General features: G+C 37.5%; 2 protein-coding genes across 3 annotated transcripts; both read right to left on the reverse strand.

The window, feature by feature from the left end:
* Window positions 1-5,176: 5,176 nt before the first annotated feature.
* Window positions 5,177-49,603, reverse strand: LOC140138764 (TNF receptor-associated factor 2-like). 2 transcript variants are annotated; one of them, XM_072160529.1, is made up of 8 exons: window positions 49,492-49,603; window positions 39,859-40,060; window positions 37,754-37,820; window positions 25,653-25,751; window positions 21,709-21,873; window positions 18,363-18,434; window positions 15,574-15,660; window positions 5,177-8,878 (listed from the first exon to the last, which is right to left on the reverse strand). In XM_072160529.1, the coding sequence occupies exons 2-8, from the start codon at window positions 40,011-40,013 to the stop codon at window positions 7,751-7,753; spliced, it is 1,773 nt and encodes a 590-aa protein (XP_072016630.1). In that variant the 5' UTR covers window positions 40,014-40,060; window positions 49,492-49,603; the 3' UTR covers window positions 5,177-7,750. The 2 variants fall into 2 exon arrangements, with proteins under 2 accessions (XP_072016630.1, XP_072016631.1); XM_072160530.1 differs by lacking the exons at window positions 37,754-37,820; window positions 39,859-40,060; window positions 49,492-49,603 and adding an exon at window positions 28,200-28,356.
* Window positions 49,604-64,967: 15,364 nt separating this feature from the next.
* LOC140139202 (craniofacial development protein 2-like) lies at window positions 64,968-65,492 on the reverse strand. Its single transcript, XM_072160983.1, has one exon. The coding sequence runs from the start codon at window positions 65,490-65,492 to the stop codon at window positions 64,968-64,970; it is 525 nt and encodes a 174-aa protein (XP_072017084.1).
* Window positions 65,493-68,261: the final 2,769 nt, after the last annotated feature.

Below are 68,261 nucleotides of genomic sequence, written 5' to 3' on the forward strand. Positions count from 1 at the left end.
TAATATATGGCTCTGAAACATGGGCTGTAGGAAGTGCAGACAAATCCAAGATTCGAGCCTTTGAAATTTGGTACTGGTGAAAGACCGGGGTGAAAGATGCTGAGAATTTCATGAAAAGATCTCAAAACAAATGAATTTGTTAGAAGTCAACAAATTGCAGTACTTTGGTCACATGTGAAGAAGAAATGGTGACAACTTGGAGAAGATAATAGTTCAGGGTCAAGTTGAAGGACTTCGCAGAAGAGGCAGACAGAAGTTCCGTTGGACAGATGGAATCAAAGAATCCACTGGACTATCCCTTGCGGATGCTTACCGTCTTGCAAGCTGCATTGGACATGAAGAGTTGGAACAACAACAACATCAAAAGGGTCACAACGGGTCAGCCATGACCCATAGGACAATGGCCTTTACAGAACCTTTTTCATTTCTAAAATGGTTCTTTCTGGGCTTTGCAGAACCCTTTTTATCTCTTTGTAGAACATTAAGTTTCTACATACATGACAACTAAGAACTGTTTTAGGCTCTTCTTTAGATCCTTTTCTCTAAAAGTTTGATGAGAGCTAAATGAATCTTATAGATATCTCCCCTTTTAGAAAATCATTAACTTTTAATGTTGTTCAATTTTCAAACTTCTCCGAGATACTCCTGGTTTTAAACTAAACATTTTGTAATAAATATTTACACACACCATCGCACCAAAACAATCATATCATAATGAACTTTTTTTTAAACATGTTTATTTTGGTGTTAAAATAATGTTTTAAGGGTGGTCTTAACCCTGGAATTACGGAAACTTTTGGGCCTCAAATATATACAAATATCTAGGATCCGGTTTTTTTTAAATTTTGACCAACCTTCAGAAATTTGCACCAAAAATGAACAAAAATGCTAAATTTTAGTTATATCAGTTTATAAATATGATCATCAAACTGTTTAGTGAAACATTTTGTACTCCAATGATACTACCAAAATGACTTTATAATCCTATATCCCAATAATCCCACTACTACACTATTTGTGCAAATTTGCCGATCACCCACTCTTCCAATTTTACTTCCAACTCCACCTAAGAACAGGCGGTGATGGAAGCGATATCGCCAATTTTGAGGTCGCCATTGGATTAACACATCATCATGAAATCTTCACAAACAATTCTAAATTTGTTATGTTGTGTCATAGCAAAATTATCTTACTCTAAAACCGTCGGGGTTCTACAAAGTACCCCACTGCAAGTATGTTAATTTTCCATTTGTAATTGCTAACCGTGTATTTTGAATGGGGCTGTCAGCCCTGTATCTTCGCCAGCCTCGTACGTCACGTGTTGCGCTTCCTATGCCGCCTGCCTAAGAAGAAATCCTTAATTGTGCCACCGCGCCACTGATTCCAGACATATAATTTCCACTGATATTCCTTCTTATCCACCACAGATCATACAGCAGTACTGCCAGGCTGTCAATATACCATACAGTGATAATCTTCTACGCTGGACACCCGGACCTGGTGAAGTCATAGCCAAAGACTGGAGGGTACCAATACAATTAGTCCAAGGCAGTAAAGTTGGTGGATGGTACGAGGCAGCATTTGCTAGCTCTGGGTGGCAGAAAGACAGACCTACACCATCAAGATCCGAGCTTTCTTCAGATATCCTTGCATGTGCTGATGCTATCATGCCATATTATGAAGAGATGTACAAGGAAAGAATGATTCCTCAGTGATCAAGACATACATAAGCACTTGCTATAAACTGACAAAAGACGATAGATACTTCTGTTATCCAGATCCGAGCTCTCTGACCATAGACATGACTTCAGAGTCTATGCTTTGATGAACAATTATCCTCATAGCCAGGGACGTAATCCGAGGGCTGTCCCATGGGGAAATGTACTTTCAGGCGAAATCAGGATGTCAATTTCACCACAGGCATAATAATGATCAATGAAAAAACCTTAAATGTTTGAAGAAAAAAAAACCTGATAAAGTGGGTGAAATTGGGCAAAAAGGCCAGAAACAGGCTGAAGTGCGAAAATTGCACCCCCCCCAAAAAAAATCAGGTTAAAACCTGGAAATTATCAGGCCTGCTTCGCCCTTTTTTGGAATTTAGACCTGTTTCCCCATCAACTCGGACACATTTTCTCCCTTGGAGCCACCATGCTAATTATGTGTATACTATCAGGACTATAAAGACTTGAGAAGCAATGAACTTGTCTTCAGTGATAACAAAATGTATATCAGTCAGGTTTGATAATCGGCTGATACCATTTCATGGTTCAGCAAATATTTAAATGCCATGATCTTTATGACATTCTAAACATGTTTAAAATATTCCAATATTTATTTAAGATCATTCAGGGGTCATAAAGGGGTCAAAGGTCAAGTTTTCAAAAATGCTCCAATTGAGCTGATATTTATATACAATGATCTTTATGACATTCTAAACACGTTTAAAATATTTTAATATTCATTTAAGGGCATTAAGGGGTTATAAAGATATATATATCACAATATACTGCCAAATCCCCATGGTTCAGCTATGGTGCGGTAACCGCTCTAGTTAATACAAGTAATCTTTATAATCCAGTGAAGTTGTTGGTTATGTAATGGCCTGGACTGAAGACCTAAATAACATCTTGAACATCATCATGAATTCACGATACCAATGAGTACCACTGCAACATCATCAAAGGCTATTAAGCGCTTCACAGACTCCGAGTATTGTACGTACAATATTGTATGCAACATATCTACGTTATTTAATCTATTGCCATTCTATTTTCAGTAATGTTTAAGTTCTAACGAATGTTTGATGACGAAAAATTGATAATATGTTACATGTAATATCTAGTAGAAATATATTATCGATTTTACGTCATCAAACATTCGTTAGAACTTAAACATTACTGGAAATAGAATGGCAATAGATTAAACAACGTAGATATGTTGCATACAATATTGTACGTACAATAAAAAGTCTGAATACTGCTTTAAATTCTCAGCAATGCAATAAGAGAGTGTCATAAACATGGTAATTTAATGTGAGATAACGGACTTGTAAAGAGAAACATAAGTATCTTCCAAATAACATTTCTTGTATGTTAAACACATTTCTTGTTTGAGCACATAATGAAAACTTCAGATAAAAAAAGAGTAAAATAAGCCACCAATTTCAATGGCCATTCAGACCCTTTAATAGGTCTGAAAATCTATGATTTCACATTTTATATATTAACTGTCCCATGTTTAACATTTCAATTGAAGAATTAAAAAATCTAAAGCCCTCATCACATTCTGCGGGCCCAATTTCAACGTTTAAAATTGCCTCATAATGCTTAACACTTCAATTAAAGATAAAGCATATCTTGTGGTTATTTATCAGCAATGTTGGATGGAAATAACCTTGGGCCATTTTGATCTACGGGCCCTGTAAAATTGTGCAGGCGCAGGCCCAACCTCAAATAAAGAATCAATTATTCAGCATATCTTTTTGTCGGCAGTGTTGGAAATTAGCCAAAATAAGCGCTACTGATCCTCGTCAATTTTCATAGGACTTTGGCCCTTAGCCAGTCTTATTTCTAACACTGCTTCTACATCAGAATGAGATCTGAGTAACTTTCTTGCAAAATAAGTACAGCATGCATTATTAACATTGTCTAATTGTTCACGGAGTGAACAATGTTTTCGTACTTTGAACCCATATCTCATATGCGCAGTTTATCCCTACCCTCTGTCTTGAATAGCTATTGTAGAACACCAACCATGTGGTTAAGAGGCTACGAAATAATTCATAAAATCTCATACCCTCGTTTGTATGCCTTCATCTAATCCTGCCCCACATGACAAGGACTAATTAACTCATCTAATCTTGCAATGAGACAGTGGCAGCCAGGACTTTTTTTTTGCCTTTTTTCTAAGCATGTTTACTATTGGATTTAGCTATTATCTGCATGGTATAATTGAATAGGCCTATTGATGGTGATACTGATTTAAAAGCTTGTATTTCAACGAGTTTTTTGCTATATTATAAGATCAGTGCGGAGTAGGTTAGATATGAAAACATTAAGTTTGAACAAATTACTATACACCTGATCCGTGAACTGTGTCTTTTTTAAAAAGACTCTTCTTGTTGGTTATATGATTTATCAACAGGGAATGACTACCCCTGGATTCCTATATTAAACCCCTAAAACTGTTCTATTTTATACCAATTGATGTATACCTCTCCCTCCTCTTATCTATCCAATGATACCAAAATAAGTACAAACATTCTCTGCCTAGTACATAATGTTGCTAGTATAACGTCATAATGGAAGTGCACACTGGCAAAACTGGGAAACTCAAGCTATGTACAAAGTACAGACCAAAATTTTTTTTTTGGCTACAAACATGCAAGTGTTGCCTCAATATGAAGGCAAATCACTGGTCAAATCTAAATACATGTAGCGGTTTGAAAGTTTGAACCAGGGGCATAGCAAGAGCTGGGGCCCATGGACAAGGAACAGTGCGGGCCCATTTAACATCTCCTTTATCAGCCCTTATTTAATTTTCACTTTTGCTTGGGGCCCCTGAAGCCTCGGGCCCCTGGACTTCATCCACCCTGTCCACCCGCTTGCTCCCGCCTGGTTTGATCTATAATCACATTATTATATACTCCCCTCACAAAAAGTTTGACATGCGCCCCTGACCGGCTAGGCGTTTCGACTAAATACAGCAGTGTTATCTATACTTATTATTTTTTTTTTTTAATAATTAATTTAATAATTAATAAGTACAATCCGAACACTGCTTACAGACTGTTGTGTTACTAATATATCTTAAGGGGGTACTACACCCTTTTTTTGCATTTTTCTCCAAAATTATAGCGCATTGATGACAAGTAAGATATGTATATTATAGGGGCAATGACTACAACTACTGCACTGGAAATTTTATTTGAGCATAGACAACAGTTGTGGAGTTACAGTCAAAAATGAGGGAAAACCAATATTTTATCAATAAATCAATAACTACTTGCCTTGAGTTGCTGAATTTTCAGTGCAGTAGTTGTAGTCCTTGCCCCTATAATATAATACAATTACTTGTCACCAATGCGCTAGAAAAATGCAAAAATAGGCACAAAATTGGCCAGGGGTGTAGTACCCCCTTAAGTCGGGATATAACATGTACGCTAAACACATAAATCTATGATTATTCTCAGATATCACAGTATTTATTTATCAATATAGATCGCCATGTTGCCAGCCAGATACGGGCGCACATCACTAAATGATTATGATGGTATCAATACACAGACCACCTTTTGCGAGTCAGCAGCCTGATTTGGCTACCATAACATGAAAGAACATATATTTCCCTTGATACAAACCCACATACAGTTATCTTGCATTTTCCAGTCATGAAAGCCTTCCAAATCCAGCAAAAACTTCTTGTGACCCACCCTACTCTTTACACACCGTATCTCAACTCACCCCTTACACCAAAAATATCCCACACCCGATTTATTTTTCGAAGAGAGAAGAAACAAAACATATTCCTTTGACTATTTCATTCTGATTCAGTTATTGTCACATTTTGTGTAATCTTGGCTATTTTCTTTATAGAACTGCCTGACTAAGAAATGCTGATCTAACAACCTTCCATTTTCTTGTGTAGTTGGACTACACATGTCTTACAGTTACATATAATAGTTATTGTTACAAGTGAGTTAATATGAGTAATTAAGACAGCACTGTGCTTAGGCCTAAAATATTGTTTGATTGGCATAACATAAGAAAATAAGGGTAGGTCGGTCGGCAATTTTTTTACACACATTTGAAGCTATAAAATGCGTATGATAAAGGCCTTGGAACTTTTTAAAAAAAATTTTCATTTTAATTTTTTTAAATTCTATTTTGGTTTTTTTGCAAGGGTTGATTGGGTTACGCCAATCAAACAATTTTTAGGCCTTATTAACAGCCATTAAATTTAAGTAACAGATATGTATATGCAAGGCTATATAATAACCAAGATTGTTTCCTGCAGACTGCACACATTTCGTTTTTGGTAGCAATTTTACCGCATTTCGCTTTTTTTTTTTTTTTTATAGGCAGGTTTCATGTACGCCACAGGTCACTAACCCTGGAGGCACAACAACGATATTGGAGCACGTGAAAATGAAATATCACCCACAGAGTGCTAGTATTCCTTGCAAAGCATGGGTTTGAATGACGCGCCAAAGATTCACAGAGGATGATAATAGTTTGTTTGTCCTCCAGCACACTTGACTGACTCTCAATGCAGGTCATTTTTATTAACCTTTCGTGCAAGCGCCCTATTGAAAAATCCTGACAAAAATTACATTTTAAAGCAAGTTTTTCCCTAAAACTATAAATTTTCACATAAATTATAACCTATAAGTGTGCACTGATTTGACAACAAATATAAGAAATTTGAGAAATACCTTACGATACATCCTGACTCTAAAAAAAAAAAAAAAATAAGGACAACTACAGGAAACAAACTTGTTTTTTTCTTAGCCTTAGGTACTACAGTATTATACTTATTTAGGTTAACATGGTTTAAGTTATCTTGCATTCTTCAGTCCTATAAAGCCTTTCAAATCCATTGTGGCAAAACTTTCTTGATGACTAACATTTAAAGTTTGGATTTGGGTATTTTGGGAACAAGTATGTGCAAATGATCAAAGTGGAGGTAATTTTATAAAGTCAAAATCAGAAATTTGACATCAAGTAACTGAGGATATTCCTCGGTTCCCAAAGCAAAATCTTGAGATATTTCACATTATTCCCTGCTAAACCATTCAAAAGTAAGCAGTAGACACTGTGATAACAATTTACATTTTATCATTTCAGTGCAAGAACAGACTTTGCATAACCATAAGAATGTAAACCAGTTATTTGTAATTTCTTATTTTACACATTCTGATCAAAATGACTTATTTGAAAATGATTTTATGAAGAAAATCACTGAAGTAACTTTATTTTATAAGGTGAGTGCAATGGCAGGAGCCATATTATTTTCCAGTTTTGCCATTTAATTAAAAAAAGCCAATAATCTCATTTATATTTCCATAGGTCTTGTGGTTCTTGAGTTAAGGCCAATAATGTATCAAAACGAAAGTTTTTGGCATTTTCTCCCTCACGAGAAAAATCATACATATTGAACGGAATGACACACCCTATCAAGCCTTGGGTTCTCCTTTATAAGACCCATACCATTCCTCTTGTGTGTCAGCTTTATTTGCCTCGGAGTGCAAACACCGCCAGGTCATCCTCCCTTCCGACCCACCTTAACAGATCATCTTTTGCAATACTCGTTTCATTTACTCGGGTATTTTATCTTCTTTAAGAATTGGCATCTATATGCAAGCACTATTCGCCGTAGAACTTAGTAATGATGTAACAGGATTAACTACCATAGCAATAGATGAATACAATTTGTGAATATATCGCCCTGCACTACAAGCAGGTTACACTCATCACCTGTATATGTCTACAATCATAGATTGAATACAATACCGCTCTTTTCAAAGATACTAATCTTACAGGTAGGTGCGAGTGATCAACATGATATGAATATTCTATAGAATTGCGATCCAGGTCTTTGTCCCTGTTCTTTGACATCTACGGTTCAATGCATAGGTACCGTGTGAATGTTGTAGTGCAGGGCGATATATTAAGAAATTGTATTCATCCATTGCTATGGTAGTTAATCCTGTTACATCATCACTTCTATGGCGAATAGTGTGAACTGATGCTTACATTCTCTCAAGATCTGAGACATCAACAATAACCTTAACAAAGAGGCAGTCGTCTTTAACGTAAGCGTAGTCATTGCTTTGAAGCTGGTTAAGATTAACAAACAAAGGACAACCACTTGCGATATTCATTTCATTTACCGGCTTCTTGAATGAGGATGATGTCGGATCTGGGCGGAACGAGTCCACCACATGCTCCCTATTTCCTTGATCCACCATCATGAAGGTCACTTTTTGTCTGAATGGCCAATGAAGGATGTTATCATATTGACCTTTCATGACGACAAAGAACAGTGACACATGTGTACCTTTGCCCATACCGTCACCATTAAGGTAGATGCGAGCTCGCATCTTGTATCCATGGTAACTGGTAAAGAAAGGATGCGAGTAAAATGAAGTAGTCTTTCCACTGAGCGCTTCATTTCTCCTTCGAGTATACTCGGTTATCTTCCATATTAGGATACCATTGAAAGCAGATGACTCTAGTGTTTGAATTCTCAACTCTTGTTCCGCTAGGGCGACATTCTTTACTGTCAGCATCTGATCATGAGCATGTATTTGCTTTTCTTGCAGTTCAATAATATCTTTAAGATGCTTGTTTTCTCTCTCCAATCCATTTGCTTTTTCTGAGACTACCTCTAGTTGATTGTTCAAAACTGCAACAACTTCTTGAAAGGTTTCATTTCGTTTATCCAGCACTGCATATAAGGTTGTCAAATTACTTGTGTCTTGTTCAAGTTTTTTCACTTTGCTTTCAAGGCCTCGTATCTTCTTATCAAGCGCTTCCGTCCCCCTTTGTCTTTCTGATGGTCTTTCAGATGATGATGTATGACTTACAGATGTTTTGAAGTTATTTGGCTCTGTCCCGTCATTCTCAGCTCGTGTGACAAACAATTGCTTCAAAATTGGTACCAGTGCCTCCACTTGCTTGTCTGTAGAGGATGCTGAAGCTTTCGCTGCACCGGTGCCTTCATCATTAGATGGTGCCCCTAGTGATTTGTATGAATTTAGGATTTCAAGCTGTCCGTTAAGTTGTGCTACCAGATCGTCAGTTTGGCCTTTTTGCAGTAAGGTGTGATATATGATTTCATCCTGTAAATGATTCTTCAAGCCATCCACTCCAGGTGTCTAATTTGGGAAGAAAACAGGTAAAAACATAATGTTATTTTATATTATTAACCCTTGTCCTACTGAACCATTTTTGTAACACAAACTACGAAGAGCTACGAAGGGAGTGGGTTGTTGTTGCACCCCCTAATTTTCTCTATTAATACCATGTACTTTGGTACCAATGTGTAGCTATAGGTGTCCTCTATCCAGTGATACCAAAATAAATACAAACTAGAGCTAATTGCGCATACACATATACGCGACCTTAGCAATAGCTAATTAACTAGGCCTATAGCTAATTAGCCCAGCTATCTAGCATGCATGCATGTATTAAGGCATATAAACAGCCAGCAGTAGTATAATATGCTGATTTTACTGAGGTCTTTTTGAAATGCACTGTAATTTGAAATTGACCATAGGGACAATGGGAGCAAGGTTAATTTGTTAGCTCACCTATAGCATATGTGAGTTCAAAAGGTCCAGCAGTTTGGTGTAATTCATTGGAATATACATGTATAACTAGAACAGAAGTTTATAGTATCATATAATTAGGCCAAGTAAAATAAAAAACATGTTTCAAGTCCGTGTTTTTGTAAAAAAGGAGGAAGAGGGGGCTTTTTATTTTATATTTTCATGGCAAAATCGGTGTGAATACCCATAATTTGAGCTGTTTTAGCATACACAATAATGCCTGGAAAAAGGAGGAGGCCTCTTTTTATTTTTGTTCTGAGGATATAGGCCGGCCCCTCTCATTTTCATAAAACCTTCCAAAAGTGTTTCTTGTATATTAGCAAGGCTAAAGAAATATTTCTGCTTCCTAGATATATTTTTGAAAAGTTATAATTGAATAAATATATAATTGAAGAAACCTCAAAAAAGGAAGCGAGAGGGTACGTGAAACATGTTTATTTTTTTATTTGGCCTTATGATTATTAATTATATTACATAATTATTTTCCATAGTTGTGAAATCATTTTGTTAACCAAAAATTATTCAATATTCATGTAAATATTTCTGTGCAACTTTGGTCATGCGCTATTAGAGTGCGACTTCCTAAGGTATTTTTCTACATACCGAAGTAATATCTGCATGACCTTTGACCCCAATGACCTTGGACCCCAATGGATGAATACAATGTGTAATGTTATCATGCTATATTATAATTTGTGGAATGACTTAGCATTTTTAGTAACAGAACAGAAAATCAGCATCAGCCATAATGACCTTCGTATGACCTTTGACCTCAAGGCTAATGCATGCGTCAAGTGACATCATCTTGCTGTGTAATTTGTGTAAGGAGTAACAGTTTTAGTAAAAAATAACAGGAAATAACATTTTCGGCCATCATGACCTTTCCATAACCTTTGACCTTGAGTTGGTCACGTGACATTTGTGCCACCAGCTATTGGTCCTGATGACCAAGTAACATTGTTGTACCATATATATTTGCGACAGCAGCAGCATTTTAGGGCATTTGGTCATATACCGGAAGTAGCCCCTTAATGACCTTTGACCCCAATTCTGAACATTAACTTTTAGACACTGGGTATAGCTGATGCATGTACCCAAGTGCCATCATCGTGCTGTATAATAAGAAGTAGCATTTTTAGTGAAATCACGTTTTTGGCCATTGACAGGAAGTGGATGACCTTTGACCTGAAGTTGATCATGTTTCATTTGTCCCCCCACCCAATGGTCCTAATGACCAACTATGGTCAACATGACTCAATGCATATGGCTACGGTGGCTCATTATAAGATTGACAGAAAGAAAGAAACAAACAAAGAACTTGACAGAAACAGACCTTAGCAATTTTGCAAATTGCTAAGGAACTATCCCCATGTCCATGTAATGCATGATATTCCATTTAAAATCGCACACTACCCCTGTGGAAGATTTTGAAAATATCTGCCAGTGGGAATATGAATTTCAGATGGAATTTCAGATGGAATAAGCACATTAGGCAGCTCCTTTTGAATTTCATCATACACCCTCTGAGAAAGATTCAACCCAAATCTTCCCCTGAGGGAGAGCAAGTTTCAAATGGAGCTGCTAATGTGTTAATTCAATTTGAAATCAATACTCCCCCTGTGGGAGATATTTCCAAAATCTCCACAGGGGTAGTGTGCATTTTAAATCGAATAGCCAAATGTAGCTGTGAGATCATGTGAGCTTGGGAAATTCTGGCTAAATGTACAAAATAGACAAAATTGATTTTCAGCAAAACATTCCACGGCATATGAATAGAAAATGAATATTTTACAGGGGTATGGTCGACTTTGATGGTCAATCCTACCCCCAGGTTAAGGTTTTATCATATATCTTTGGGCAGGCTCTAAAGAAAAATGATGATTTCACACAGAGAATGAACCACATTGGGTTCAAAAATTGAATTAATAAAAATTATTTGCAAGGTCCCTAAAACCATTAACCACCTACGTTTTAAAAATGGAATTTTATGATAAAGGTATATCTCACCTCCATACATGCAGTATTTAGTTTAGGAGTGCATGGTTTGTGATTTACTGTGACCCAGGGTGAGGTATACTGTCATGCATGTATTAGATAGGGTTATGACTCTTAATTCAGGTTTTGAGAAGTAGAAAGAATTGCATCCAAAAAGAGCACTGCAGTCCAGTGGTCAGATCAGGATTGGTAGTATAACATCCAATTATGAACTATAGACCAGTCAACATTAATAGGTAAATTTTCACGGGAAAATTTTCTGGACACGTGACCAATGCGTTTCTATGTGAGTGTAACCTCGAGCCTGATCTCTGACCCCTGGCGGTGACCTCGCTATTCAAGTCTTAGTAATTTTGAATTGAAATAGTATTTTTGACTGCAATTTTGACAGAAATTTGTGCATTGCAAATTTATTAAATATTATGTTATCTTAATTTCTTCACAATATCATCAAAACGTAATTTCAAAAATATCTATCTACGGAAAAAAATATTTATCTACGGAAACTCTTACCATAATATTATTAATTTGCGACAAGTAACTTATTTTCCATCAAAGGAGGAATTCTTCCTATTCAAATACATTGGAAGAACACCCGCTGTGCTCGGGGTCACATTCCATAATGCTAATATGTCTGCGCCCATGGGTGTCACGTGTCCAGAAAATTTTCCCGTGAAAATTTACCTATTAATTCTGACTGTAGACCCAGCCCTATTCCCCAAAAGTGTCAGACTATGTGGACCATTTTAACATCTTCCATTAAGCAGACCAATTTACTCTCCCTATACAGTCATATACCGTATTCACTCGATAGTTAGCACATGTGCTTACTATCGAGGGCTTTTGAAAAAAAAAAAAAAAAAAAAAAAAATGAACAGCGCCATCCACAAAAGTGACAAAAGTGTAAAGGGTTTTGAGCAAATCATCGATAAACATAGCTATATACGAACAATTAAACCTACAAATTTGTGTGTTAACTACATTAGCTCAGTTGGTAAAGCGACAGACTTTGAATCATCTTAAGAAGAGCGAACTGAGCAGGAGTTCGAGGCTCGTTATAAACTTTTCCGTTGCTTTATTTTTATTTTGGGGTTTGAGCTTTTCTTGATAAATTTAATCCTTGTTTTTCATTTTGTTTCTTTATTGTTTTTTATTTGCTTTATTTTGTTTTGTTTTTTCTTTTCTTTTCTTTTTCTCCTTTCTTTCTTTTTTGTTCTATTCATACAGGGGTCATGGGTTATTTATTCAAAACATACCTATATACGAACAATTCAACCTGCAAATATATGTCTGAACCCCATTAGCTCAGTTTGGAAAACGCCGGACTTCGAGACTCGATGAAATTCAAATCTGTTCAGTATTTCACTATTTAGATTTTTTTCTCTGCCATGTTTGTTTTACAGGTCTTTTTTAACTACGAATATAGGCCTACATTTGACAATTCTTGAAGGTTTTTTTGTGGGCTTTTTATTTATTTATTTATTTATTTATTTTTACCAAAGGAACAATTAGAGATCAGTTGGATTAAAAGTGGAGTGGTTACATAAACAAACTCATAATTATTGACCATAAAAAAACCGAATAAAAGTCGTCTCTCAACATGCGATATTCAGGTTTGAAAAAATTTACCAATTTCATTGAATCATTACATGTGCATAATGTATAAGATCATACATCATGGCTTCAATTTCAAACATCGCCAAAACAAAATAGTGCCTCAGAAACTTTTAAAAAACAAAGCTAGGTGCTGTACATTTTGATTTGTTTGTTTTCTGGAGGGACAGCTATGGGCTATGCGGGATTTATTTTTCATAGCATTTTGGTCCTGCTTTGACCAATTTAGCAAGGGTATAGCATCCACAACCATCTGGTGGTTAGAAGTTTAATTGCTATACTGCCCTCTACAGGAGTGTCTAGTGCTTTAAAGCAAAGCAAATCATGTGAACAAATTATCCTATTGCTAGCCCAGGGGGTGTATTCATTATTCAATACTATTATGATGTTGTACAACTTGCCTGAGTGCCTAGCATTGCAAGGAAAATGACATTTATTTACCAAACTTGCCTCATCATGCATCATAGAATAATAAACACATCTTCACAAAAAGACCAATGGGAAAACGTGGTAAATCGCACATTATTTTTGCTAAATTTATCGCCATTTTGTGGATATTAACCTTTCTTAGTATAATTTTTTGGCAATTTTTGGTGATTTTTCAAGATTTAAAAAAATTTTGTGAAATTTAGTTTGGCTTTGGTTGATCAAAATTTAGCACAATTTACCACCATTTTCAGCAATTTACTGTGATTGCCAGCCATTTTGCAGATTTTAACCTTTTTTAGACTTCATGGTGATTTTTGGCAGTTAGCCGTTTGACCAAAATTTGAAACAATTTTGTAAAATTTACCTCAATTTGCTGTGATTTATCCAAATTTAACAGGATTCATAGTGATCGGTCACAATTTAGCATAATTTCCTGCAATTTCCAGTAATTGTCGGTTTTGGGTGATTTACCGTGTTTTCCCATGTGACATAGGGCCTACAAAATGTATACCCCTTTATTACTATCAAAATCTATGCACCCCATTTTAAAACTGAAATAGCAAAAAGAAGCCCAGTTTAATTATGCAAAGTATACCTCATTTGTCTGGATAGCTTAAGAGATCACACAACTAAATCAGGTCCAACCCTATCTGACTGAAGAAATAAGAACTAGTGTTTAATTTGCTGACCATACCAGGTACATTAAAGTGGATTTAAAAAGTTTGAAATGAAGGCTGATATGCCATTTTTTTTGGTGATAGTTGTGCTCTGTGGATGTTTTTTCTCATCATTTGAGCATAAAAAGATGAAAGATACTACAATTCTGAAATTTATGAAAGTTTTTTGGTTCCATGGATCAACTGATGTCACAACAGAGGCGCTGAGCTGTAGAGCTTGGTATGGTTTACATCATGTTCGATGCACCACTGCGGAAAATCGAGCTGCTCAACTACCAAAAAAATGCTGGTTCTAGGGTACAATATATTATAAACTTTTGGAAAAATGGTGTTTTGAATGAATGATGACGTTATAACCATAAGAAAATAACGATTTCTTGGGTACCTTTTAACACATAAAAGAATAGGAACTTGATTTAGTGGTGTGATCCCTTACCCATGGTGATTCCTTGAATGGTAAAATATGTAGAATCAAAAGTTGCACTAAAAAGATATACTCAAGTCGGTGTACCATTACATTCTCTACATGACTGGTCAAGGATGACCCATGGTGGTCATGAACACATACTCAAGCTAACATTTTCAATGAGTTTAGGTGCAACTTTTAAATCTGCATCTTTTTCATTCAAAGGGTCATCACTCACCTTGGCCACAAATTTTGGGCTATTACGAGACAAACAAGGCATCATCAACATATGTGATGCGATCAAGCAAAATCAGTCTCGGAAATCTCAGAAATATTACATTTTCAGTTTCTTATAGGATAGTAAGAGGCATTTACAAAACTGCATTTTGCAGAAAACCCCAATGATATTGAACAGCCAGTTCCAAAGATATGAGCAATTAAAGAGTTTGCAAAACAAAAGAAAACAAAAGGAAATATATCCTTTGCTTGGCTGTATCTCAAAATCAATATTTCCAAGTGCCGACTGATTTTGCTTGATCGCATCACATATGCAGAACAAAACTGGGTTTCTCTTTGCTATTTCAGTTTTAAAATTGGATGTATAGATTTGAAATTATTACCTCATAATAAAGGGGGTAATTACTTTTTCGGATGTGTTTAAATGGTAACAGGTAAGTTGCAAACCGCAACAGTTGGTCTAATCCCCGGTCCCCGCACTCCGTGCATCCGCGGGTATTCATGCTCGTCGAAAATTTCGCGAAATAAGGGGCGTTTTCAGATGAAGAAACGCGATTCGCGAAACACACAAAAAAAGGGGTGTTTTTTCAAACCACGTGTTCGCGAAATTGAAAAAAAGGGTATTTTCGTCAAGCAGCTTACGCGTTTTTGCCAGAAAAGGGCATATTAGAAATATCGTTTGTGGTTTAGCGAAAATAGGGGTATATCGAAGGGCAAATAATTCGCAAAATCGCTAAAAAAAGGGGTGATTCTTCCCCTAAAAACTTCGCGAAATGAGATGCAAAAGGGGGTGTTTTTAAAGTTCACCGACAAGCATGAATACCCGCGGATGCACGGAGTGCGGATACCGGGGTCTAATCCAGCTTAAGTCATGATCCTCTTACCGTGAATGTACAGCCGTGTGGAGCATATGGACAATGGTGGGTTTTGTTTGGACAATCTCCTGTTTCTTGATCTTGATGTGATTTTATCTGAAATAAAGCAAAAAATATGCCATTATACGGTTCTTTCAGTAATTTGCTAAATCGGAAAATAAAAATAAATCAGATTTGAGCAAAGAGAAGGAGTGTGCTAACATACCCTGGTATGATACTACTGAACATGGCATATAAGGGGAAAATGTCAAATTTGTGCAGTTTGCCCATAATTATGGGCAATTGTAGCTACATGCAATTGGCCTTTTTGGTAGCCTTTGTGGGTAGCCCTGAGATGTCATCATTTGATGTCCTGTTGATGTGCACATCTTTTTAGCGAACATTGTTAATGCGCATATCAAAGCTCTGTGCGCAGTAACGATGTTTTTATCAGACAAAACAGGAATGGACATTACAATATTAGCTTTGTAATATATAGTGAATTTTTGTGATAAAATTGGCAATTACTCTGGGCCAAGAACTAGGAAGTTGGCAAAGAATATTAATTGGAAAGGTTCAGTTTCATAACCAAATTGATATTTTCGAAATTATTTAGTACGAATGTAGTTAGTTCCCATTAGGTAACAAACTAGGGTTGATCCTTCATGTAATTATTTCGTGTACGCTAATCCTAACTCTAACTCTAACCCTAATCCTAACCCTAATCTTAACCCTAACCTCAACCCTAACCCTAATTTTGTGTAAAATTACATGAAGGAATAACCCAAACTAGCATATCCATGCATGGTAAGTGTCACCTGCTTTTTAGTAGAGAATTCATCATCAAAATGAATGATATTTTTAGCCTTCATTAGTGTTCAGTCTGTTGACAATAGATTTGAATTTGGTACAATAGAAAACTAACTGTGCCTTTCAACATGTTAAATGAGCCTTCTTGATATAATAATGCTAACCCTTTTTGGAATATTCTTTTGTTCCTTTAATCGTGCTAAAAGTCCTCTAATGTATGCATTAAATCATTTACAATACTGTAGTGTTTAGGCTAATACAAACGATGTAAACTGCAAAAAAAAAGAAACTTACCAGGTAAGAAATTTGTCTGTCAAATTCAAACGACAAATTGTGTTACACTAAATGGGATATGAGTGGAAGCAGTGTTAATTTACGAATTTTGACACCTCATTTGTTGCAAGCGGATGAGTATTTTTGAAGTTATGCTTATTTAACCGAACCTATCCACTGGAATGAAAGTTGCACTCATACCACTTGAGATGGTTGGCAGTATACAGGTGTAATCAGTGCTCTCCTCTTCTTCTTTGCATGACTAACTTTCCTATTGCTTCTTGTGAGGATGAAGAATGATCAAAGTTCAATGACAATTGTCCTTATTCAATCATCTGAAGAAATTGGGGCGGACCTGCAACTTTCAAATTTGATAGTAGGCTTGTTCAAATGAGCATAACTTCAAAAGTTTTGATCTGTTTGCGACAAATGAGGTGTCAAACTCCGCGTAAATGTACACCGCTTCCACTCATATGCTATTCAGTATAATACGATTTGTCGTTTGAACTTGACAGACGAATTTCTTACCTGGTAAGTTACTTTTTGGGACCAGTTTATATGATTACAATACACAGCATTGTTTAAAGAAATCAGTGCTAAGTGCTGTTTGGAGTGCTGTGTTCATTTTGTCCACCTGTAGAACAGGGTTCTTTTTGTAGCTTAAAATGAGTAACCTCATAATGATCAAGAGTGCTGGATATGGTATTTCCAAAACCTAAGGGTATTAAATTAAGATTTCATTGACCATTATGTGCTTTAACTATTGAACTTTCAAGTTCAAATTTAAGTAACAAGTAATGACAAGTTCACATTGAAATGGTAGTGAGCTAGACAACAGCTCAGAGCTAAATAAGCTACCGTATTTCCCCAAATAATCGCTACCCTTTAAATAAACACCCCCCCAACAGTTTTTGCGATTAAAATAACCCTCAAACTAATGCCCCCGAACAAAGGGCCCAGACATGTTTTTGACTGCAATATAACAAATTTCACCTGAAAAGTTCATGAAAACATGTGTAAATTCTCACAACACTTACATTTTTCAATGGCCGCGACTGAGTAGCCATCAGAGTCTGCTCGCAAACCCTGAAGTGATTGATCCCAAGCAGGGCCGTAGCAAGCGGGGCGGCCGGGGATGCCATGGCCGCCCCACTTTTTGAGAAAGCCTTGGGATGTCCCATACCATTCCTCTTGTGTGTTAGCTTTATTTGTCTCAATATTTGAGTGCAAACGCTGCCAGGTCATGCTCCCCTCCGACTCACCTTAAGTCCACTGTTGGTAACCCACGCTTTAGAAAGGGTGGGTTTGAGAGGTCCACAAAATGCTTAAAAGGGTGGGTTTGAAAAATTTCTGGTTAAAATGTGTGTCCAAATATAAAGGGTGGTCACTGATAAAAAAGGGTGTGTTTAGAAGTCAACAATTGCAAACTCAAAGCTTACTGTAATTTCCGATTGAATGACACTTAAATGAAACACAAAAAACATTGAAATCCCATTCTGTAGTATTTGGTCATCTAAAATTTCAATATGTAATTCTCTTTGGATGCAAATCTGCACCTCCTGGACCACCATAACCACTTATCTATGATTAGTAACCACGCTTGTAAAGGGTGGGTTTCGGAGTTTTGGTATAAAGGGTATAAAATAAAAAGGGTGGGTTTGAAATAAAAAGGGTGGGTTTGTATCACCATTGCCAACTATGAAGTCTTATCCAATACAGAGCAAATTTATACTTACTGTGTCTCGAGTCAATTTCTTTCTACAATTTTCGCAGGTAACAGGAGCCTTTGGACATATTGAGTTATGTGTCTGTGAATAAGATAAGAAGACTATTTATACATTTCTTGAAATGTTGCTATGGTTACTAAGATGGCTAAAAATGGAATAAAGTGACACTACAAGCTTTAAAAGAAAATGCCTGTTAAAACATATTTTCATGAAATTAATATGCTGTAAAGAAAAAAGCAAGGTACACCAACTTAATGTGGGGAAACAAGTAAAATGCAGACTAGATGGACTGCGGTTCTCGGATGTCACGGTGATGCCTCCACCAAAGGGAGCAATGTGGCACTCAAAAGTTGATACAAAGCTTCAAGCCTAACAGAGGAGACTGAATTTGACCTCAGATGACACCTGGATGGCCCCAAAACAACCTTCCAATGACACCTGGGTGACCCCGGATGACCTTCAAAAATTTTGGCTGTAAATAGGCCTACCCACCAAGTTTCATGCCCATAGGACAAATATTAAGAATTTGACCTAAGATGACCCCAAAATGACCTTTCAAAAAAGCATAGAATTTCCTGACCCCAATACACCTTTTCACCCATCACTGTACATTAGCACATTATGCAAATTAGCTAGTACTTCATTTGCATATTTTGCGCAGAAATCTACTGCATAACAATTGTATTCCACCAAAGTGCATCACAACATGACATACCACTTCCGAGAAATAGCCTTCTCAAATATGTGACGGACATTTTAACAAAATGACCTTCCAAAAATTTGGCTCTAAATGTTGACTGTACCCACCAAGTTTCATGCCTATATGATAGTTTTTACTAATTTGACCTCAGATGACCCCTGGTGACCCCAAAATGACCTTCCAAAAATTTGGCTCTAAATGTTGACTGTACCCACTAAGTTTCATGCCTATCCACCAGTTTTTACTAATTTGACCTCAGATGACCCCTAGTGACCCCAAAATGACCTTCCAAAATTTTGGCTCTATATGTTGATTATGTCTACCAAGTTTCCTGCCCATGTGACTGTTTGTACTAATTTGACCTCAGATGACTCCTGAATGATCTTGGATGACCCCGAAATGAACTTCCAAAAATTTGGCTCTAAATGTTGACTGTACCCACCAAATTTCATGCCCATACGACAGTTTTTACTAATTTGACCTCAGATGACCCCTGGGTGACCCTGGATGACCCCAAAATGACCTTTCAAAAATTTGTATCTAAATGGTGACTGCACCCACCAAGTTTCATGCCCATACAAGTTTTTACTAATTTGACCCCAGATGACCCCTGAGTGACCCCAGATGACCCCAAAATGTCCTTCCAAAACTTTTGCTCTAAATGTTGACTGTACCTATCAAGTTTCATGGCCATACGACAGTTTTTGCTCATTTGACCTCAGATGACCCCTGGATGACCTCAGGTGACCTTGACCCCCTAACCAATACAAACATGTTCTGCCTGGGGTCAAGATGCACCCACCCACCAAGTTTGAGGAACGTGCGACCCCTAGTCTCCGAGAAAAGAGTTTCTGACCATGACCCACCTATCCTGAAAATCTGAAGTCAATCCGTCCATCCATGCCCGAGATATAGCCTCCGGACAGAAGGACGGATGGACGGAAGCACGGAAGGATGGACATTGCAAAAACAGTATGCCTCGCGGTGGAGGCATAACTAGACAGTATGCAGGGGGACAAAAACAGCAAATGTAGGCATAAGAAGTAGGCAAAGTTTGATAGCCAAAAGTTACCAGTTCCAAGGCCCACAGAAGTGTTAAACCTGCAAAAACAACAAGGATCAATGGGAATACGAAAGTGCACTAGAACGAATGCAATATAAACAGACACACTAAACCAAACAACCAGTGTAGGCACAAAAACAGGCAAAGTTCGATGGCCAAAAATTGCCAATTCTAGAGCCCACAAAAGTGTCAGGAAAACAGTACAAAAGTACACTGGAAGTGATGAAAATCACTGTGCACATACATGTAGTAGTCAAACAAAACCAAACAGACAAAAAAACCAACCTATAATATGCACCTACCCAGATCCACCACAAAATCCACTTAATATTACAATGACAATGTCCTAATCATCACAAACATGGATGTCAATCCTGGGTTGGGACAGGGGTCATGTCCTTCCACTTTTCATAGAGGGGACATAATAGTAAATCCTGCACACACACATTTTGGTACTTTACTCATAAAGTCACAAGAGTATGTACAATTTAGAGGAGCAAGTACAATATTTCAGAGCCACATTGAGGTCTGAGCTACTATAACAGTCAGAATTAATAGGTAAATTTTCACGGGAAAATTTTCTGGACAGGTGACACCCATGGGCGCAGACATATTAGCATTATGGAATGTGACCCGAGCACAGCGGGTGTTCTTCCAATGTATTTGAATAGGAAGAATTCCTCCTTTGAGGCAAAATAAGTTACTTGTCGCAAGTTAATAATGTTATGGTAAGAGTTTCCGTAGATAAATATTTTTTTCCGTAGATAGATATTTTTGAAATTACGTTTTGATGATATTGTGAAAAAATTAAGATAACATAATATACAATAAATTTGCAATGCACAAATTTCTATCAAAATTGCGGTCAAAAATACTATTCCAATTCAAAATTACTAAGACTTGAATAGCGAGGTCACCGCCGGGGGTCAGAGATCAGACTCGAGGTTACACTCACATTGATACGCATTGGTCACGTGTCCAGAAAATTTTCCCGTGAAAATATACCTATTAATGTTGACTGTATAACCAATAAAAGTGTCCAAATGTGCACATAATGGCTACAATTGGTGCTCCCATTTTGAAGAAAAAAAACAACGTATGGGGGCACATGCACATTCAAAGGTCCACATTTTGGAGGTTTATGATATGATTTATTTGTAGATTTTTAGAGCACTATTATTGCATTTTTAGAGCTGATCTTATCAGTGGCATTAAGGACTTTTTCAAAGGGAAGGAGCAAGGCAACTTTCAAGGGTTGAAATTTTACGAACATTTTCAAAAATGGGCTACAAAGTACAAAACAAGGCCTAAAATTCTTAAATATCAGGACCAGCAGCATCTCACATGCATGGGGGCAAGAGTTTGCACAGTGAAAGGCAGCTGCCCTGGCCCTTGGCTATACCACTGTCCTCTATGCTTTGCAATCAGTGGTGTAGCCAAGGGGGCAAAGGGCCGTTTCGCCCTGTGGGGCATCTCCCCCTCTTCTGTGGGATGCTGACCCAATGATATTTGAGATATTTAGGCCCTTTTTTTTTAAAGTTGTTTGCATCCACCTCTCCCCCATTCATCCCTTCTGAAAAAATAGTATGTACCTTCATATTTTTGTAGACCTCTTCCTCACCACAATTCCTACATCTGACAGACCTCATAGGACAGTCTTTCTCCAGATGGTATGCAAGATCTGCTCTTCTTAGAGACTTTCCACATCCTGCCTTCAGACATTTGATCAATTCAAACTCACATTCAGCTTCATGCTCCTGCAATATAATTGTTAAAGAAGTTTTGTTGAACTCAAGAGTAAATCAAATTCCAAAATAAATGCCACAGCAACATGGCAGAAAAGATTCTCCAGACTCTTCTGAACATTTTGATATACGATTTGTCCATTTGAAACATCTGTCCTATGAAATCGTTAAATAGAGTACTTTTGACTGCATTGCCCCTATACTGTGTGCTGCTTTTTTATTTGTAGTTTCAAGAAGGCTATCATAACAATCATGTTTGAGAATTCTTTATATTCATAGATGTTTTCCTCAGTCTTTATTTACCAGAAAACCTACTCCATTACAACTTCTGCTGGTTGCTGAAGTTATGAATAGTATGTGTCCACATTGCTGTATCTTTATATGGTCCCCATGGTGTCTTGTTTCTGCAAGTCCTATTATATGCCACTTCAATGTTTTCTACTTTCTCCAGGCAGGAGGGTATTAAGATCTTCATCCATTCCCAATGTCCATACATTTATATACAATGTATGCATATGAAGAGCTTATTTCCAAACCGTGTTAAGTCCACAACCACATGTTTCTCATTTACTTGTGTGATACAATCACAATTACTTTGACAAGTTTGATATTAGCAACAATGAGTTGTACCATCAACAAGCCATTATTTACCACAACAATGCTGATTAACAATATGCAGACTATTGTTCTCATTTGGGAACCAAAGGCCTCACACAGTATTGTTACTGTGCATCCATCCACTGTTTGCTTTGTAATGGTGCATCCAACTGTAATTATAATACCTATAGCATCATAACACATTGCAATATCGCACAGGTAAATCAGAAACATGTGTTTGTGGACTTAACACGGTTTGGAAATAAGCCCTTCATATATAAATCTGTGTGGTTCCTGAAGATATTTCCATCAGACTTGGATCTTCCTTGCGGTATTGGACCCAATTCGTCATCCTCTGCTTTTTTACCACAAATATCAATGATCCCTGGTTTTCCTAGTTCCTTCCATTGAGCTGAGCCAATTATATCCATGGGCGTTTCAGTCTCTTGTTTGTCTAATATCTGTAATTGATAAACAGTGTGTGCCTACTATACCACATTGGCATGGCGAGTTTGGAGACTGAGGTTAGATGAGAACCTTGGACTTCTGCCAGATCTATTGGAGCTTTGAAGTCATGTTCTTACTTCTGCCAGGAGGTTCAAACAACCCCTCCTCTCTTTAGAGCGAAATGCCCCAAGGTGGCTGACATCAGGGTTATAGCTAGCCCAAGTTGAGTGCCGGCTAATTTTACTATCCAAATAGAGTGCTGGCTCGGGTCACAATCTTTTTAGTGAACATGAGGGATCAGGGAATAGGCAAGGGGGTATACCCCCAAAATGTTTTTTGGTTTTTTACACTTTTTATGATGAATAAAACATTTTTGGAAAAATAAAAAAAATAAATAAATAAATAATTTTTTTTAGTGCCGGTCAGCGCCGGTTACCCCCGACCGGCGCCGAACGGCGTGGCTATAACCCTGGCTGACGTGGAGTGTTCAACCATGTGACGGGTTGCACTGCAAGTTACCAATACATGTAGGAGACATCTCTAAACCTCTCCAAAGATCCAGACACTTTGAACTGACCTGACAAACTCTAATATATCTTATAATATTTTGTAACAGCAAGAAGAACAAGGCAACCCATGGATCACAAGTGTTGCCTGTTAGCAGGTTAACTTGGGCAGTTATTTGTTTCATGTTAACTTGGGCAGTTATTTGTTTCATGTTTTCTAATATGTTTTATTGTCTTACCCAAGAAGCACTCCACTGAAGTGATTAGGCAACGTATCTCTAAACCTCTCCAAAGAGAAGCACCATTACCTTAAGAGTAGTGGGCAGAATGCAATGAGTACTTGGTCTCATAATTAATATGGGTCTGTGGATCAGACATACAATGTATAGCCACTATTACGTAGTAGATAAAGGGTGAGAAACAGACCATTACCATAGATAATCGGTGTCTTGTTGAGGTTTCATACACTCTTATATCAAAGCAGCCAATCAGAAAAGCTGTTAGAAAAGTACGAAACATGCATTGATTGTGTATATTGTGCACTCGCAGCATTACTACGCGCAAGAGTGTTTCAGCAGCGTTCAAGGCGTCGCGTAGGATTGATTCATTTTTCGGGCGGGTTGATGCATTGAGATTTGGTTCTGTTTTCCAACATTTTTAGTGATAATTTGTTATATAAAAAAAGTAAAAATCACGTGTTTTTTTCTTCTCGTGTATGAAATAGATTAATAAACTTGTATTACTTATTGCTCGAGAAATTAGACAAAATAATGCACTTGTGCTGATGTTGATGCGTCTTATGCACTCCCCCTCTTCGGGGCTCGTGCATTAGACGCATCAACATCAGCACGCTGCGGCATTATTTTGTCTAATTCTCTCCCAATAAGTAATACGCGTTCATTAACCTATAAAAAGTTGTGGGTTTTTTCCCAAAATAAAAACACCTCGAGATAGTGTAATATTCTTCCCATGTGTCCTGCGTGCAAGTCTATTTAATGACAAATGCAAGTGATTTAATCAAATCAATACAGAATTGATCTCAATTGACAATTGTATTTGAAGTGGTTTGGTAGGTTATTCACTTGCTTTAATCCGCTGGAGTTTATTCACCCCGTGACCATTGTTATTCAAATAATTAATGAATAATGCAAATTTTATGGACTACAATCTGTTTCAACACCATGAAATTTATATCTTAGAAAAATGTGAGTATAAGCAGATATTTGAAAGCCCTAGTAACGTTGTGTCCAATGGTGCTCCCCATTATGGGTAGGTCACAGCAAGGCTTTGCACCCCAGCCTCTTGACTTGTAATGAGTACCGCAGGTTAGTTTAAGCTCCCTGGTCGGGTAGTATCCCGGGGTTCTTGCCTAGCAGCTAATTTGCATGGACCGTTGAGCGTTTTTGGGTTGGGCAAGGATAAAGGCAGATTCCTTCTAAAACCAATGGCAAGTTTATATACATGTACTGAGTTTACATTCAACTAAACGGTTACTTTTTATTTATGAATATTTACTTCGTTATGCTAATTAAAATTTAATTACTGTTATACGGACTGCAGGAACCCTCTATAATTTTCTCTTGCCATGTAACATTTGCATTTAAATCGAGATGTAAATGCATTTTTTCCAAATAATAGTAACCAACTCAGATTCTACATGTATGTTGTGATCCTTTCCATAGTGTTTCTAGAATGTCCATGTATTCCTTTTGTTTAGCTCGCTGCCCGAGACCGTTATCTTGAGCTATTGTGTTGATAACGGTCTCTGGGCAGCTAGCTACCTCCATTACTCTAGGTAATGGTCGAGGCAATGAACCTCAAACAAAAGGAATACAATGGATAATCTGTGAATAGAAAAGGGCTAGACGTATATCTAATTAGGATAAGTTGGCATGCAATGAGCACTTGGTCCCATAATTTATAAGCATCTGTGGATCAGACATATAGCCACCATTAGTTACCTTAGGATAAGTTGGCAGAATGCAATGAGCACTTTTGGTCCCATAATTTATAAGGGTCTGTGCCTGTGGATCACACATATAGCCACCATTACCTTAGGGTAAGTTGGCAGAATGCTTGGTCCCGTAATTAGCCAATTAACAAAAGTACGTAATTTGGTAGTTCATTTGAGTGTTTTAGTGCAATTGGTGCAAAATCTCAATAGAAGTTAAACAACCACCCTGCAACACACCCTAAGATGATGTTCAGCATTACATTGTATGACTGTTGTTATACACTCACTGTGTAATCTGTGAACGAGCCTTTCCAATTACAACCATCATTTACACACTGCATATGAAGCGTCTTCAGCTCTTTTCTGGCATGAAAATCAGGATAAATCTGTAAAAAATGAAGAGGAATTGAACATTGATCAAGATACACCTTTCACACGCCATTGACAAAGATAAAATTGCTCAAAAGATATACAATAAAATGGGATTATGGTGGCCAATGGTACTTTGACTCATGAGGTTGGGGGTTCAAACCCTGGAGATGTCATCATTCATGTACTTTGGCTAGTCCCTTACATCTTATTGCCTCTCATATGTGTACAAGCTATGGTGGCAATGAAATCTCTATGCTGCACACCCTACTGCAGCATAGTATACGGAGATCAGGGTCTTAGCTAGCCACCCGTCTGGCCGGGGCAAAATTAATGCCTTTGACAGATGCTATATTATAAACTGTATGTTTTGAGAAGCTAATTGACCTTTTTAGTAGATCCAATTTGTAGAACAAGGCCATATCAGCACATATTTGAACTCTTTGAACCCCAATGGGCTATAGATGTCTGGTAAATGTTTTAAAGGTCAAATTAGGACAGGCAATTTTATTCAAATGACGGGCAACCCTCAATTTCTAGCTAAGACTCTGACGGAGATACTCTGGCCTGAAAATTAAGCTCTATATTACTTGAATAATTAATTTACAGTCTGCATCTATAATTTGATTTACAAAACCACAGCACTAAACATTTTTCTCAATTTTAGGAATAGTTAGATATTTTACAACCCGAGTGACATAAAAGATATATTCTAGATAATATTCTAGATATGCCTACTGGTCATAAAATTATTTCTTATTTAATATGCATTGTATACTTTGAATTTTGCATTGGTAAATCTTGTATTTTCTCTACTTACAAGGCTTGTTTGTCTTTGTTCGTTTTTTTTTTTTAATGTATTAAATTTTGTTTTGCTTATTGTAAAATTGAAACATTATGTATAGGGTGCCACAACATCACGCTGTGCGTTTGGTGGCATCCTCATCCTCTGTTTCTCATACTTTTGTCATATAATTTTAAATGTTCCACATTGTTTTATACAAGAAAATATTATTCTGTATTATGTTAACATGTATTTTGAATGGATGAAATAAACTGAACTGAACTGAAGTGAAGTGAAGAGTGGAAGTTTGCAATTTTAGACCAATACATGTACATAACATAGTATTCCTTTATGCAGTATGATGGCGGGATTTCCCAGTTCTATTTTAATACTGGAAGGTAATCCCCTTTAGCTCCAGAGCTTTACATATCTCAAATTCTGAACCTGTTGTGAACCCAACTTATTGCTACAGACTTGAAGGTGACATAATCAAGCTCTCCAGACTAGCTTTATAATACAGAGCGAGTCAAAATGATCTGAACCCAACTTTATAACAAAATCCTAAACAACCTTAGCACTCATGATACTTAAATCTATTAAAATTGTAGGATAACCTAGACTGTTATGTGGTCTTTTATGTGTCAAAGTTGTCCGAATGTATCTCTTTTAGATTGCAAAATAAGATCTTTAAAAAAATCCCAATAAAACAAGTTGCACATGGATGTTCTATTATAGAATCAGTCTTTTCATTATGACACTGCATATTTTGTACAAAATTCATTCCATACAATACATGAAAGTGATTTCAGTAGTCTTTTGAATAAAAATGTATTGATTATTGTTGAATTTTGTTTTAGACCATCAAAAGAGGGGGTGGGACTTAGCAAGTGAAGTCAATTTGTAGTTCAGTATTTCTGCTTTGAAAGCATTTTGCAAGCTTTAAAATGACACCTCATTTGCTAAAATTCAGCATACATTTATATTTTATAAGCGAAAAAGCATCCCAAGATCTTATCATTTATTTGCTGTATATTTGTATCTATATATGTTGAAAAGCACTTTGTCTCAAAGTCTCCCATTTGATGTGCTGTATCACATAATTAGGTATGTCATAAGTACTCCAGGAGACACCAATAGGTATAGTTACATTAAAATTGGTGTATCTTTTGATTGAAATAACCAATGTCTAATCTAAAACTGAAAGGAGCACGTACACTCTGTCATAAGTGTTGAATATTTGTTTTATTCAGGGTGTACACAATTCCAGAACAACTTAATGCAGTATGGGTACAGATCATTTTGACCCACCCTGTATATGTTCAGGTCCTTGGTGATTTCCCTAACATAATTAGCATCCCGAAGTGTTACATAAAAGAATTTTAAATAAATAAAATAAATTTAAAAAAATTAAATTAGAAAAAATTAAAAAATAAATCAATAAAATAAATAAAATAAATAATATTTATAAATAAAATAAATAAAATAAATAAAATAAATAAAATAAATAAAATAAATAAAATAAATAAATAAATAAATAAATAAATAAATAAATAAATAAATAAATAAATAAATAAAAACTGTAAAGCGAGATCGACTGTCTACAGTCTATGATGGTTGCAAAAAAATATCTGCATGGAAAATTACCAGTTTGATTTTATACAAGCACCTTTAAATTACTCACTTTTAAAACACCCTGGATGAAGATATTTTTGATCAAATACAGTCATCGTACTACAATCACATCTTGTATGCATTAATATTAGGTACCAGTATAAACACCTGAATACAATTTTATTATGAAAATATTACTTTTCCGTGAGGTGACGTAGTCGTACATATTGGCATTGCTTCCTATCATGCGACATATAAGCATGTGGGTTTTTCCATTTTGCTAAATTTAACTTTTGTGTCTGATTTTACAATGTTTGTTATTTCCAAAGGGCATACTGAATAAAAATTCCTTTAAAAGGAATAGGGCGGGCAAATGAAAAATTGTCAAGAGAAATGAAAGAATGAGTAAGTCTTCACAATTAAAACAGGGAAAATATGACACAACATCGATTTCCAATGGGGAATAACACAAAGCGTATAAACAAAGTTAAAAGAGTTTTTAACTTTATACGTTTAAATACGTTTGTTATTCCCGCATTGGAGGTTGTGTCATATTTTCCCTGATTTTAATCTTATCTATTGCTTATCCTTTGTTCAGGCTCTGCTGGTCAGTTGGAACAGATTTTCCCTGTTTTTATGTTAACCCTTCACATTATAACAGAAGACGTTTTATGTTTACATTTTATATAAAACATTGTTATAAAACTTTTGTAGATAATAGTTATTTAAAACATTTTCTTAATCATACCTAGAGGGTTTTTTTATCATCAGATAGAAAGACTTCTGCTCATCTTCTCTGGTGAGACAACAGGGCTGGGGTATCTTTCCATATCAAAGTTTAAAAATCTGTCATTTCCTCAATATGTTGTTTTAATACAACTTATGAGGGGAAAAGTTTGATTTTACAATATTTCGATATTATTTTTTAACTTTGTAACTTTATTATGATTAATTACTGTATTTCAAAGCATCAAACTATATCATTATTTTGTCCCAACAAAAATAATCCAGAGAATAAAATATTCATTCATATGTTTATTTATTTCATCCAACCTGGGCCATTTCTACTGGTGCACATGCATTCTAATAATTTGTCTATAATACCTTATACAAGCATCAGCAAGCACTATTTGTCACAAGATTTGAAAAGTAAATAGCCTATGTACACACTGAACACAATGCACATACAAGCTGTATTTAAGTACATGCGGAAGCTATCAGTACAGTATAAAATGATATTTATGACCTTCACGATGCTATTAATTTAGCCCAAAGATTAGGAAAACTAGCAAAACTGGTGAACTAGTACTGTTCAAATAAAACATCTGCAAATCTTGCTGCAATTTCCAAATAGTATTTCTATTACTTAAATAATTATTTTTGTTATTTCTTTTAATACAAACACATTACTGCCTATGACGACTTTATCGTATTACTTGCATATCAAATCAAGTAATAATTACAAAACTCGCCGTAAACTATCACCTCTATGGGTGTTTGGGATATAACCGGCACAAATATTTTCTCAACACTGCGGCATGTGAAAAAGTAGGTCAATAGTCAGAGAATATAGGGCACCCGCCCAAAAAGAATCTACATTAACTTTATTATACACTCTGTCTTGTTTCACTGCTCTGTATGTGATGTTTGTGCTAGGGCTCAACCGATATGGCATTTCTACCAATCCGATGTCAATATTGTAATATCGACCGATATCCGAAAAAAAAATTTAAAAATTAATTTGGTTTTTTTAAAGTTTTTGGCTACTTTCAAGAACCACTGGGTGTATTTCTGAAGTGCTAGGATCATCCACAGTTAATTTGAAAAAAAATGGATGAAAATTGCAAAAAAATTTCAGTTTGTTATCCTTAATATGCAAACCATTAACAAATGTTTACCTCTTTATGTATCACATATGTGAGTGGACACTACGAATGAGCCGTAAACTCTTGCAAATTGTATTCTGAATTACAGTGTAAAATATACGTAAAGGTCGTATTCATAGGTATCTCCATTCGGCGTGACAAGTATCTCATCAAACACTGTTTACACCGATCAATAATCCTATTGCTGAAGAGGATAATAAGCTTCTATCTATTTGTTTGCTTTGGCTAAATCCTGTTCAAGTGGTGGATAACAAAGCATTGTATTTTGTCTAGGTATGTATAACCAACAATTAACAATGAAATGAGAGGACATTCCTGAACCTCGTTGACTTCGGGATGATTTGAAATGACCGCCAATTATGACTGTTTGATATTTATTACAAGAAATGTGGAAAAAGAGACACATGTAGAACAGAAAAAAATTACAATTTTGTTGAAGGAACAGATTTCAACAAACCATAACCCCGCTTCTGGATATCATTTGAAGTCAACTGATATACCATTTTAAAGCTTATGATGTATATTTTCTAAAGACGAAATAAAACAAAATTGACCAGGGCCGACTTTACGGCTGATTTGTGGTGTCCAATCACATATTATAGATGCATTGGTTTTCCATGCATTTATAATATGTGATACATGAAGAGGTATACATTGGTTAATGGTTTGCATATATATTAAAGATAACAAACCATTTTTTTTTTGATTTTTTTTTCTTCAAATTAACTGTGAATGATCCTACCACTTCAGAATAGGTCCAGTGGTCCTAAATCACCGAAAACTTTGGGGAAAAAAATTAATTTTTTTAAAGATATCTGATCCGTTAATATCGGGCTGATATGATAATGATATCCAATCTGATAATCGGTTGAGCCTTAGTTTGTGCATTTGTGTTTGTGGGTGAGAGGTGTTTATCTGATTGTATTTTCCAGGTGTACATTGGGTGTTTGCACCCGATGTCAAAATTTGCAATTAGGTCTTTGTGACAAAATGAGCTTGATATAGCAGGTTTATTATTATTACTATTATTATATTACTATATTGAAAATAAGTTTCACTTATGTCAAATATGAATTAAGGTTATAATTAGCCATGGTTAGGATAAGGCATGGGCACAGGGGCGGTGATAGGGGTGACATGTACCCCAACCTTTCAGCAAAATGAGCAATTTTTGTTCTTCATATCTGCAGCTACATTTTGACAATTTGGGCCAAATGTCCCCCACATTAAGGGATGGGCTTTGGGCTAGGTATATAGGGTTAAGGTTAGATTCAACATTACAAATTGTATTTCATTTTCATCTTAGCAAACCTAATATTTACAACATAGTGAACCTTCCAACATAGCAGACTGTAACCGCATGTAATCCTAGAATGTAATGTATCTGTGTGTATTTGACATGTTTTCTATTATTTGCATACTAGGTGTGGCTGTGTGAGTGATGTGTCTGTACTTACTACTATTTATAAATTGGTGCATATATGTAAAATCTTTTTTAAATCTAGTTTAATAAAGTTTTTTTCTGTTCATTCTTTAAAGGGAGAAGTCAACAAAATTTAAGCTAAACAAGACACAGGTTACTAATCCTGGAAATATAAGGGCGGGCTACCATTAAGGGATCTAAAATGAGCGTTTATTGCTTTTCGACAGTATTTTTTGTGGGACATGAGAGCACCTCAGACCTATCGAATTGCATTCTGAATACGAAGCATGTCTTTCTGATATCAAATAATTTTCATTTTTGAAAATCATAATATAATACAAATTTTATGACAAATTATAAAAATTTGATATTTTTCAAATTTTTGATATATAACAGTCCTCAAAGTAAATTATATAAATCTAATGATATATTCTTAAAGTGTATGTAGCAGGGAGGAAAAGCCGACGGTCAATTGAAAATTTTTACCTTTCATATTGAAGATATGGATTTTTTCCCAAAAAGACCTAATTTTTTTGGTGTTTTGGGAAAAAAATCCATATCTTCTATACTGAAAAGGTCAAAATTTTCAATTGATCGTCGGCTTTTCATCCCACCTACATACACTTTAAGTATAAATCATCAGATTTATAAAGTTTACTTCAAGTACTGTTAAATATCAAAAATATCAATTTTAATGATTTGCCATAAAATGTGTATTAAATTGTAATTTCAAAAAATCAAAATTATTTAATATCAGAATGACATTCTTCGTATTCAGAATGCAATTCGATATGTCTGATGTGCTCTAATGTCCCAAAATAAATACTGTCCAAACGTTCATACCCCAGCCCTTAACAGAAAGAAACATAGAATAGTTGAGGCACAGTTTTTTGAATGACCCTGGAATAAACACACAGCTACAATCGTGGATTTATTCATGACGCAATAGCAGCTTCCTATGGTGTGATATAGAAACGAAAGGGTTTTTCCATTCCCTCAAATTTTGCGGTGTCTGCTTTGACAATTTATTCACTTGTTTAGATGTGCAAATTTGTTGAACAGAATATAATAAATCTATTATAATATAAATACTTGTTGTAGAATGTGCATGGCATTGTGTAGTAATATGAACTAGCCTTTTTATTGGCACTTCTTGTCATTGTGGAACTGAATGGTTTTGGCATCCTTTACACCTCAACTGGTAACTTGGCTTGTTGAAACACCATCAGAATCTGTCTCCAGTGCTGGGTATTCTCAATATAAATATTTTGAACATAATACACACTGTACTAATTAGATGCCTTCCCGAAGGAAGTGATCCGTTTCCAAAGAAAATAAGCAGCCCTTTGGATGTTTGAGTTATTAAGGGAAATAAACTAGTCCAGCAATCCAAATAAAACAAAACTGAACTTGTATTCGTATTCAAGATCTTAATGACATTATTTATAGTCCCCTTTAATTTATTTTGCATACGTCTCAGTAGCGTAGCCCTGGTAGAGATATACAACCAGCGAAACCAAAAACCTTGATAGGACAAGGGTTTTACATATATACTATAGAGAGCAACAGAGAGAGAGAGAGAGCAATATTTATGACAGCGTTGGTGTATTGTCAATTAAAATGTTAATTAACTGTCCAAAATATTGAAGTATTTCACACTCACCTAGACAGCTAGGTAGGTGATGCAGAACTGTGAAAAAAAATCACACATCGACTGCTAGTTTAATAATATTGCCAACATATTACTTCACCATTCTCAATTGCAATGACTACTGAGAAAAGCATGATTTCATTTACGGCAGTTTTTCCCCATGTTTTTCTTCCTAATTTTTTTTTTCAAGAAAAAAAATCTTATGAGCACTCTGTACTTTATCCTTCGCTTTATCAGCTATTCCTAAAATGTACTGCTTCTGTCAGGCACCACAGTTGTCAGGCACACTGATAAGTGCCTTTAAGAAAAACCTATTTACAATGGTCAACATTATCTGGTAGTTCTACAATGTGAGACAGGAGAAAAACTTGGCAAATAATGCACTATTCAGCCCTTTTCAATGTCTAGCTCACATTTAATACAACCAGTCTTCACATGTCTATGTTCTATTTACGCCCATGATCCATGAATGTAGCCATGTAGGGCATTTTCAAACACCTGGTTTATAGTATACATGAAAATGATGCAATTACAGTCATGCCAAACATGAAATGTTTTCTGAACAACTAGGGGATAATCCCCCATTGCATGACAAAATTTATTTGGTGAGAACCATGGCGGCGGATGTGATGTGTGTCACATGTCTGGGTGAACATAAATAATCAATTCTGTATTATAGGCCCTGAAAAAAAATGTGAAAGTGATGCACCAAATTGGACCTTCAGTTTGCAAAAGTTTCCAATCCCCCTGTGTATGGATAACAAATCATCCTTTTAGCTTCTGTTTTGGACACTCAACTATATGTTTAAACAGTGGTGGCACCAGGAGGGGATGGGGGAAATTCCCCCCTAGAACTCTTGCCCCTCCCAGCTGGGGACAATTTTGAGCCCCCCTGAAATTCACTTAGCTGTGCTTATAAGCGGAAAGGGTATGTATAGGGAGGCCTAAATTGGATAGATCGAGAGATAAATATGCTTTTCTTCAAAAGCATGTAAAATGAAATTTGTGGTGGAAATTTGACATTTTCCCGAAAATCCCGGAGAAAATAACCATAATGACGAGTCACCAATCGCCAAAACAATAGCACAGCAATCCTTCTTTAGGGTATGACATTTGATGCAAGGAATTAAATGTGAAAACAGGTGCCTGTTTACCTGTTAAATCCAGGTTTAGGGTGCTTTTCAAAAGTTGATTATCGCCAGCTGAACGCCCCCCACTTTTGTTGGTCATTCGGGGGAAATCAGTCATTTCTTACACGCACCTTACACTCCTAATCAGACTCCATTCGGGGGAACTGAACAACCTGCCCCCCCCTCACTTTCAATGTGCTGCGACGTCACTGATTACCGCTGATGGTAGATGGTATACAGGCCACAATGCAGGCCCCCCCCAGCGTTTAACATCATGTTGTGTTACATCATTCTGTAATGGTAAAGTAGGCCATGTCAACAGAATGTCATCAGCTGGAACTAGAAAACATTTTTTTCTAGATGCCTATGACTATATGATGCTGCTTCAATTCAACCATTTGCTGGATTTTAGATTCATAAATCTTTTATTTTCTCTCATTCATGTTTTTTTTTATCTCTTTTTCTATAGGTTCATTTGAAATTCAATTAATTTACAGGCCTTAGATGTAAATTAGAACTTGTGTTTAAAAATTGCACTCCATGTAATAAGGGCAGTGGCATAGCCAGGCCTTTTTTCAGAAGGGGAAAAGGGGCACAACTTTCAAGGAGGATCAATTTGACGTAAATGGGCAAAAAGAGGGCTTAAAAAGTATAACAAAAGGCCTAATATATCAGGGCAGCCAGCATCCCCAGGGAGACTTCTGATAGAGGTAGCTAAATCCCCCCCCCCCCACCTTTCTGCCCCTTAGCTATGCCACTGAATTAACTGTTTTGAAAGGCAAATTATTTCATAGATTTAAGGCCAAGTAAAAAAAAGAACATGTATATCGTCCAGACTTTTTCAAAAATCGGTGAGGGAGGTCCTTATTATTTGTTATTGTGTTATTTTTTTACCATTCATTTCTGTGTAAAATTGCAATTGCAAAGTGTTTGTCAACACATCATAAAATTGGCGATAGAGGCCCCTTAATATTTTTGTTATTTCCCCAAAGCCCTAACCCTAGCTTGAAGAAAGTGTTTGCAATGTGTTTATAAATGATAATCAAGAACTTCTAAACGTGTCTTTTCATCATAACAATTTTAGAAACAGAGTAAGGAAGCAAACAGAAAAAATAACAAAAATATTTGAAAATCTCCAAAAATCGGTAAGGGAGGGAACGATATACATGGTTTTTATTTTACTTGGCCTAATCCCCAGAAATAATAGTGTTTAACTTGTTGTTGAACTTGGTTGCTGTTTTTTGGTTACTATGACTACTAGACCCCTCAATATACTAAAGTAGAGTCTGTATGACAAGCAGTGGGTGTGTAAATACTAAAGTAAGGTCAAACATTGCTGTGTTGCCCTCCGCGACCAACCTTAAATCTGGAAAAAAAAATTCTTAAATGACAACTTTTACAGATATTCTAAATCTCAAAAATTCCCACTAATTGAAAATGAATATTTTATTGCAAGACTAGTCTTTAATTATCTAACAATTATCTAGTAGTCAAAATTGACAAACATCCCTCATGGACAAAGCATTATATTAATTTTATATAAAAATAGTGAGATTTTTAAAAATGTTTGAATTTTTAAAAAAAATATAAAAAAACGCAGGCCATGTTAATGACCCTGGTAGTGATTGAGAATGCATGCCAAACACAAATTTTTGTCAGAACCACAAACCAGAACTCATTAGCTTTTTTCTAGAATTTTATCATCAAAATGACATAGAATATAGCGGAAACTTTCAAACTCTTATTTAGCAAATTATTTTGTTTTGTATTTAAAAAAAAATTTTGTCCCATTTTTGGAACTTTTCTACCCGATGACCCTTTTTCAACATTTTATACCCAACAACTGCCTTTTTAATTTTGTTATACCCAACGAGCCCCCTTTTTAAAATCATTTTATACTGATACGCCCTAGTCATGAGACCGGTAGTCAACATACCTGTCACATCAAAAGTTGAGTACCCCATGTATGCTCAAAAGGTTAGGGGAAAATTTTGGAGTACGAAATTTTGACCCAACCCATTCAAATCTCAAACTAGTACAAACATAAAGGTTACATAACTCTATGGTATGCCATGTTTTTAGATCATATAAAGGCAGCATTGCTCATTGCAACAATATTTATACCATGAGGGACTGGTCAACAAAAATGATTAATGCTGGCATTTGTTCAGACATGCAAAAGGCCTACACGTAGCCTATGGGAAACACTCTAGGAGTGATGTTGGACATACTCAGTGACAGAGAATGCTTTCCTTGTTGATAAACAAGCTAACCATGTCTCATAGTCACATGCCTTCTTGTTGACATTTGGGAAATCCCCATTTGCAGGTAATAGTCCATTTACTATAAGATGACACATGACCCTTTGGAAAAGTGCATACACAGGTTCCCCAGGGGAGACAAATGTCAAATGGTATAAAACTTTTGGAAAATGTGTGGTAGCTTTACTGAATGTTGAACTTTCCTGATATAAACTATGAATATATAAAAACAAACATGGTCATGAGCCATCTTATACGGAGACCAACTTGGCACATTACGGTACAGACACAGCTAGGCACATGATTAATTGCCCACTTCCCTGGCAAAATCCCCCAAAGAGGAACAATGTTCTTTTCTTCATCCCAACAAGAGTTACTTGATCCTCTCCAAAATTGTCTTACACTAAACATTGCTTCAGTGTTGCGTCAACCAATGGGGAAATCTCTTGACATGTTTCTTGCTATACTATGTATAATCTGCAGAAGCCATTAGTCAGATATAAGAGATGATGACATATGGTAATGACCGGGGGTAATGAGAGACTAGTTTTATAATAAACTACAGTCTGATATGAAATGCAAGATAGCAGCATATGTTGTATTCAGCTAATTGCATTGGGGCACCATACATGTTATATATTCTAGGTGGGGGTGCAATGGAGGGCAAAGTGAATTTAAAGGCCTGAAAATCTGCCTAGAATTTGGCATTTGCCCCCCCCCCCCAGTGGCGTAGCTGCCAGGGGGGCCCCCGCCCAGTGCAAGGAAAAAAGAGGAAAAAGGCGGGAGAAAGAGGAAAAAAGAGAGGAGAGAGAGTGAGAAGAGGGGCAGAGAGATGGAGAATCCATACGATATGCAATACCATACGATTAATATCAATAAGCATGGCAAAATTGTCTATTTGGGCCCCCACCCCCCCCCCCCCAGTACAGGGAAATTTGGTGGATTTGGCCCCCGCCCCATACAGGCTTGCCCCCTTGAAAAAATCTCAGCTACGCCACTGCCCCCACTCCCCCCCATAAAATTTTTTTGGAATACTCCAGGTTTCTTATTTTACCTGACTGTACCTGTGGGTACCGGGTGGAAAGGGTAATTTGAGGGAAAATGCTTTGCTCCCAGGGCTTTGCTCAAGAACACAACACAAATGCATGGCTCTACTAAGACTCAAAACTCAGAATTTTAAATTTAAAAATGAATCAAAACTCTACCATACAACATATGCCCCCTAGCATTTACAATAATGATACAATAAAGGAATTTCAGTTTGATTTGATACCTTTTCTTTGTCAAATATTCCTTCTTCATCTGGGCATACTGGACACTTTGGTTCCTCATTTTCAGACCTGAAAAACAAAAGTTGATAAACACATAAGGTGCAATTTGTGTGGTATACACAGGTAGTAAAAAGGTAGAGGTATTTTATTCCCACAAAATCGCGGCCCGGAGGCCGAATTACATTGTGCACAAAAAGCAAGACACTACAATGAGATCAGCATTAACAACATATAATTATAAATATAAACAAAAAATGAGATCAGAACACAAGGCAGCCAAAAAGAAACAGGACCACCAGCAAGGCAATGCAGGAGATTAGGCAGAATTATGAGGGGTTACTGTTATGTAACCCAACAAAGTAAGGGATGGACTCCTAGCAAACCTATGCGCAGAGCTGGGTGAGATTGGCATTGCTTCTTAATTGTCTACCATGAGCCTGATTAATGTGGAGAAAGGTAGACTGTAAAACATTGATCAGGGAAAGCCCTTTATAGAAGATTGAAACAAGCAATTCTTAAGGGGTACTACACCCCTGTGGTAAATTTGTGACTATTTTTGCATTTTTCTCAAAAAATAATAACACAGTGGTAACAAAAGTTATGTATATTATTGGGGCAAGGAATCCAATTACTACACTGAAATTTCAGTGACTCAAGACAAGCGGTTCAGTATATATGACAGGAAATGAGGTACATGCTAGTGGTACCTTATTTCGTATCATAAATAACGAACCGCTTGCCTTGGGTCACTGAAATTCCAGTGTAGTATTTCCAATAATATACATAACTTTTGTTACCAGTGTGTGATTAGTTTTTGAGAAAAATGCAAAAATAGACATACATTTATAGAGGGGTGTAGTACCCCCCTTAAGCAATCATGTTTACAATCACTGCTGATAAGCAATCATGAAAGCAATCATAAAGGCTCACTAGCCACCATTTCTACTGTAAGTAATTATACCCCTGGCGGAACTAGCATTCAATCTGATTATTAGCAATCATATGTGACGTCATATCAAAAGGAGACACTTTTGGGCAGGTTATCAATTCTGATGTTTTTACATATTTTGTTGAATACAGAGATATTTTGCTCCACAATGCTGTTTTCCCCAATGAAATCGGACATTCCTAAGCGAAGATATTGAGTTTGTAAGTTATGGTATTATAAAATTGGAAATTGAGATATCGGTCTTTAAAAATATTATTGACAATGTTGAGAGTAGGAATTACCTTGAAAAATGTCTCAAAAAATACAAGATGCCAGTTATATTCCGGTCTGAAACTATCACACATTATTTTTAACATTAATAACATAACAAATTCGCAACAAACCCAAATTGTGAAAAAAATCACCCCCGGTCAGATTTTTGACTATTTCTCCAATTTACGATCCTGCCCAAAAGTGTCTCCTTTTGACATGACATATACTTATAATTCAACAACTCCTCCTATACCTTTGTACAGGAGCCAACCGTTGTTAATCTGTGATGAATCCACACTTTTACTGTAGTGTATACGCGAACGTGAGCGAGACTACGCGTTACGCGAGAGCGCGTAAAATTCATCATGCCTGGAACCTTTGTGCGTATGCAAGCTTACAAGTTGAATTCAGTATTTTCAGATAGCGGCTAAATTTTGCCGTTTTATTCTGTAGTTTTATTGATGATATTAACAGAGAAATCATCGAAGTTTTTGTAAGGCTTAGTGACAATGATTAACTGACATTTCCCCGTGAAATAATCGTGAATTATACGGTCTTTAGCTTCTTTTCGTTGTTGAAAGGTATTCAATCATAGTTTCATCGTTGTTCATCATCGTTTAACAACTCGCGTCGGCAGCGTCTGCGCAGTTTACTTCGCCGGGCAGCTAAAGCTGCCCTCGCAAGTAAACCACGCAGACGACGCTTGCCGCATCGTTGTTAAACGGTGATGAACAACGGTGAAACATGATTGAATCCCTAATGCAATCACATCCTTGATAAGCTATCATATAAAGCTATATATATTGCTAGCAATCATGATCACATGATAGGTCATGTCCTAGAGGCAAAAAAGAAACACACATAAAACACAAACAAAAGCTTCATTAAAACTAAAAAAAGGCAAACCTTGTCTCAAGCTTGCTCTTCACACAAGTTTCACAGAATCGATGACCACAAACAGTTTGAACCGGAGACCTCAAAAGCAACTTGCAAATCACACACTGCAGATGGCTAGGAAACTTCTGGGAAGTGATGAGGGCTTCTCTTTTGTAACCTGGCATTCCTTATAGTCACTCACTTCCACTTGAAATGTTTCAGGTACTTAATCCTTTTAAAATAGAGAATACAAAAGAAAATGTTAGGTGGCTATATATCACCTACTAGGACACATCAATTGACCAAAAACTAGTACCCCTGGTCTCAACCCATTGATGTCCTACCCATGCCTGAATTCACTTTATAACAAGGTGACAGGTTGTTCAATACCAGGTGCTTCTTCTCCACTTGATGATAGAAATCAAAAGTTGGCAATGTCTTGTTGTGCCAGAGTCAGTTCCAATCCAGGGTGGCCTTGTCTGCAAAGATTTTATTCAAGAGCTTGCTTTTCCCTCTGACATGGTGTTGTCCATCCTCCCGTCCATCCTGCACAATAAAGTGTTCAGACTGACAGTGACATTTTCGGGTAATTTTGTAGTAATGTACCCCGGTACCCAACCGATTATTGGCCGGGTAATCGAGTATGGTACCCGAAATTGCAACAAAAAAAAACCTTAATTCTCACTCCCCCTGGCATAAATATTCAGGTCCAGTCATACATGTAAAGTTTATTTTAAGATGTGGAAGCATTTTGGATTTGGCTCCAAATAGCCACTACTCACTAGGTCACACAATATCATATTCCCCTCATATTCAAATTTTTCAACAGATCTTATGAGTAATTCATCTGATCACAAACAAGGATTTCAAAAATCTTATATTTGTTTGTGCTTTTGATATCCATGTATGGCCTATTATATGGTCACTGAGTTATTCTACAAACACCTCATTATTGGTCAAAATTGCACAACTTTGGCTCAGGTGGTAACCTTGGGGATGAGCGACATATGCAGAGCTCATGCGTTTCCTTCAAGGGCGCTGGGCGGCGATTTGCTCGACCAACATTTTGATGCATAATCTGCCAATCTGATTATCGATCTGTTGCTATAATGTCAGATGATTGATTCAGCCACCCACTTCTGTGTTTCCGCTCTGCACGCTCTCAAAATGTAGACGCATCAACATTTCAGTACATGTATGAAAATAATTACTAAGTTGTACAATTTTAAAACCTATTTCATACATGTACACAAAAAATTCCATTTTTGCTAAAATTGTCACTTATCATGACTCAAAAAAGTGTGGAATTTGGGAAGCTCCTTCCCGTGAAATTTTGGTGTTTGGAGGGAAATTCTGGTATGGGGGGGGGGATTTGTGTCTTATTTGTATAAAAACATGCTATAAATTGTGGGATATCTAGCTTGCTTCCCAGAATCCCAGGAAATTAACATTTTTTTCAAGCTCTGTCACTTATGTTGTAAAATACAAGCATATGCATCAACCAAAACTCATTTTTAACCAAAAGTCATTTCTGATCAAATTCAAAAGTCACCAAAAATCACAATTTTTGACCCAAAATACCCCCACATTTTGACCAAAAATCATATTTTGACCAAAAGTCACATTTTTGACCAAAGCCTACATTTTGACAAAAAAATTACAATTTGGACAAAAAAATCACAAAAATACGGTACACATTTGACCAAAAAATAAATTTTGGCCTAAAAATCACATTCGACTAAAAATCACATTCGAACAAAAACTCACATATTTGACAAAACAAAAAAAACATTGTGACCAAAAAAACACATTTTTGACCCAAAAAAACCCAACATTTTGACCAAACATTAAATTTTGACCACAATTCATATTTTGTACCAAGAATATTTTGACCAAAAATCTCATTTTGACCCCCAAAAACCCCACATTTTGACCAAAAATTAAATTAAATTTTGATCACAAATCATATTAATAGGACCAAGAATCATTTTTTTTATCAAAAATCACATTTTGACCCAAAAAAAAATCACATTCGCACCAAAAAATTTTTTGATCAAAACAGAAACCTTGTTTTGACAAAAAAATGTTTGGGCCAAAAAAATAAAAACGCATTGTAACTAAAAATTAAATTTTGACCAAAAATCATATTTTTGACCAAAGATCACATTTTGACCAAAAATCACAATTTGGACCAAAAAATTCACAAAAAAATGTTTGCACCAAAAAAATAAAAACACATCGTAACTAAAAATTAAATTTTGACCAAAGATCACATTAAAAAAAAATGTAGATATTTATATAGCGCTTTATGCCGTAAACAGCCTCAAAGCGCTTTACATTTATTCCGCCGTTATTAGAATATGTCGGAACCACGTTTGCCCAAAGGGCGCAACACGGTGGCGGGACGGGACTCGAACCCACGCACGTCAAGCAAGCTCTCAGATTATGAGTCCAAGGCCGTAACCACTGAGCCACCGTGCCCTCCACCGTGCCCTATATTTTGGAACTTAAGTCACATTTTTGAACAGTAATCACATTTTGACCAAAAACTTGACCAACGATGTTAGATCACATTTTGGACCAAAAAATCACTGAAAATAAGTGAAATACACATTTGACCAAAAAATACATTTTGGCCTAAAAATCACATAAGGATCAAAAATCCCATTGGACCAAAAATCAAAATTTTTGGCCAAAATCACAAAATACATTTTGACCTAAATTAGAGAATAAATGATAGGAATTTTTTATTTTGCCTATCCTCTACCGTGTGATAGACGACAGGCAGGTCCAATATTTTGAGTAGTGGATGCCGGCGCAGCCGGTATCCACTACGATAAAATATTGGACCTGCCTGTCGTCTATCATAGGTAGAGGATCTAGGCAAAATAAAAATTCCTATCGTTTATTCTCATTCTTAGTCAGTTAAATATTATTTTAATAACTGTAAACAATTTTTTTAAGCAAAAACTAAGTTACCGTCATAAAAACTCCCTCATTATAAAATGAACGTAAACTTTTTACAACTTCACGTATTCTGTTGCGGCGTGACTGCTAGCGCGTCGCGTATTCCGCACTAGTCTCACGCATTACAGCGCAATACATACGCGCACCTCTACAAGCGTGTAAGGCATTATCAAGACGCATGATGACGTGGGGTCGTCTACGGCCTGATAAACGGCACCGAAATCTTGCGATTGTCCAATCAAAAATGTGTCTACGAACTAGACCACTCCCACTGACTAAGAATATCACATTGGACCAAAAATCAAATTTTGAGCCAAAATCACATTGGACCATAACATTTTTGACCAAAAAACACATTGTGACTAAAGATTAAATTTTGACCATGTATCACATTTTGGACCAAAAATCAAATGCTTTTTTTTAGAAACCATTAAAATCAATAGAAACCATGTTTTTTATAGTCACATTTTTGAACAGTAATCACATTTTTGACCAAGTAGTTTGCAGACTTGTTTGATACATTTTGAACCCAAAAATCTTTTTTATTAAAAATCACATTTTGGATTAAGAATCATATTTTGACCAAAAATCACATTTTTGACCACAGATCACATTTGACCAAAAATTGCATTTTGGGCCAGAAATCAGTGATTTGATGATGATCGAAATAGAAACCGTATTTTGACCAAAAAATTTTGGACGAAAAAATCACAAAAATACACATTTGACCAAAAATTGCATTTAACCAAAAATTACAATTTGTGACTAAAAATGACATTTTGAAACTAAAGTCACATTTTTGAACAATAATCACATTTTTGACCAAATACTTGACCAACAACAATACATTTTGACCAAAAATCACATTTTGGGCCAAGAATCATATTTTGACCAAAAATCACATTTGACCAAAAAATCACATTTTGGACAAAAAAAATATAAAAAAATACACATTTGTCCAAAAATTGCATTTTGGGCCAGAAATCATTGATTTGATGATGATCGAAATAGAAACCGTATTTTGACCAAAAAAATCAAATTTTGGACGAAAAAAATCACAAAAATACACATTTGACCAAAAATTGCATTTAACCAAAAATTACAATTTGTGACTAAAAATGACATTTTGAAACTAAAGTCACATTTTTGAACAGTAATCACATTTTTGACCAAATACTTGACCAACAACAATACATTTTGACCAAAAATCACATTTTGGGCCAAGAATCATACATTGAATTTTGACCAAAAATCACATTTGACCAAAAAATCACATTTTGGACAAAAAAAATCAAAAAAATACACATTTGTCCAAAAATTGCATTTGACCAAAAATTACAATTTTTGACCAAAAATGACATTTTGGAACTAAAGTCTGACACATTTTTGAACAGTAATCACATTTTTGACCAAATACTTGACCAATAATGCAAGCATCATTCAGAGGTTTTTACACAGTTAGCGTGATGTGTCGAGAAATGATGTCTTGCTGACTATACAGATGAGATGAGATGAGATGAGATAACAATACATTTTTTTTAAAGACCCAAAGCCCCCCCCCCCCCACTCCCCTGGCACGCGCCTGGTGAGTGAGCACATGTCAAATTCAACAACTCCGACCGACCATAGATTTTTTAATTGACCTTTTGGTAAATCCATAACCCTTTGCTTGAGTACACCTGAGAACTCGTCATTTGACGTCACGCCGACTTGCAATGCGCACTAACGATGTTCCATAAACGATGTGCGATCGGCGCAGAGCGGCGTGACGCAGAATGACGAAGTTCTTAGGTGTACTCTTAGAAGTTTATGGGATTTACCCAAAAGGTGAATTCGTAAATTTGTAGTTACTAACTGTGGACAGGACCGCGACACATCTAGTACAGCAGACAGTACATGTACAATGTGATTTTCTCATTTATAATTAGGATTACGTCATTGCCAGAGCTTGTTTATTTGTTCATTAGGCTAATGAAAGTTGATTCCCAGTTTCCTGTTACCCTACTCCGCTCAAAACAATTGCCGGCCAAGTATTTCATTATTTTGAATAAAATGTTGATTTCTAACAAACTTTAACATAATTGTGGTTTTAAATATATCATAAATCTCTTTCTGTTGATTTTCAGGGATTTTCTTTGCAGTAGGAGCATGGTATATGGTTAATAATGAATTATTAATGAATACCTACTCAATTCTCTGTCCCGCACTTTTTGATCTGCTCTGATCTCATCCCATAAAAAATATTGTGAAACTTTTGATACAATCACCTTCATGTGGTTGTAAAATCTGTAAACTACAAACTGTGATTTATCACATGTATACATGGGTAGTTATTGGTTTACACCTGTAACAGATGCAACTAGTGGCAAATGGTGGTCATAGACCACAAACCTAGCTGGGCGTGTTGGTATTGTGGCGGTATCTGACCCCTGCAGGATGTTCCAAAAATGTTCCCCTGGTTATGAGGTTCGTTGTCACCGAGTTTGAGTCCCGTACTCCTTACAGATGTCCAGAAAATGTCATTCTAAGATTTGACCCCAGATGACCTTTGACCTGACCCCTCTATGATGTTCCATCACGTTCCCCAGGTCATGAGGTTTGTTGCCAGTGAGTTTGAGCCCTGCCTCTTAATACAGATGTCCAGATAATGAAATTCTAAGATTTGGTCCCAGATGACCTTTGACCTGACCCCTGCAAAGTATTCCAAAATGTTCCCTTGGCATTAAGCCCGTGCCCTTACAGATGTTCATAAATGCATTTCTAAAATTTGACCTCTGCATGACCTTTGACCTGACCCTGAAAAATGTTCCCTGGGCATGAGATTTGTTATCAATGAGTTTGAGCCCCATACCTCTTACAGATGTCCAAAAAATGAAATTATAAGATTTGACCCCAGATAACCTTTGACCTGACCCCTGCAAAATGTTCCCCTGGTCATTAAGTTTGTTATCAGCGAGTTTGAACCCCGCACCCTTACAGATGTCCAGAAAATGCATTTCTAAAATTTTGACCTCTGCATGACCTTTGACCTGACCCCTGCAAAATGTTCCCCTGGTCATGATATTTGTTGTCACTGAGTTTGAGCCCCATACCCCTTACAGATGTCCAGCTATAAATATAATTGTAAGATTTTACCCCTTAATGACCTTTGACCCAGGGTTCGCAGGTTTTTGCCGCAGGTGGAAAAAACCGCGGTTTTAACTGTGGTTTTAACCACATAGCAAAAACAGTTATATGACATTTTTTACCGACAAAAATGGCAAAAACTAAAAAAGTGATTTATAGTTCAATTTTTTCATCTCAAAACAAATTATTAAGTTACAAAAATAAGTTCCCAAGTGTAACAAGGCCAGATTTTGTAATTATAAGCAATATATTAAGAAATTAAAGGCATGCGTTTTCATTGCTCAATTGCATTTAATCGAAATGTGGCATGTATCAAATACAAAACTTTTTCATTTTATGGACTTGATGAGACAAAAAATATGTTGAATGATTCATTGAAAGATGTGTGTTACTATTTATGAGCTTTCTGTGTCACTTTTTAATATTTGAGTGACTATGTGTGAGTTTTTGCCATTTTTGCCGGTTTAAACCGGGCAAAAACTGGCAAAAACAGTTTTTGCCAGGTTTTTGCCACTTTGCCGGCAAAAACAGGTTTTTGCCGGCAAAAACCGAACCCTGCTTTGACCCCTATTCTGTGTGCAAGGTATGGGCACTGGGTAAAGCCGATGCAAATGTGTAAGTGACGTCATTGTGCTATGTAATATGTGGCAGAAGAAGCATTTTGAAGATATTTGGTTATATACCGAAAATGCCCCTTTAATGATCTTTGATCCCAATTCTGTTTGCACCCTATGTGCACTGGATATAGCCGATACATATGTGCAAATTACGTAATTGTAGGGTGCAACATGTAGGAGGAGAAGCATTTTGAAGTTTGTTGCCAGAAGAAGAAGAAGAAGAAGAAAGAAAGAAGAATCGGATAGCAAAACAGTACCTAGCTCGGGGGGTTGAAAACCCCCCAGCTAGGTAATAATGAAATGGTATAAAATAATGAATAATGAAATGGTCACCTACACAGTCATGAAAAATAATGTAACGGGAAACTGGGAATTGACTTTCATTAGCCTTAGAATGATTGACAGCGGTGGGCGGACTTAGGGACGCACCATTAGATTCTCAGGGGGGCATGGGAGTTTGGGTCAGGCAGAATTTTTTTTTGCCGCCAAAGGCGGCGAATTTTTTTTTTTTTTCGCCTCCGATAGCACCAAATTTTTTTTTTCGCCGCATTCAGCGGCGAAGTTCTTTTTTTTTCAATTTTAATGTAAATTTTTTATACAAAGTTGGGTGGGGAAATTTTTTTTTACTCATCAGTGAGGCAAACATTTTTTTTTTCGTCTCACTGGTGGGCAAAGTTTTTTTTTTCGTCTCACTAGTGGGCGAAGTTTTTTTTCTTCAAAAACTCCCATGCCCCCTGGAAATCTAATGGTGCGCCTTTATACTCTTTGTTTTGTGAGCGGTACAAAAATGTGATTCTCTAATTATAATCAATTCCAGAAAACCTTTGACGAGCGCGTATATTAAGCATACATCGCGTATTTACTGCGTTGGACGACTTGTCTCTGATTGGCTGCTGAGGCGATCTGCTGTTGCCGAGTGGAAATTTATGAATGAACTGTGCGCCGTACGCGTTGTCAGCTCCGAATTTGCAACATCACAGTAGTCGCGCTCGTCAAAGGTTTACTGCATTTTAGTATAATTATAGGTCAAGGTAGGTCAATTCGGACCGTCTCTTCCCCAGACCTCTATGTAGGACTCTATGGTATCTTCTCATTACACGTTCAGTAGTAAGACTTGGCCGGCGCATTTACGCTATGAATTGCCTGTCTTCAACTGCGGTATAGCATGGTATAGGCAGTTTGTAGAGAGTGTCTTATCTCATTATTAGGGGAAGGTGGGGCATAACGGAACACTTAACTTTGAGGATGCTCTGTGACGTCACCATAAGTAATATGACTGTAAAAATTATATGTTCAGTTGAAGTTTGTATTTACCTTTAATATACCATTAACCAATATAACTTGAATCTTACAATTTTTTTTAATATTTATAAATATTTTCAACAAAAAAAAACTGTTTTGCCCCACTATCGGGCAAAACGGAACCCCCTATGGGGCAAAACGGCACCCTGGGTGTAAACTTATATCAGTTGTTCCATCGATAGGCCCTAGGCCTATTTATATGTAGGCCTATATTCAGTTACAATATTAAGTGGGCCTACCATCTCTGTGGAGTGAGTGGTTAACTTCTTATAGGCCTAATAGGCCTATAATATGTATGACCAATATTTGATCAGAAAGAAATATTCAGTAGGCCTACCATCTCTGTGGAGTAAGTGGTTAACTTTTAATCATTAATTCTATCTGTAGGTCTAGTTATATGTCTATGTTTCAGCGAAGTGTTTACCATGTTCGAGTAGGCCCCTAGATAACGCCTACATTTCCTTGAGTGAAGACAAGTTATGTCCAATTGGGGCAAAACGGAACCCATCTGTGGGACCAAGCGCCCTGGGGCAAAACGGAACCCTGTTCCGTTATGCCCCACACCTAGGGTTCCGTTTTGCCCCATACCCGATTTTTTAGAAATAGGTTGCATGCATAATACATCGTAGCATATTAGGCCATGCACTTAATACAGCTCATGGCTAGTACCTTCGTGTTTACAATATACACAATTATTTGGGAATCCGATATTAATGAAGTAAAATTTCAGCGCATTAAACATCTACATATCTTACACCAGACGGGTAGTAATTTTTTGACTCGATCTTGCTCGAATGTCAGTGGATTGTTTCAGATAAAATTTTTGTTGTACATGTAAATCCTCGTAGCCATACTTGTGTTCCTCAATATAATTTGCATAGAGGGCAGTATTGCGAAGGCCTATTTTTCCAGGTGGTTCCGTTTTGCCCCGGGGGTCCGTTATGCCCCACCTTCCCCTATAGTATCTCTGGTGTGGACCGTGGCACACCGACACCGCCTGGCTATTAATTATTTGGTGCAGAAGGGACACTAAAATGAATACACGGGATCGATACACGTGAATTGCTATGCACGATTTTGATATCAGGCGAAAATCTTCGTATACCGGGTTAGAAAATGATGAATATCTCCGTTATGATTTTTCTCAAGAAACCAGATTTGGTCTCATACACTTGAAAATACGTGTTGAACAGATATGATAGTCGCTAGAATGCGCTTTGAAAATTGGCCGTGCGCTTTGAACTCAAAATTTGACCATTTTATATTGCGTTGGTCCTGTATAAGACTACAGCGTGCAGCGTGTAGTACAGCTGTACTCACTGTAGGCAGTATAAAAGTCGACGACCATTGACCTCAATGGGGTATACAAGCTTATTCACGCACAACCAAGATCGATTACCCGGCTATTGTGAGTAGCCTTAGTTATGTCCCTCGACTAATTATTAGTTTTAAAGAGCTTTAAAGGTTTGAACCAAATGGCTAATAGTGGCTGTGGATTCAGCCTACCATGGCTATTCCTGCCATGAAGAAATAGGGTCGATGACACTGTGCGTGGTGTGGACACCCGCGTACCCGGACCCGTGTGGACAACAAAGGCAAGCACCAGAGCAAGCACTGAAACTAGAAACCCGCACTACATATGCCAACTTACCATACAGTACACACGTTCACTTCAGTTCAACTCGGGCTTTATCATGAGTAGTTTCTGTGTTGCTCAATGCAATGTCAGCTCAGTGCCGGTATGTCAGCGAATGGCGAACGAATGTCTGCAGCTCTGGTTTGCCTGCTGGGTTTATGTTACGGGCACACACCACTAAATATTCGTCCCATTGATATACACGGGAAAATACAAGAAAGTAAGTTTGTTTTTCTCCCGGTATAGCATTCATATCTACATACTAACAAAGTATGATGTTTTGCATAGCTTTTATTTTGCATAAAGAAACACCGCGCGATGTGTGTTGTAAGGGTGCATACCACCAAATTAATGTCCCTCATCATTTATTAGACATTAGGATAATCCTCCCTGAAAACAGAAACATACAGTCATGCAGCGTACACCCCAATGTGAAACATGTTTGAACCTGAGGTAGGCCCTATTTATGCAGGATACACCCCATGCAGCCTACGCCTATACGGTAGGTCTGACGAAACACGGAGAGCTGAAGGTCACTCTGCCCTGTTATTTATCTTCTACCTGACCAGCATGCAAATCCCTCAGAATTTAGACAACCGCAGGTCAAGGCCGTGTAGGCCCTATGTGTTGTTCGGTATCGGCCGCTTTAGGGGCAGAATGGATCCATACGGTCACTGTTCTAATATTCTCTACTTTCAAAGAATAATTTATATTATATGTAGCCTAATACTTTAGGATTGTGAAGACAGATAGGCCTACAGATATTGCTAATTCATTTGTTACATACACAGTCCGCTATATTTTGCCTTTTAAAATATAAGTTACCAATCATTGTGACATGCGCCCTTATTCACAAACACGAACTGCACGGGGTTTCCCAGCAAAACTTGTATTTTTCATAGTGACCGTAAAGTATGATATTTTGCATATGCAAAACTACATATTTTGCCGAAGTATGTAGTTTTGCATATGCAAAACTACATACTTTTGGAAAGTATGTAATTTTGCATATGCAAAACTACATACTTTTGGAAAGTATGTAATTTTGCATATGCAAAATATCATATTTTGCAAAGGTATGTGGTTTTGCACGCAGCACCGGTCCCCGCATATGGCAAGCCAAGGGGTGCAAAAGCGTGGAACTGCTACGCGTAGCTTCTTTCTCGTTACGTGCAGCTTATTAACCAATCAGATTCGCGGTTTTAAACACGTGGAGCTGATGTAAACATCCTCTCTCACAAATATTACGTTGTTAATTTTTGTAAATGAAAACATCTGTAGTATATCAGCAAAAAATGGTATAGGTGCTATTAAAGTAATATCTGAACAGAATGATGATTGTTCTATATTTAGGGGCTATCATTTTCTTCGGAAGGGATCCCAAATATAGGGGTCATACTTTTTTGGAAAGAAAAATAAGGGGGAGGGGGTCATAAATTGATAATGACAAAATGTAGGGAGTCACAAGATGACTAAAGATAGTGTGTTTATTGTATTCAAAAAGACTGATTTCAATACAATTTTAGCCTGTCTAGGGGGTAAGGTGTATCGGTGGTGGGAGTCGGGGGTCATAACATTTTGATGCCGAAATAGTGAGGGCCGCAATTTTATTGACGCCGACTTTTTGTCAATTTAGGAACCCCCCCCCGTTCCGAAAAAAATGATGACCCATTTTACTCTCTCCATATTTACACAGTGGCATGTGATATCGCTTTCCTGCAATATCTTTACACAGCGCTTTACATCAGTAGTATAGTTGATGTTTGACCTTCATATCCCCTGCACCGCTAATACAGCCCGAGTATAAAGTTACTTGCTATTAAACACGGTGTAAACTTGGAAACACTAAATAAATATGCTTTGTGTCATTTTAGCCAGGCATTAGCAACATGTTCTCTTGACACGTGCTTGATTTGGCCTCCTTTACCCGTTCGTTATCTATGCTAATTCCGTAAATTAATTACAAGATAATAATTGTGAAAGAGGATACCTATAACTATACTACTCGCAGCTAACGACCCAACCACGTGATTAAATTTGACTATTTTGATTGGTCAAACAGCTGCTCGTAACGAGAAAGAAGCTACGCGTAGCTGTTCCACGCTTTTGGACCCCTTGGCTTGCCATACCCGCATTCCGTGCATCCGCGGGTATTCATGCTTGTCGGTGAACTTTAAAAACACCCCCTTTTGCATCTCATTTCGCGACGTTTTTAGGGGAAAAATGCCCCTTTTTTTAGCGATTTCGCGAATTATTTGCCCTTCGACAATACCCCTATTTTCGCTAAAACGCGAATGATATTTCTAATAGGCCCTATACTATTTTCTGGCAAAAACGCATCGGCTGCTCGATGGAAATACCCTTTTTTTTTCCGCAATTTCGCGAACACGTGGTTTGAAAAAACACCCCTTTTTGTGTGTTTCGCGAATCGCGTTTCTTCATCTGAAATACACCCCTTATTTCGCGAAATTTTCGACGAGCATGAATACCCGCGGATGCACGGAGTGCGGGGACCGGGGTTTTTCTACCCCATGTAACAACATTTTTAATATTTTGATCCAATCAATGCATAAAGGCGCTGGAACTGACAATAGCGATATTAACACAGAATAGCAACACTGACTGCTAATATGCAATTATCAATGTGAGGCTTTGAAATTAGCGCAATTATGATAAGAATTTGTTGAAATTAGCGCAATTATCAACCATCTTTTGAAATTAGCGCAATTATGAATTAAACGTTGCAATTATGAAACTTTCAAAATGCTCCATGAAAATAGTGCAATTATGATAATAACTTTTCCAAATTAGCGCAATTATCAACCCCATTTTGAAATTAGCGCAATTTTGAACTAAACATTGCAATTATGAATCTTTCACAATGCTCAATGAAAATAGCGCAATTATGACAATAACTTGTTGAAATTAGCGCAATTATCAACTGCATTTTGAAATTAGCGCAATTATGAACTCAACGTTGCAATTATGATGAAAATAGTGCAATTATGATAATAACTTGTTCAAATTAGCGCAATTATCAACCCCATTTTGAAATTAGCGCAATTATGAAGTCAACATTGCAATTATGAAACTTTCACAAAATGCAAGTGATAATTGCGCTATTCCGCTATTTTCATCAAAATTGCGCAATTTTGCGCTAAATTGCGCAATTTTCAGATTTTCACTTTACCTCTTCATTGAAGTGATAATTGCGCTATTCCGCTATTTTCAACCAAATTACGCAATTTTGCGCTAAATTGCGCAATTTTCAGATGTTCACTTTACCTCTTCATTGATGTGATAATTGCGCTATTCCGCTATTTTCAAAAAAATTGCGCAATTTTGCGCTAATTTGCGCAATTTTCAAATTTCCAGATTTTCACTTTACCTCTTCATTCAAGTGATAATTGCGCTATTCGCTATTTTCAAAAATTGCGCTAAATTGCGCAATTAAATTGCATAATTTTCAGATTTTCACTTTACCTCTTCATTGAAGTGATAATTGCGCTATTCCGCTATTTTCAACAAAATTGCGCAATTTTCAAATTTCCAGATTTTCACTTTATCTCTTCATTCAAGTGATAATTGCGCTATTCCACTATTTTCAAAAAATTGCGCAATTTTGCGCTAAATTGCGCAATTTTCAAATTTTCACTTTACCTCTTCATTCAAGTGATAATTGCGCTATTCGCTATTTTCAAAAATTGCGCAATTTTAGCTAAATTGCATAATTTTCAAATTTTCACTTTACCTCTTTATTGAAGTGATAATTGCGCTATTCCGCTATTTTCAAAAAAATTGCGCAATTTTGCGCTAAATGACACAATTTTCAGATTTTCACTTTACCTCCTCATTCAAGTGATAATTGCGCTATTCCGCTATTTCCACAAAATGGCGCAATTTTGCCCTACATTTTGCAATTTCCAGATTCTAATTTCCTTAATAACATACACCCAGCAGCCCAAACGTTTCGGGAACATGCTCCAAGTGGGACCAGAACGGAAGGGCCCCGCAGAGCAAGAAATAAACTGTGAACTGCTAATTTTTTTCATAACATACACGCAGCAGCCCAAACGTTTCGAGAACATGCTCCAAGTGGGGCCAGAACGGAAGAACCCCGCATGGCAAGAAAGAAACTGTGAACTGCTAATTTTTTTAATAACATGCACGCAGCAGCCCAAACGTTTCGAGAACATGCTCCAAGTGGGACCACAACGGAAGAGCCCAGGGCAAGTAAGGAAGTGTGAACTGTTAGGTCTGATGTGTTAGGTCTTTCTTAAGAAATTGATGTTTATGCAGTTTAAGTGCGAACTGTTATTGAGAAATTTTGAGAATTTAACTTTACCTCTTCATTCTACTGTTCAACGTTTACGCATACACGCAGCAGCCCAAACGTTTCGAGAACATACTCCCAGTGGGACCAGAACGGAAGAGCCCCGCAGGGTAAGAAAGAAACTGAACTGCTCATTTCTTTAATAACATACACGCAGCAGCGGAAACGTTTCGAGAACGTGCTCCAAGTGGGACCAAAACGGAAGAGCCCGCAGGGCAAGTAAGAAAGTGTGAACTCTTAGGTCTGACGTGTTAGGTCTGATGGTTACGCATTTCCTTCACATCTGGGGATTTACGGCCAAAATGTGTTTCTATTTGCTCCAAGTGGGACCAGAACGGAAGGGCCCTGCAGAGCAAGAAATAAACTGTGAACTGCTAATTTTTTTCATAACATACACGCAGCAGCCCAAACGTTTCGAGAACATGCTCCAAGTGGGACCAGAACGGAAGAACCCCGCAGGGCAAGAAAGAAACTGTGAACTGCTAATTTTTTTAATAACATGCACGCAGCAGCCCAAACGTTTCGAGAACATGCTCCCAGTGGGACCACAACGGAAGAGCCCCGCAGGGTAAGTAAGGAAGTGTGAACTGTTAGGTCTGATGTGTTAGGTCTTTCTTAAGAAATTGATGTTTATGCAGTTTAAGTGCGAACTGTTATTGAGAAATTTTGAGAATTTCACTTTACCTCTTCATTCTACTGTTCAACGTTTACGCATACACGCAGCAGCCCAAACGTTTCGAGAACATACTCCCAGTGGGACCAGAACGGAAGAGCCCCGCAGGGTAAGAAAGAAACTGAACTGCTCATTTCTTTAATAACATACACGCAGCAGCGGAAACGTTTCGAGAACGTGCTCCAAGTGGGACCAAAACGGAAGAGCCCCGCAGGGCAAGTAAGAAAGTGTGAACTCTTAGGTCTGACGTGTTAGGTCTGATGGTTACGCATTTCCTTCACATCTGGGGATTTACGGCCAAAATGTGTTTCTATTTTTCTTAATAACATACATGCAGCAGCCGAACGGGTTTTTCCATCTATTGCATTGACCCACTTGTCACGGTTCTGAAAGGGGACATTGCAAAATCCCTAATGCTTTGTACAGGGCCTTTCAGTTGAAAGTCAATTTTTCAAAACAAAAATACCACTCATTTGCCTTGTCTTTGGTAATTATTCCGTTTAATCCATGACTTGGAGCATGTTCCGTTTCGGTCCCACCCCCTTTTTGGGTCGCCAAAAATTTCTTGCCCCCCCCCCCCAATTTTACCCTCCCCCCAGGGCTCATAGATATTGCACAGCCCCTTACAAATTTATTCCAAATTTTTGAAACCCGTCCAAATTATAGAATTTCCACATTCCAGAGATCCACACACCAAGATTAAACAGTAGGCCTACAGAAACACTGAATAAGGTCTATGCACATTTTCACCCCCCCCCCCCTTTGCAATATAAATCAAGATCAAGACTATTTGGGCCTACTGCTACAATTTGCGAACACTTTATGCATGTGCCGGAGGGGAGGGGGCCCCGGGCGACATAACCATATCCAGCAAGGGGAAGGAAGGAATTAGAAACACGGTAGAAAACCAAATGACGACACTAAGATAGACTTCTTTACATGCCTTTGGCAACTCCCCGGGAGAGGAACCTTGTCACAATTATTACACAGCCCCTTCAACACTGAAACCAAACCAAAAGGCAATATAGTTTATTTCCATTGCATATAAATTGTACACCTTGACCTACCTTGACCTATGCCGTTCACTCCAACTGGGGGTTGAGTGGTGGCATCCGCATCACAATGTCCCGCCAAACTGTTCTGTCATCTGCTGTACGGCTGGCATTTACTATGGAGTTTAGGTCGGTTCTTTTGCAGTCAGCTAGCAGGCAGTCTCTCCACCTCTTTGGCGGTCTTCCTCTAGGTCTGACTCCCTGGATGTGACATTCAAAGGCCATCTTTGGAAGGCGTGAGGGAGGCATTCTCTGGACGTGGCCAAAATAATGCAGTCTCTTCCGGGTTATTCTGTCCAAGATGGAAAATTCAACACCCAGGGTTTTGCGGATGATGGTGTTTCTGATCCTGTCTCTCCGTGTTACTCCCATTATTTTCCTAAGGCACATCATCTCGAAAGTGAGCAGTCGATTCTCATCCTCTCTTTTCAATGTCCAGGTTTCTGCTCCGTATAGCAATATTGACAAAACAAGGACCTTGTAAAGCTCAATCTTGGTGTTGGTTTGGATGTCCTTAGCACTCCAGATACTCTGTAGTCTCTGCACAGCTCCTAGGGCTTTGCCTATTCGAAGTTTAATATCTTCTGAGCAGGATCCTTTTTGGGTGATCTTTCCTCCCAGGTATGTGAACTCCTCTACCTGCAGAAGCTGGGTATTGTCAATTGTGATGTTCAGATGGGTGTCTTCTTTGCATATGGCCTGGACTTCTGTTTTAGCGATATTTATTTTGAGTCCAAAAGCTGAGCTGCTTTGATGAATGAGGCTAACCAGTGTCTGGAGGTCTTCTTCACTGTTAGCAATTAGTGCAATGTCGTCTGCAAATCGTAAGTTGTTCACCACTTGTCCTTGGATGTTTACTCCTATGTTGGTATCGTGCAGGGCATACAACATAGTCATCTCCAGTAGGATGTTAAAAAGTTGGGGTGAGATTACACATCCTTGGCGAACTCCAACCAGGGTTGTAAACCAGTCTGTTAGTTCCCCATTTACTCTGACAGTACTTGCAGATTTATTGTAGAGAGCTTTCAGGAGACAGGTGATTTTGTTTGGGAAACCAAAGAAGCCAAGTGCCTTCCAAAGTCCTTCCTGCCACACTGAGTCGAAGGCTTTTCGAAGTCGATGTAGCAACAGAAAAGGGCCTTCCTCATTTCAAGATGCTTCTCAACTATTTGCCTGAGGGTGAAGAGTTGGTCTATGGTTGAACGTCCTGGTCTAAATCCTGCTTGGGACTCTGATAGAATTTCTTCAGTTCTTTTCATGATTCGGCGTTGTAGAATAAGTGTAATTACTTTGCATGCATGGCTAAGCAAGCTGATCCCTCGGTAGTTGCCGCAATCAAGCTTGTCTTTCTTCTTGTAAATTGGTGTGATGATAGCCTCCCCAGTCATCTGGGAAGATTTCGCTGTCCCATATTTTGGTGCATAGCATATGTAGGATTTCGATCCCTGTGCTCCCAGCTGCTTTGAGTTCTTCAGCTGTGATATTGTCATATCCCGGGGCTTTGCCATCTGACATCTTCTTAACAGCACTTTCAATTTCCTCTCGTAGGATGGCTGGTTCTATCTTGCAGCTGGGCATCTGGGGAACACTAATTTGCGTTAGCTCCTCATCTGTTGGGTTCTTTTTATTATATAGTTCTTGAAAGCTTTCTTTCCACCTATCCTTTACTTCCTCTGATTCAGTAAGAATCTGTCCATCTTTACTTTTGATGGTTTGCATTCTGATAGAGGCTTTTCTTGTAATTTTCTTGATGGTTGAGTACACTTCTTTTGACTTTGCTGCCTGATGTGCATTGTCAACTTTTTTTGCAAAGGTCTTTGAGCCACTGATCTCGGCATCCCTTGACTTTTCTTTTTATTTCACGACTTAAGAAGTTGTATCTACTTCTCTTGGTTGGGTCCTTTATTTTTTCTTGCTTTGCTCTACTTCGTTCGTTTGCCAGTTGGATGACTTCCTCGCTAATCCATGGCTTTTCTTTGTGTCCTTTTTTGTAGCCAAGGACTTTTTTGGATGTTTCATTGAATGCTGTCTTGATTCCTTCCCACATAGTTTCAGTATCTGTGTCTGGTTGCTCCAGCAGTGGGGCAAATCTACCCCCTATTTCCACCTCATAGTTTTTCCTGTGTTCTGGGCTTTTTAGCCTGAAGATATCATATTGTTTCGGGTAATTTGGTTTCTTTTTGGCATGGAATCTCAAGCGTAGATTTGTTATCACGAGTTGATGATCTGATCCTACATCTGCGCTAGGGAAGCTCCTCGCATTGGTTACAGAGGTCTTCCATCGGTTGCTGATAATAATGTAGTCTATTTTGTTGTGGGTCTTTTGGTCTGGCGACTCCCATGTCCACTGTCGGCTGTCCTTCTTTTGCTTGAACATTGTGTTGGTTATAAAAAGGTTGTTTACTGCACAGAAGTTGAGCAGCTTTTCTCCTCTGTCGTTCCTTTGCCCATAACCATGGTTTCCTATAACGTTCTCCCATTGTGTGCAATCACATCCAACTTTTGCGTTTAGGTCTCCCATAACAAGTAGGATGTCATTTTTTTGGAGTCTTATTGATAGTAGTTTGTAGTAGGTCGTAGAATTCTTCTACCATCTCTTCTGAGTCGGCTGTATTGGGTGCATAAACCTGTAATACAGTCATGGCGCCATTTTGGGTCTGGAATCTAGCTGATAAGAGTTGTACACACACACATTGAAAAAATTTGTACATGACAAAAATAGGCCTACACACCAAGTAACCGCGTAAATATTCATCAACGACTTTGCAATGGAACAAAATGGAAGGGGCCAAACATAGGGGCAACTATTTTTGAAACGCCATTTACCAATTTTAGCCCTCCCACCACGCCGACGGCCTCATCATTATTGCAGACCACGACGACGGCTTATCCGAAAAAAAGACTACAACATAAACTATAAAACACGACAAAACACACATGTCATGTCCAGCATCGTCTGTTATTATTAAATAAACATAGCGCCCCACTCTACAAAATGGTGACAGTCCCGTTTAATCACATGATTCATCACATGATCGTAAACAAACAATCATGATAATCGGAACCTTTCACATGCAGCTCCACGATGAGTAAACAAACAAAAACATGCAAGAATGTAACGGAAGCCTAATGTATTCAAAGCAGGTAACTTCGTTTGTTTTAATTGACATTGCAGTTAATAACACACATTCCTTACTGTTACCCTTACAAGTGTCTATCACGCGAATCAAAAGATAGCCTGTCTTATTATAATGCACTTTCAGTTTCCCACACGTTCGAATGGGAATTGCATTGCGAACTTTCCCAATGTTTGGTAACCGTATTTCCTGCAATAATGTGACAACTTAACGTGGAAAGTTCTATTCTATATTGTTTGGCAATATTGTATTTTGTCAATACAATAGTATGTTTAAACTTGTAACTTTGTGTTTTTGATCGGAAAGATCGGATATTTTTATTGCCGATTCGAAATTCTGGACCATCGCAAGGGTGCAGAACTGTTAAATCTAATGTTTACGCATTTCGATTCCGCTACGTGTTAGGTCAGACAGATACGCATTTTCGACTTTTGAAAATAGCGGAATAGCGCTATTATCACTTGAGTGGTGCGGTAATGTGAAAAATTCAAAATTGCGCAATTTTGTCTAAAGGCCATTTTGAAAATAGCGAAATAGCGCTATTATCACTTGAGTGGTGGGGTAAAGTGAAAATTGCATAATTGCGCAATTTTGTGTAAAGGTCATTTTTGAAAATAGCGCTATTATCACTTGAGTGGTGGGGTAAAGTGAAAATTGCGCAATTTTGTCTAAAGGCCATTTTGAAAATAGCGAAATAGCTATTATCACTTGAGTGGTGGGGTAAAGTGAAAATTGCAAAATTGCGCAATTTTGTCTAAAGGCCATTTTTGAAAATAGCGAAATAGCGCTATTATCACTTGAGTGGTGATGTAAAGTGAAAATTGCAAAATTATTGCAATTTTGTCTAAAGGCCATTTTGAAAATAGCGAAATAGCGCTATTATCACTTGAGTGGTGGGGTAAAGTGAAAATTGCAAAATTGCTTAATTTTGTCTAAAGGCCATTTTGAAAATAGCGCTATTATCACTTGAGTGGTGGGGTAAAGTGAAAATTGCAAAATTGCTAATTTTGTCTAAAGGCCATTTTGAAAATAGCGAAATAGCGCTATTATCACTTGAGTGGTGGGGTAAAGTGAAAATTGCATAATTGCGCAATTTTGTTTAAAGGCCATTTTGAAAATAGCGAAATAAGCTATTATCACTTGAGTGGTGGGGTAAAGTGAAAATTGCAAAATTGCGCAATTTTGTCTAAAGGCCATTTTGAAAATAGCGAAATAGCGCTATTATCACTTGAGTGGTGGGGTAAAGTGAAAATTGCAAAATTGCGCAATTTTGTCTAAAGGCCATTTTTGAAAATAGCGAAATAGCGCTATTATCACTTGAGTGGTGGGGTAAAGTGAAAATTGCAAAATTGCGCAATTTTGTCTAAAGGCCATTTTTGAAAATAGCGAAATAGCGCTATTATCACTTGAGTGGTGGGGTAAAGTGAAAATTGCAAAATTGCGCAATTTTGTCTAAAGGCCATTTTTGAAAATAGCGAAATAGCGCTATTATCACTTGAGTGGTGGGGTAAAGTTAAAATTGCATAATTGCTAATTTTGTCTAAAAGGCCATTTTGAAAATAGCGAAATAGCGCTATTATCACTTGAGTGGTGGGGTAAAGTGAAAATTGCAAAATTGCGCAATTTTGTCTAAAGGCCATTTTGAAAATAGCGAAATAGCGCTATTATCACTTGAGTGGTGGGGTAAAGTGAAAATTGCAAAATTGCATAATTTTGTCTAAAGGCCATTTTGAAAATAGCGAAATAGCGCTATTATCACTTGAGTGGTGGGGTAAAGTGAAAATTGCATAATTGCGTAATTTTGTCTAAAGGCCATTTTTGAAAATAGCGAAATAGCGCTATTATCACTTGAGTGGTGGGGTAAAGTGAAAATTGCAAAATTGCGCAATTTTGTCTAAAGGCCATTTTTGAAAATAGAGAAATAGCGCTATTATCACTTGAGTGGTGGTGTAAAGTGAAAATTGCATAATTGCGCAATTTTGTCTAAGAGCCATTTTCACCAAACTGATTTTCTTCTAAGTCTAAAAAATACACTGATAATAGCGAAATTAGCACTTTTTGATAATAGCAGTGCTATTATCGCAATTATGTGTAGAAACGAATGACAAAATAGCGCAATTGCGTCTAGTATAAAAAAGAGCGCTAATATCGCTATTATCAGTTATAGCGCCTTTCTCAATCAATGTCTTAAATCATAGATTAGACTTTTATTTAAATTTGATTTTTGGGACAAGTTAAGACAAACTTGAGAGATACGAACTCCTGAACAGCGCCATCCTGAATTTCAGCTGACACTACACAATGCGGAAGGATTTACTGTGGGTTAATTCTGAATTGACAGGTGTATTTTGTCTTGGGTCCAAACTCTACCATGGGAAGTTTGCTAGGCTTATATCTTGATAAATATATAAATGATTGCTTTGTTCTGGATTTGGGTTGAGCAGCTTTTAGCGTTTCAAATTTGAAAGAACTACGGTAACGTTTTAAAATTGCAATATTTGAAACCACAAACCAAAACTGGGTAGGCCTACTATGATGTACGAGATTGGGCTACAGTATGCATTTTACCAAGTTGACAATAGTAGGCCTAATTGCTTCATTTTGCATAGGCATATGTATGACTTTATTGTGATGACCTTTTTGTTTTGTTTTGTTTTGTTTTGTTTTTTCAGAAAAAGGATGAGGTTGTTCAAGAGTTTAGGTAGATATGAAATGTGCTGGATAAGTTTTTTGTTTGCTGTAATCAACAAATGCTCTGGCGAATGGCCCATTTTCAGAGTTAGAATTGGAAGCAATTGATCTGCTTGAAGTAGCCTAGTAGACCTTGAAGAGAGTCTGATAGATGTTGTCCAAAGAGAGACAACAGCAGACCAAATTAGCATGTAGCAGTTAACATGACTTTTCGTGGGTGGCCAAAAGACTAGCAACATCTTCCACTACAATTAAAGATTTACTGGTGCATTGAAGAAGAACTTGCTTACTTGCTTATGTCGACTCTTGTAGTCGGACTCCCATAATGGCTCTCCAAACTGCTCTGTCAAGCATACAATTCTTGATGTCTGGGCCTGTTAAACCTGTATCATCTGCCTGTCTTGATATAATCCTTCTTGGGTGCACCTGTTGTTCGCTTTCCATGTTTGGGCTGCCACATAAGCACACTTGAAGCTGCTTCCTCTTCGCTTCTTGCACAGTGCCCTGCAAACTTTAACCTTCTAATCCTGAGCCTCTCAGAGATTGGTGACAGATTCCCATATAGTTCTTTGTTGGTGGTGTGAGTTTGCCATGAGATATCTAGTGCCTTCCGCAAGAGACGGGTATAGCAGCCATCCATAGCTTTTCTCATTTTGGTTGTTATTGTCCATGTTTCAGCGCCATATGTTAGTACCGATTCTACAGTGGTGGTAAACAACTTGATCTTTAGATCTCTTGGTAGATTACTTTTCCAGATCTTGTCCATGCTGTTGCATGCTTTCCAAGCAAGTGCCTTTCTGATGTTGAAGTCCTTCTCGCTACTGGCAGTCCATGCACCTAGATACTTGAAGTCTTGTACTATCTCCAATTCGCTTCCGTCCAGTGTTTTTATTGAAGACGGAGTTTCCTTGTACAACATTGCCTTGGTCTTCTTGGCATTCATTCCTAGTCCCACTTTCTGTGCAGCAGCTTCAACAAGATGTAACAGTTCTTGCTTGGCGTCTTTGAGGCTGTCAGCTAGAAGAGCAATATCGTCTGCAAAATCCAGGTCTGTGATTGTGCGTGGGCCTATTCGCCTACTTTTCCTGGGCTCCAGAGTAAAGCCAAGTCGCTCTTCATTGCCTTCCATAGCCTTACTTAAAACATAATCAAGGACTACAATAAAGAGGAATGGTGCCAGAGTGTCTCCCTGCAGAACTCCTGCTTGGATCTCAAAATCCTTAGTGACACCATCAGGTGATGTGACATGAGCTATAGTATGATGGTACATGCATCCTATGGCAGCTACTAGCCTCTCTGGGACTCCATATGCTCTCATTATGTCAAGCATTTTCCCACGGTGGATGGTATCAAATGCCTTCTTGAAATCGATGAATATTACTGCTGCATTGAGATTGTTGTTCTTGACTTCTTCAATTATCCTCCTTAGAGCAAGTATTTGTGACACCGTAGATCTCCCAGGTCGAAAACCATTTTGGTTGAATCTGAGGACCGGGTCAAGGTAAGGGCGAATCCTATTGAGTAGCAGCCTGTTGAATGTTTTTGCTACGATGGATGACAAACATATTCCCCTGTAGTTCTTCCCTTCTCTTAAATCTCCACTTTTGGGGATTGGTATGAGGTTGAGAATTGACCACTGGTCAGGTTTCTTTCCATTCATCAATGCCTCATTGTAGAAGTTGAGGACTATGTCATCAAGGTTGCAGCGTTTTAGGACTTCAGGTGGAATCCCATCCTCACCGGTGCTTTTCCCTTCTCAAATGTCTTTTTTTTGCAGTGTCATATTCAACCTGATCAAAAGCATCAGTTCGCATGCTGAACTCTTCGTATACTTGATCTATGGCTTCATACTCATCGGTTACATCTGGTGGGTCTCCAAGTAGTTGCTGGAAGTGTTGGAACCAAGCATTCGGTCTTTCGCCTTGCGTATCCCCTTTTATTTGACCTTTTTTAGCAGATTTACGCCCACTAACTTCATTGATGAGGTCCCAGGCTGCCTTATGCTGGCAGTTGATGTTACAATTCTCCACCTCCTTGATCTTTCTTTTAAGGATTTGTTCATTTTCCTCTTCATAAACTTTTCTCAGATGATTCTTCTTAGACTGCAGTTCTGATCTTGACATGCTTGAAACTTCTTGGCTGTCCACCAGTTGCGCTTGCTGTAGTTCTCTCCTCGCTTCTTCAACCCTGGGATCATGTCAGATTGCTTCCTTAGGGCGCTTCCTAGCTTTTGGAATTAGCTCCTCCGCAATATCTTTGTTGGCCTGGATAAAGCATTCATACACTGCTGTAACATTATCATCACAGTTCTTCCTTAGTGCACTGAATTGGTTCTGCACCTTAATAGTGTAGCGCTCCTGAAGCTCATCATCATGTACTAGTTGTCTCCAGTCATACTTAACTTTCCTTGGTGGAGTTTTACCACTAGCTCTTAGACTAAGGCGTATCTTGGCTGTCACTATGCGGTGGTCTGAACCTATGCTAGCAAAGGAGTTGTAGGCACAAGAGTTGGTAACACTATTTCTCCACTTTCTGCGTACCAGGATGTAATCTATCTGTACCTTAAATCCAGATGGTAAGCTACACGTCCAGAGTCGTGGTTCCTTCTTGGTCATAAGCAAGATTAGACCTACCAATTGCATTGTGTACCCACCACTAATCTTTTAATTGGTATAATTCAGTCTGAACTATTATAATATCATTATAATTGTTTCTTTTTATGAATCAGATATTTAGGTATATATTTCAGCCAAAAAAACAAAAATAAAGTTCTTAATTAACTGCTTATTTAGCACTTAATTTCTTAACGAGGCACTCATATTGGCCTGTAATGCGTAACAACCGAGCTCATGTAGCATCACTTATTTATAATTTTCTAAGAGAATTTGAAGATAATTCCTAACAAATAGGGTATCATATAAAAGCTAAGATTCTCAGCAATATCCCTGAGGCAAAGATTAAGTTGTGTAAGGATCTATTTTTTGTGAATGAAGTTTTTGATATTGAGTAATGTTATGCAATGCTTTCCTAAGAAAGTGAATGAAAGTTTGTTAAACTCACCCCTGGATGTGAAAAGTGTAAAAAATTCGGCCAAAACTCTATCGTATGAAATGAACAAATGATATAGTTCAAAATAAACATCTTTAGGATGACAAAAAAAATGCATCAGGAGCTCAGAGGAGATGATTTCCATGATCATTCCACTTTTTAAGATTGACTTTAACAGTGATTACAAGCTTGGGTTCTGCTTAAATTAACCCCTGTAGTAGCAGTATTTTTCCAATGCTGTTCTTCAAACTTTTACATACTAATGAACATGTGATTGGCAGTAAGTACTGAAAAAACAAAGTAGATAGCTCTTTCCAATAATTTTTGACACCATTTTTTAAAGATCAGTCCATTTTTAAAGATGCTTGTTCAGAGATATTTATAAGCTGAAATTGCAGTGTGCATCTTAGTGTATCTGCACACAAGGTCACGCTTGCACAATCACAAAAGGCATACAAAAGAATTTGACCATTTCTTTTGTGCTTACCTACACACAAGCAGTGTGTGCTATTTCTTCTTACTTCTGGTTGTTACACATTTGGTAGGTCTGATCTTGCTTATGACCTCTTCCTAAAACAAACATTTGTGATAACAAGATCATTTTCCAGGGCTAGGTTGTGAAGCATTTCACCATTTCTGTTGGTGGTTTCATGATATGGAAAGTTGTAGTATTCCTTGCCAACACGACCATTGAAGTCGCCCATAACGATCAGAAAGTTGTGGGCTGGAACTTGTCGTATCGTTCTGTCTAGTAGTTGGAAGTGTTGTTCTGCATCTCTTTCCTCAGACACGTTTGTAGGACAGTAGGTGACAATAACTGTAGTCCTTGGATTGCCAGCAAAGGTCATGCTCAATATTCTAGGTGACACAGAGTTACAAAATAGAAATGCTCTCTTAGCTTTTGGGCTTAACAGTAGTCCGACTCCTCCAATGGATACTCCGCCAGTATTTCTCCAAGCAGAGGATGAGACGAGTTGATATCCATCATAAAGATCCTGATGCCTGATTTCCTCGTCTTGGTGCACAATTCGATGTTCCTGTATTCCAACAAGGCTTGGTTGTATAACTTGGCTAGACCACATATTTCCTCTTGAAGATGCATACTACTCATTGTTCTTGTGTTGAGAGTAGAAATGTACAACGACTTCTTACATTTAAGGAGTTTTGACTTACTTACTTTACTTAACTCACTTACTCCTCCTCTATCCGTGTTCACCCCTCCTTTCGGCTTTAAGGTGACCACTTCATGTATATCAGCAGGTGATACAGATTCGGAGGTGATGCTTTGGTAGGGGCTTTAACCCTAGTGCTTTTGGTTGTAGCCATTATTGTTAGTCTTTCTGTTGCTGTAGGTACTGTTGATGGTCGCAACTCCTATCAACAGGTGTCCTGTGGCCGTTGAGAATGAAAGTTGTGTTTCTTTCTTCATCCGCCCTCTGCACTTGTTACTTTTGTCTCCAACCAAAAGCGCCAAGTTGTTGCTCAGGTCTTAGGACTCCCTGATTTTGTTCACTGGCTGTACGATGAATTACCTTCAAAGCACCCTCTTGCCGTTGTTGAGATTAGATCCCAAATCCGCCTAAGGTAGTGGACTACCTTAGCTATTTAACACATAGCTGGGACAAGCGTTGGTGAGCACCAGAGCGTATCCACACGCCGGTGGGTCATGCATACTGCACCTCTAGGGCCGCTTGTTGCTCCGAGATCCCCTACATATCAGCCTGGGGTCGCAAGATCCCAGTTACCAGTAGTGACCAACGTGGAGGTTATGTAGAAGTCTTGAGATAGGAGAGGCTATGTACTGGCAGGAGAAGACTTACTCAATCTGCTTCTCTTTTCACCTTTCGGCTAGCCAGTGGCAAGTTGGGTTCATCCGTAGTATAGGAGTGTTTCAAGCAAGCAAAGAAGTGAAGCAAACAAAGCGTAGCAAGGAGAAGGATAGGAAGGGAAGGAATGAAGGAAGGGAAGGAATGAATGAAGGATAGGGAAACAGCAACTACAACTACTTCTACAACTACAACTATTATGCACTAGACGCATCACTATACTCCTGTGACAATTTGTCACTCACTTAGAAGAACTAACTGTACAGAAATGTGCAAGGGGGAGAGGTTATAGTACCTCCCCCGCATGCAGGACAATGGTTGAGAATATTCTATTCAAGGCTATAATGTCCCAGAACGGGCAAATATCTGAATTTCACTGCAAACCATTGACAAATAATAATGTCATTTGTTGACAGGAAAAGATTTATATCACTGGACCCCGGGATTTACATATACATTACTTTTTCAAAGGTTACCTCGTGTACTTGATTCATCATGTTCATGAGAAGAAACTTGAATAATTTCCTTTGCATTTTTGCAAGGATCTAATGACACACTGTAACTAGTCCCTATACTGACTGTAATAAAGTCATGAGGCTCGTACACTTGTATTTTGAGTTTTTAAATAATATTTTAAATAATATTTAGATAAACTCAACTTATTATTAATATACTGTCAAAGCACTTAAATAAAACTAAATAAATATTTATTACATTATTATAAATGTTAAAATATAAATGTAGTGAACAGTAGGTCACGACCTTGCAGCGGTTGAGTCAAATCAATAGCTCTACACGTTTATGACCAACGCACTGAATGGTCTATTGTTCTATTGTGTCCGATTTGGGCGCTGACATATTGGAAAATGTTGCCAATCAATATTCATGAGAGTGTACATTCAACGTCCAATTTTCGAAATTGGGTGACTTGTGCTTAGCAGGTGTAAAATACATCTGACTGGGCGTTTTAAATACGTAACGCATAAAGGCATTGACATCATCGAATGGCTGCCTATAGTGCTGTTAGTGTTAGGCCTATGTGTGGGGGGGCTGTGTTTAGTTTCTATAATAATTATTATAAGGCCTACATTTATTTGTCATTCCTTTCTTTTCCTTTCTCTGTACTTATTCTTTCCTTGCTAAAGTACCACTCCCTCTTCTTATCTCCTTTCCCTTCTCCATCCCCTCATACTTTTTGTCCCTCCTTCTCTCTTCCTCCAGCCCCCCTCTCATTCTTCATGTCCCCTCCTCCACCTCTTCCTCCCTCATCCCCTCCCAAGACCTCTCACAAAAGAGCTGCCCCCCTTCAGTACGCCACTGTTTATGACATTCTCCTTCTTAAAATAAAATAAAATGTCAATTTGTGAAACAACTTTTATATAAGCCTATACCGGTATACTTATTATATGTTACATGTATACGTAGCTATTACCATTATACAGTAATAGACATGCAGACATGGCAGCCTTGATATGTAATCATTCAGCAAGCGCATTCAATTTATTTAAATGAAGCACCTACAGTCAGTGGGGTGACAACGAACTGCATCAGCGGCTAATGTGTGCCTTTTGAGCTTACGGCTACTCAATTACACCCTTGAGTGGTATGACAACAAAATGTACTTTTCGTTATAGTAAGCGCTTTCACGCGACTTTCGTTTGATCACTTATTGACAGTAGTCTGCTAGGTAAAGCGTTAATACACTGTCGGGTCAGCTTACCGATTTAATGGTGGAAGCCCTTTGTCCCAAACAAAAGGTACCTTTCGATGAATAGTTTGTCAGATTTCAAATCGGCACAAGTGTACAATGCGTTACATAATCTATTACCTCTCCATTCTTAATAGCTCCATGTTTATGACCATGACTTAATCCACTTAGTCAATAAAGTTTATATTGTTGTGAATAAAATTTGCATAAATCAATACTGTCAGAGATGCAGTTGATGGTCTCATGTGATATTTTTAACTTTTCTACATGCACAATTTTAACAAGAAAGTCGACGATTTGAGGTAACAGTCGACCTA

This window comes from Amphiura filiformis, chromosome 18 (assembly GCF_039555335.1).
Source record: "Amphiura filiformis chromosome 18, Afil_fr2py, whole genome shotgun sequence".
NCBI classification, from domain to species: Eukaryota; Metazoa; Echinodermata; class Ophiuroidea; order Amphilepidida; family Amphiuridae; genus Amphiura; species Amphiura filiformis.

Coding starts and splice junctions, on each gene's coding strand:
- LOC140139202 (XM_072160983.1), bottom strand. CDS start 65,492: ATGTGGTCTAGCCAAGTTATACAACCAAGCCTTGTTGGAATACAGGAA.
- LOC140138764 (XM_072160529.1), bottom strand. CDS start 40,013: ATGCCAGGTTACAAAAGAGAAGCCCTCATCACTTCCCAGAAGTTTCCT. Junction 25,752..37,753: donor GAATATTTGACAAAGAAAAG/GTATCAAATCAA, acceptor CATTTTTTACAG/ATTTATCCTGATTTTCATGC. Junction 15,661..18,362: donor AGAAATTGACTCGAGACACA/GTAAGTATAAAT, acceptor GCTTTATTTCAG/ATAAAATCACATCAAGATCA.